This window comes from Pinus tabuliformis, chromosome 3_2, assembly GCF_031772625.1.
Source record: "Pinus tabuliformis cultivar Carrire ecotype Pingquan chromosome 3_2, CPIR1, whole genome shotgun sequence".
Lineage (NCBI taxonomy): Eukaryota > Viridiplantae > Streptophyta > Pinopsida > Pinales > Pinaceae > Pinus > Pinus tabuliformis.
In genome coordinates this window covers 966,229,415-966,301,503 of record NC_142302.1, presented here as the reverse complement: position 1 = coordinate 966,301,503, position 72,089 = coordinate 966,229,415, and the positions used below count along the sequence as shown (strand labels likewise).

General features: G+C 35.8%; 1 long non-coding RNA gene across 2 annotated transcripts; it reads left to right on the top strand.

The window, feature by feature from the left end:
• Positions 1 to 19,524: 19,524 nt before the first annotated feature.
• LOC149183839 (uncharacterized) lies at positions 19,525 to 55,042 on the top strand. Of its 2 annotated transcripts, none has more exons than XR_016257209.1 (6): positions 19,525 to 19,633; positions 47,855 to 48,822; positions 48,920 to 49,253; positions 50,066 to 51,397; positions 51,908 to 53,204; positions 53,760 to 55,042. It is a non-coding gene; the product is annotated as an uncharacterized LOC149183839 (long non-coding RNA). The 2 variants fall into 2 exon arrangements; XR_016257210.1 differs by having other exon boundaries at positions 50,066 to 51,519.
• Positions 55,043 to 72,089: the final 17,047 nt, after the last annotated feature.

The following is a 72,089-nucleotide window of genomic DNA, read 5'->3' as shown; positions in this document are numbered from 1 at the left end:
TATATTAAATTCTCTATTTTGATTTCTATTTGGTACATTGAGAGGGAAAGATCCTAACAAAACATGATTCCATAGTTGTAGTGGGTGAAAGATAAGGTTGAGGAGATATGTGTGTGTGTGTTTAAATTTAAGGTGTCTTACATTATATGTCATTTATCTAATAATTTCCCACAATGTAACCCAGGCAATGTAACATGGAGAAATCACAAATTAAGCTTTTGAAATATGCTTGTGAGAGAGAGGTAATGTAACATGGAGAAATCACAAACTAAGCTTTTGAAATATACTTGTGAGAGAGAGGCTGTCGCCGACACAACGATAGAGGTGAGTTTTCTTTTGGTGCAAATATTCGTATATGTTACACTATTTACCGATACATATGATCCTCTCTCATGTATTTAAGATTTTACGATTTTTATTGTTATTTAATATTTTTCATAATGTTTTGTTGAGTACAATGCAGTGCGAATAATGGAATGTGGAGGATCACTAATGAAACTACTAAAATATCTCAATGAGAGAGAAATTATTGTAGAGTGCAAAGGCAGAAACAAAGGTAAACGTAAGTTCTTTTTTGGTACAAAATTTGTTTATGATTTGTTAAGATTCCTTTCTCTTTTCAAATACCACAGTTCTTGCTATTTATCATTTGGGGTGGTTGATTTTTATTGTTTACATAAATTGTACTTTACTCATCATATTGTTGGTCTATAATTAAGGTTTTTTGTAAAATGTTTTGAGGTTTGTTTTGTTTTTCATAGAAAATTGTGTATTTAATGTTACTCATGTTATTTTTTTTTCCGGTATGTAGGGTGTCCTTGGTTGGCCATCAATACATTTTTGGGTTGCAAATTACTATCTCTATCTATTGTTTCTCTTGGTATGGAAACCTATGCTGTAGCAATACTAATGTATGGTCCTATATGTGCTTTTGTTTAAATTTGAGCCACCTTACGTTATTAATCATTTGTTTCGTTATTGAGTGCAATGCAATGTAGGTAAAGAAATGTGAAGGATTCGTGATGAAACTACTAAACTTTTTTCATGAAACAAACATTGGAATGCAAAGGCAAAGCATGAGGTCAGTTTTCTTTTGATGCAAAATCCAGGTATGTTCTGCTATGCAATCTTTTCATATTGCAAATACTCTAGATCTCTTCCCTCCTTACTTATTTAGTATTATGCTTTTTGGTCTTTACATAAAATGTATTTTCTAGTGATGAGATTACTCATAAGATTTTGAGTTTGCATTAAGATTTCTCATAAGATATTTTGATCTCTGATTCATATTTCTCACAATATTTGATATTTATTTAATATTTCTCCAAATATTTTCTAATCTCTATTTAATACTTATTTATTTTGTTGATGTGTAGGGTGCCCTTGGTTGGACATGGACGCTTTTTGCAATTAGAGTGCAAAGTCTATTTTTTATTTCTCATTTTATTTTTATTCTTTTGTTATTTTTGTATTGTTGGTTATATTTTTTCTATTATTTTTTTATTGTTTTTTATGTTGTGGCTGTTATATCTTTGTTTTTGTGAGCATGGCCATGCTAATTTATGGTTTGACATTTTTATTTTGTGTTTTTTAATTTAATTTTTTTGGTTCTCATTTTCTTTTGGGTTCAATAGTGTGGATTTAGGGATGATCCAGAGTCCACAGATGTAATGGGCAAAGTCAAAAGAGGCATGTATGGGAAATTTGCTTTTTATGCATAAAGGAAAACAAGGTATGAATGGGGGGCTTTACTTGTTTATTACTACATAATTACATGGTTTGAGGTCCATTTTTATTTAACTTATTTGTTATTTCATCATTATATCATGTATGTTTGTTGAAATGTAGATGAAACGGAGATTAAGTGCAAATTAAGAAAAGGTGAAGGAACAATGGTGAAATTACTATTTTTTTACGTAAGAGAAATGTGAGGCACCATAACAAAGGTATAAGCAAAGATAGAAGGTGAGTTATATTTTGTTGCAAGACTCGTGTTTAAATAGATGAATATTATATTATTTGAGATTTATTTATATAGTGTGTGGCATGCAAATGTGGGTAAAGGAAGGTGGTGGAGTATTGAGAAAACTACACAGGTATGTATGGGGGATTTTACTTGTTTGTTACTACATAATTATATGGTTCTATGTCCATTTTTATTTAACTAATTTGTTGCTTCATCATTATATTACGTGTGTTGCTTCAACATTATATCGTGTGTGTTTCTTAGAGCATTGTGTGTATTTAATATTACTCATAATATTATTTTTGGTCTGTAAGGTGTTCTTGGTTGGCCATCAACACATTTTGGGATTGCAGATTAGTGTCTCTATCAATGGTTTCTCTTGTTTTATTTTTGCTATTGTTGGTGTCTATTTGGTATAAAACCCATGCATGCTTTGGTACGAAAATCTATTTTGCAGTGTTTATGTATGGTCCTATATGTGCTTTTGTTTAAATTTGAGTCATCTTACATTGTTAATCTTTTGTTTCATTATTGAGTGCAGTGCGATGTAGGTAAGTAAATGTGAAAGATTCACGATGAAACTACTAAAATATTTTCATGAGACAAACGTTGTAGTAGAGTGCAGAGCCAAAGCTTTAGGTCAGTTTTATTTTGATGCAAAATCCAGGTATGTTCTGCTATGTAATTTTTTATATTGCAAATACTCTAAATCTCTTCCCTCCTTATTTAGTGTTTATGCTTTTTGGTGTTTGCATACGATGTATTTTCTAGTGAATGAGATTACTCGTAAGATTTTCAGTTTGCATTAAGATTTCTCATACAATGTTTTGATATACGTTTCATATTTCTCACAATATTTGATATTTATTTAATATTTCTCACAATATTTTCTAATCCCTATTTAATACTTATTTATTTTGTTGATGTGCAGGGTGCCCTTGGTTGGCCATGGATGCTTTTTGCAGTTATAGTGTAGAGTCTTTCTTATTTGTTTTTATTTTTATTTTTATTCTTTTGTTATTTTTGTATTTTGTATTTTGTTATTTTTGTCTTTTTATATTGTTGGTTATATTTTTTCTTTTTTTGTTTTATATTGTTTTTTCCATGTTGTTTATGTTGTATCTTTGTTTTTGCGAGCATGGCCATGCTAATTTATTGTTTGACATTTTTATCTTGTGTTTTTTATCTAATTTTTTTGGTTCACATTTTCTTTTGGGTTCAATAGTGTGGATTTGGGGATGATCTAGAGTGCACAATGTAATGGCCAAAGGCGAAAGAGGTATGTATGGGGAATTTGCTTCATTATGAATAAAGACAAACAACATATGTATGAGAGTTTTATTTTTTTGTAACTACATAATTATATGGTTCTATGTCCATTTTTATTTAACTCATTTGTTGCATTATATCACTTGTGTTTCTTGCTTCATCATTATATCATGTGTTTTTATTATAGCATCGTCTTATTTAATATTACTCATAATATTTTTTCTGGTGTGTAGGGTGTTCTTGGTTGGCCCTCAACGCATTTTGGGGTTGCAAATTAGTGTTTCTATTGGTTGTTTATCTTGTTTTCTTTTTGTTAGTTTTGTTGGTTTTTTGCTATTGTTGGTTCCTATTTGGTGTAAAACCCATGTATTCTTTGGTATGGAAACCTATGTTGTAGCGATATTTATGGATGGTCCCATTTGTGCTTTTATTTAAATTTGAGCCATCTTACATTATTAATTATTTGTTTCATTATTGAGTGCGATGAAATGTAGGTAAAAGAATGTGAAGGATTCATGATGAAACTACTAAAATATTTTCATGAAGCCATTGGAGTGCAGAAGCAAAGCTTGAGGTCAATTTTCTTTTGATGCAAAATCCAGGTATGTTTTGCTATGTAATCTTTTATATTGCAAATAATCTAGATCTCTTCCCTCTTGACTTATTTAGTGTTTATGATTTTTGGTGTTTGCATAAGATGTATTTTCTAGTGAGGAGATTACTCATAAGATTTTCAGTTTGCATTGAGATTTCTCATCAGATATTTTGATCTCATTTCGTATTTCTCACAATATTTGATATTTAATTAATATTTCTCAGTAGATTTTCTAATCTCTATTTAATACTTATTTATTTTTTTGATATGCAGGGTGTCGTTGGTTGGCCATGGACGCTTTTTGCAATTATAGTGTAGAGTTTGTTTTTTATTTTTATTCTTTTGTTATTTTTAAAATTTTGATTTTTGTATTTTTGGTTATATATATATATATATTTTTATTTATTTATTTTTTTTTCACATTGTGGCTATTATATCTTTGTTTTTGTGAGCATGGCCATGCTAATTTATGGTTTGACACTTTTATCTTGTGTGTTTTTTTATCTAATTTTTTTGGTTCACATTTTCTTTTGGGTTAAATAGTGTCAATTTAGGGATGGTCCAGAGTCCAGAGGTGTAATGGGCAAAGGCAAAAGAGGTATGTTTGGGGAATTTGCTTCTTATGCATAAAGACAAACAAGGTATGTATGGACAAATTTACTTGTTTGTTACTACATAGTTACATGGTTCTACGCCCATTTTTATTTAACTCATCTTTTGCTTCATCATTATATCATGTGTGTTTGTTGAAATGTAGATGTAGTGCAGATTAAGTGCAAATTAAGAAAGGTGAAGGAACCTTGCTAAAATTACTATTTTCTTTGCGTAAGAGAGATGTGAGGTGCCATAGCAAAGGTATAAGCACAGATAGAGGGTGAGTTATATTTTGTTGCAAGATTCATGTTTAAATAGATGCATATTATATTATTTGAGATTTATTTATATAATGTGTAGTATACAAATGTGGGTAAAGGACGATCGTGGAGTATTGAGAAAACTATGCAGGTATGTATGGGGGGCTTTACTTGTTTGTTACGACATAATTATATGATTCTATGTCCAGTTTTATTAGACTCGTTTGTTCTTTCATCATTATATCATCTGTATTTCTTTGAATATTGTGTGTATTTAATATTACTCATAATATGTTTAAGTAGATGCATATTATTTCATTTCAAATTTAAATATATGGTGTGTGGTATGCAAATGTGGGCAAAGTAAGGTGGTGGAGTATTGAGAAAACTACATAATTGTTTTTGTATGGGAGAGACTTGCTAATGTGTAGGAGAACAAGGGCAAAAAGTGCGTTATCTTTTGGTTTTGACATGGATATCTTCCCCTTCCCGTTCCCCTTTCCCCTTCTTTTGGAATTACGATTTTGGTCATTACATAAGATGCACTTTTGCATAATATTACTCATGAGACATTTTGTTTTGGTTTATGATTTGACATAATATATCTAAGTTTTTGTTTCCTACATTGTGTAGGAAATTAAGGTAGGTCCTAACAACTATGTTTATACAAGCATGATGGATGAATGCAAAGATTGAGGTGATATGTCTGGTTCGATTTGTGTGTATTTAAATTCAAGGCATCTTACATTATTTGTCATCTATGTAATCATTGACCACATTGTAATGCGGGTAATGTAATAATGTAATATGGAGAATAACTAACTAAATTCTTGAAATATATAAGATGTAATTTTGTGTAGTATTACTCACAAGACATTTAGTATTGGTTTATGATTTCTCATAATATATCTAAGTGTTTGTTTGGTACATTGTGTGGGAACTTAAGGCAGGTCGTAACATCCCGTAGTTACACAAGCATAGTGGGTGAACTCGAAGATTGAGGTGATATGTATGGCACCATTTGTGTGTATTTCAATGCAAGACATCTTACATTTTTTGTCATCTATCTAATTATCGACATCATTGTCATGCAGGTAATGTAATGTGGAGAATCACTAAGATATTTTGATCTTCGCTTCATATTTCTCACAATATTTGATATTTATTTGCTACTTCTTAGAGTATTTTCTAATCTCTATTTAATACTTATTTATTTTGTTGACGTGCAGGGTGCCCTTGGTTGGCCATTGATGCTTTTTGCAGTTATAGTGCAGAGTCTATTTCTTATTTGTCTTTTTATTTTTATTCTTGTTATTTTTGTATTTTTGTCTTTCGTTATTTTTGTTTATTTTATATTGTTTGTTATATTTTTCCTATTTTTGTTTTATTTTGTTTTTTCCATGTTGTGGCTGTTGTATCTTTGTTTTTGTGAGCATGGCCATGCTAATTTATTGTTTGGCATTTTTATCTTGTGTGTTTTTTTATCTTTTTTTTTGGTTCACATTTTCTTTTGGGTTCAATAGTGTGGATTTAGGGATTATCTAGAGTCCACAAGTATAACGGGCAAAGGCGAAATATGTATGTATGAGGAATTTGCTTCTTTATGCATAAAGACAAACAAGGTATGTAGGGGGCTTTATATTTTTGTTACTACATAATTGTATGGTTCTACGTCCATTTTTATTTAATTCATTTGTTGCTTCATCATTATATCATGCGTGCTTACTGATTTGATTAAGAAAGGTGAAGGAACACTGGTGAAATTACTATTTTTTTGCATAAGGGAGATGTGAGGCACAATAACAAAGGTATAAGCAAAGATAGAGGGTGAGTTATATTTTTTTGCTATGCTCATATTTAAATAGTTTGCATAGGAGAGATGTGAGGCACAATAAGAAAGGTATAAGCAAAGATAGAGGGTGAGTTATATTTTTTTGCCAGGCTCATGTTTTTGCCAGGCTCATGTTTAAATAGATGCATATAATATTATTTGAGATTTATTTATATAGTGTGTGGCATGCAAATGTAGGTAAAGGAATTTGAGATTTATTTATAGTGTGTGGTATGCAAATGTAGGTAAAGGAAGGTGGTGGAGTATTGAGAAAAATACACAGGTACATATGAGGGGATTTACTTGTTTATTACTACATAATTATATGGTTCTATGTCCACTTTTATTTAATTCATTTGTTGCTTCATTATTATAACATGTGTTTATTGAAATGTAGATGCAGTGCAGATTAAGAAAGGTGAAGGGAAACAGGGGGTTTACTTGTTTGTTACTACATAATTATATGGTTCTATGTCCACTTTTATTTAATTCATTTGTTGCTTCATCATTGTAACATGTGTTTATTGAAATGTAGATGCAGTGCAGATTAAGAAAGGCGAAGGGAAACAGATGAAAGTAGTATTTTCTTTGCGTGAGAGAGATGTGAGGCACCATAGCAAGGTATAAGCAAAGATAGAGGGTGAGTTATATTTTGTTGCAAGACTCATGTTTAAATAGATGCATATTATTTCATTTTAGATTTAAATATATAGTGTGTGGTATGCAAATGTGGGCAAAGTAAGGTGGTGGAGTATTGAGAAAACTACATAATTGTTTTTGTATGGGAGAGACTTCCTAATGTGTAGGAGAACAAGGGAAAAAATTGCGTTATCTTTTGGTTTTGACATGGATATCTTCACGTTCCCGTTCCCGTTCCCGTTCCCCCTTCTTTTGGAATTATGATTTTTGGTCATTACATAAGATGCACTTTTGCATAATATTACTCATGAGACATTTTGTTTTGGTTGATGATTTGACATAGTATATCTAAGTTTCTGTTTGGTACTTTGTGTAGGAAATTAAGGTAGGTCCTAACAGCTATGTTTATACAAGCATGATGGATGAAGGCAAAGATTGAGGTGATATGTATGGTTCCATTTCTTACATTATTTTTCATCTATGTAACCATTGACCACATTGCAATGCGGGTAATGTAATAATGTAACATGGAGAATAACTAACTAAATTCTTGAAATATATAACATGTACTTTTGTGTAATATTACTCATAAGACATTTAGTTTTGGTTTATGATTTCTCATAATATATCTAAGTGTCTGTTTGGTACATTGTGTGGGAACTTAAGGCAGGTTGTAACAACCCGTGGTTACACAAGCATAGTCGGTAAACTCGAAGATTGAGGTGATATGTATGGCTCCTTCTGTGTGTATTTAAATGCAAGGCATCTTACATTTTTTGTCATCTATCTAATTATCGACGTCATTGTAATGCAGATAATGTAATGTGGAGAATCACTAAGATATTTTGATCTCCGCTTCATTTTTCTCACAATATTTGATATATATTTAATACTTCTCAGAATATTTTCTAATCTCTATTCAATACTTATTTATTTTGTTGACGTGCAGGGTGCCCTTGGTTGGCCATTGATGCCTTTTGCAGTTATAGTGCAGAGTCTATTTCTTATTTATCTTTTTATTTTTATTCTTGTTATTTTTGTATTTTTGTCTTTTGTTATTTTTGTTTTTTTTTTATATTGTTTGTTATATTTTTCCTATTCTTGTTCTATTTTTTTTTTCCTTGTTCTATTTTGTTTTTTTCCATGTTGTGGCTGTTGTATCTTTGTTTTTGTGAGCATGGCCATGCTAAATTATTGTTTGGCATTTTTATCTTGTGTGTTTTTTTATCTTTTTTTTTGGTTCACATTTTCTTTTGGGTTTAATAGTGTGGATTTAGGGATTATCTAGAGTCCACAAGTATAACAGGCAAAGGCGAAATAGGTATGTATGAGGAATTTGCTTCTTTATGCATAAAGACAAACAAGGTATGTAGGGGGGCTTTATGTTTTTGTTACTACATAATTATATGGTTCTACGTCCATTTTTATTTAATTCATTTGTCGCTTCATCATTATATCGTGTGTGCTTGCTGATTTGTAGAAGCAATGTATATTAAGAAAGGTGAAGGAACGTGAAATTACTATTTTTTTGCATAAGGGAGATGTGAGGCACAATAACAAAGGTATAGCAAAGATAAAGGGTGAGCTATATTTTTTTGCCTGGCTCATGTTATATTATATATTTGAGATTTATTACTCATGTTTATTTGATATTATATTATTTGAGATTTATTTATATAGTGTGTGGTATGCAAATGTAGGTAAAGGAATTTGAGATTTATTTATATAGTGTATGGTATGCAAATGTAGGTAAAGGAAGGTGGTGGAGTATTGAGAAAAATACACAGGTATATATGAGGGGCTTTACTTGTGTATTACTACATAATTATATGGTTCTATCTCCACTTTTATTTAATTCATTTGTTGCGTCATCATTATAACATGTGTTTATTGAAATGTAGATGTAGTGCAGATTAAGAAAGGTGAAGGGAATCAGGGGGTTTACTTGTTTGTTACTATATAATTATATGGTTCTATGTCCACTTTTATTTAATTCATTTGTTGCTTCATCATTGTAACATGTGTTTATTGATATGTAGATGCAGTGCAGATTAAGAAAGGTGAAGGGAAACAGATAAAAGTACTATTTTCTTTGCGTGAGAGAGATGTGAGGCACCATAGCAAAGGTATGAGCAAAGATAGAGGGTGAGTTATATTTTGTTGCAAGACTCATGTTTAAATAGATGCATATTATTTCATTTTAGATTTAAATATATAGTGTGGGGTATGCAAATGTGGGCAAAGTAAGGTGGTGGAGTATTGAGAAAACTACATAATTGTTTTTGTATGGGAGAGACTTGCTAATGTGTAGGAGAACAAGGGCAAAAAGTGCGTTATCTTTTGGTTTTGACATGGATATCTTCCTATTCCCGTTCCCCTTCCCCCTTCTTTTGGAATTACGGTTTTTGTTCATTACATCAGATGCACTTTTGCATAATATTACTCATGAAACATTTTTTTTTTGGTTTATGATTTGACATAATAATGATAATATATCTAAGTTTCTATTTGGTACATTGTGTAGGAAATTAAGGTAGGTCCTAACAACTATGTTTATACAAGCATGATGGATGAAGGCAAATATTAAGGTGATATGTATGGTTCCATTTGTGTGTATTTAAAGTCAAGGCATCTTACATTATTTTTCATCTATGTAATTATTGACCACATTGTAATGTGGGTAATGTAATAATGTAATATGGAGAATAACTAACTAAATTCTTGAAATATATAAGATGTACTTTTGTGTAATATTACTCATAAGACATTTAGTTTTGGTTTATGATTTCTCATAATATTTCTAAGTGTCTGTTTGGTACATTGTGTGGGAACTTAAGGCAGGTTGTAACAACGCGTGGTTACACAAGCATAATGTGTGAACTCGAAGATTGAGGTGATATGTATGGCTCCATTTGTGTGTATTTAAATGCAAGGCATCTTACATTTTTTGTCATCTATCTAATTATTGATGTCATTGTAATGCAGGTAATGTAATGTGGAGAATCACTAAGATATTTTGATCTCTGCTTCATATTTCTCACAATATTTGATATTTATTTAATACTTCTCAGAATATTTTCTAATCTCTATTTAATACTTATTTATTTTGTTGACGTGCAGGGTGCCCTGGGTTGGCCATTAATGCTTTTTGCATTTATAGTGCAGAGTCTATTTCTTATTTGTCTTTTTATTTTTATTCTTATTCTTTTTGTATTTTTGTTTTTTGTTATTTTTGTTTTTTTATATTGTTTGTTATATTTTTTCTATTATTGTTTTATTTTGTTTTTTTTCCATGTTGTGGATGTTGTATCTTTGTGTTTGTGAGCATGGCCATGCTAATTTATTGTTTGGCATTTTTATCTTGTGTGTTTATTTTTTTTTTTTGATTCACATTTTCTTTTGGGTTCAATAGTGTGGATTTAGGGATTATCTAAAGTCCACAAGTATAACGGGCAAAGGCGAAATAGGTATGTATGAGGAATTTGCTTCTTTATGCATAAAGATAGACAAGGTATGTAGGGGGCTTTATGTTTTTGTTACTACATAATTATATGGTTCTACGTCCATTTTTTTTAATTCATTTGTTGCTTCATCATTATATTATGTGTGCTTGCTGATTTGTAGATGCAGTGCAGATTAAGAAAGGTGAAAGAACATTGGTGAAATTAATATTTTTTTTGCATAAGAGAGATGTGAGGCACAATAACAAAGGTATAAGCAAAGATAAAGGGTAAGATTCTTTTTTTGCCAGGCTCATGTTTAAATAGATGCATATTATATTATTTGAGATTTATGACTCATGTTTAAATAAGTGCATATTATATTATTTGAGATTTATTTATGGTGTGTGGTATGAAAACGTAGGTAAAAGAAGGTGGTGGAGTGTTGAGAAAAATACACTGGTATATATGAGGAGTTTTACTTGTTTATTACTACATAATTATATGGTTCTATGTCCACTTTTATTTAATTCATTTGTTGCTTCATCATTATAACACGTGTTTATTGAAATGTAGATGCAGTGCAGATTAAGAAAGGTGAAGGGAAACAGGCGGTTTAGTTGTTTGTTACTACATAATTATATGGTTCTCTGTCCACTTTTATTTATTTCATTTGTTTCTTCATCATTGTAACATGTGTTTATTGAAATGTAGATGCAGTGCAGATTAAGAAAGGTGAAGGGAAATAGATGAAAGTACTATTTTCTTTGCCTGAGGGAGATGTGAGGCACCATAGCAAAGGTATAAGCAAAGATAGAGGGTGAGTTATATTTTGTTGCAAGACTCATGTTTAAATAGATACATATTATTTCATTTTAGATATAAATATATAGTGTGTGGTATGCAAATGTGGGCAAAGTAAGGTGGTGGAGTATTGTGAAAACTACATAATTGTTTTTGTATGGGAGAGACTTGCTAATGTGTAGGAGAACAAGGGAAAAAAGTGCGTTATCTTTTGGTTTTGACAAGGATATCTTCCCGCTCCTGTTCCCCTCCCCCCTTCTTTTGGAATTACGATTTTTTTTTATTACAGAAGATGCACTTTTGCATGTTATTACTCATGAGACATTTTTTTTGGTTTATGATTTGACATAATATATCTAAGTTTCTGTTTGGTACATTGTGTAGGAAATTAAGGTATGTCCTAACAACTATGTTTATACAAGCATGATGGATGAAGGCAAAGATTGAGGTGATATGTATGGTTCCATTTGTGTGTTTAAATTCAAGGCATCTTACATTATTTTTCATCTGTGTAATCATTGATCACATTGTAATGCAGGTAATGTAATAATGTAATATGGAGAATAACTAACTAAATTCTTGAAATATATAGCATGTACTTTTGTGTAATATTACTCATAAGACATTTAGTTTTGGTTTATGATTTCTCATAATATATCTAAGTGTCTGTTTGGTACATTGTGTGGGAACTTAAGGCAGGTTGTAACAACCCGTGGTTACACAAGCATAATGGGTGAACTCGAAGATTGAGGTGATATGTATGGCTCCATTTGTGTGTATTTAAATTCAAGGCATCTTACATTTTTTGTCATCTATCTAATTATTGACGTCATTGTAGTGCAGGTAATGTAATGTGGAGAATCACTAAGATATTTTGATCTCTGCTTCATATTTCTCAGAATATTTGATATTTATTTAATACTTCTTAGAATATTTTCTAATCTCTATCTAATACTTATTTATTTTGTTGACGTGCAGGGTGCCCTTGGTTGGCCATTGATGCTTTTTACAGTTATAGTGCAGAGTCTATTTCTTATTTGTCTTTTTATTTTTATTCTTGTTATTTTTGTATTTTTGTCTTTTGTTATTTTATATTTTTCCTTTTCTTGTTTTATTTTGTTTTTTCCATGTTGTCGCTGTTGCATCTTTGTTTTTGTGAGCATGGCCATGCTAAATTATTGTTTGGCATTTTTATCTTGTGTGATTTTTTACCTATTTTTTTTTGGTTCACATTTTCTTTTGGGTTCAATAGTGTGGATTTAGGGATTATCTAGAGTCCACAAGTATAACGGGCGAAGGCGAAATAGGTATGTATGAGGAATTTGCTTCTTTATGCATAAAGACAAACAAGGTATGTAGGGGGGCTTTATGTTTTTGTTACTACATAATTATATGGTTCTACGAAATAGGTATGTATGAGGAATTTGCTTCTTTATGCATAAAGACAAACAAGGTATGTAGGGGGGCTTTATGTTTTTGTTACTACATAATTATATGGTTCTACGTCGATTTTTATTTAATTCATTTGGTGGTTCATCATTATATCATGTGTGCTTGCTGATTTGTAGATGGAGTGCAGATTAAGAAAGGTGAAGGAACACTGGTGGAATTACTATTTTTTTGCATAAGAGAGATGTGAGGCACAATAACAAAGGTATAAGCAAAGATAAAGGGCGAGTTATATTTTTTTGCCAGGCTCATGTTTAACTTGATGCATATTATATTAGTTGAGATTTATGACTCATGTTTAAATAGATGCATATTATATTATTTGAGATTTATTTATATAGTGTGCGGTATGCAAATGTAGTTAGAGGAATTTGAGATTTGTTTATATAGTGTGTGGTATGCAAATGTAGGTAAAAGGTGGTGGAGTATTGAGAAAAATACACAGGTATATATGAGGGGCTTTACTTGTTTATTACTACATAATTATATGGCTCTATGTCCACTTTTATTTAATTCATTTGTTGCTTCATCATTATAACACGTGTTTATTGAAATGTAGATGCAGTGCAGATTAATAAAGGTGAAGGGAAACAGGGGGTTTACTTGTTTGTTACTACATAATTATATGGTTCTATGTCCACTTTTATTTAATTCATTTGTTGCTTCATCATTGTAACATGTGTTTATTGAATGTAGATGCAGTGGATATTAAGAAAGGTGAAGGGAAACAGATGAATGTACTATTTTCTTTGCGTGAGAGAGATGTGAGGCACCATAGTAAAGGTATAATCAAAGATAGAGGGTGAGTTATATTTTGTTGCAAGACTCATTTTTAAATAGATGCATATTATTTCATTTTAGATTTAAATATATCGTGTGTGGTATGCAAATGTGGACAAAGTAAGGTGGTGGAGTATTGAGAAAACTACATAATTGTTTTTGTATGGGAGAGACTTGCTAATGTGTAGGAGAAGAAGGGAAAAAAGTGCGTTATCTTTTGGTTTTGACATGGATAGCTTCCCGTTCCCGTTCCCCTTTCCCCTTCTTTTGGAATTATGATTTTTGTTTATTACATAAGATGCACTTTTGCATGATATTACTCATGAGACATTTTGTTTTGGTTTATGATTTGATATAATATATCTAAGTTTCTGTTTGGTACATTGTGTAGGAAATTAAGGTAGGTCCTAACAACTATGTTTATACAAGCATGATGGATGAAGGCAAATATTGAGGTGATATGTATGGTTCCATTTGTGTGTATTTAAATTCAAGGCATCTTACATTATTTTTCATTTGTGTAATGATTGACCACATTGTAATGCGGGTAATGTAATAATGTAATATGGAGAATAACTAACTAAATTCTTGAAATATATAAGATGTACTTTTGTGTAATATTACTCATAAAACATTTAGTTTTGGTTTATGATTTCTCATAATATATCTAAGTGTCTGTTTGGTACATTGTGTGGGAACTTTAGGCAGGTTGTAACAACCCGTGGTTACCCAAGCATAGTGGGTGAACTCGAAGGCATCTTACATTTTTTGTCATATATCTAATTATCGACATCATTGTAATGCAGGTAATGTAATGTGGAGAATCACTAAGATATTTTGATCTCTGCTTCATATTTCTCACAATATTTGATATTTATTTAATACTTCTCAGAATATTTTCTAATCTCTATCTAATATTTATTTATTTTGTTGACGTGCAGGGTGCCCTTGGTTGGCCATTGTTGCTTTTTGCAGTTATAGTGCAGAGTCTATTTCTTATTTGTCTTTTTATTTTTATTCTTGTTATTTTTGTATTTTTGTCTTTTTATATTTTTCATATTCTTGTTTTATTTTGTTTTTTCCATGTTGTGGCTGTTGTATCCTTGTTTTTGTGAGCATGGCCATGCTAATTTATTGTTTGGCATTTTTATCTTGTGTGATTTTTTACCTATTTTTTTTCTGGTTCACATTTTCTTTTGGGTTCAATAGTGTGGATTTAGGGATTATCTAGAGCCCACAAGTATAACGGTCAAAGGCGAAATAGGTATGTATGAGGAATTTGCTTCTTTATGCATAAAGACAAACAAGGTATGTAGGGGGGCTTTATGTTTTTGTTACTACATAATTATATGGTTCAACGTCCATTTTTATTTAATTCATTTGTTGCTTCATCTTTATATCATGTGTGCTTGCTGATTTGTAGATGTAGTGCAGATTAAGAAAGGTGAAGGAACTCTGGTGAAATTACTATTTTTTTGCATAAGAGAGATGTGAGGCACAATAACAAAGGTATAAGCAAAGATAAAGGGCGAGTTATATTTTTTTGCCAGGCGTCATGTTTAACTAGATGCATATTATATTATTTGAGATTTATGACTCATGTTTAAATAGATGCATATTATATTATTTGAGATTTATTTATATAGTGTGCGGTATGCAAATGTAGGTAAAGGAATTTGAGATTTATTTATGTAGTGTGTGGTATGCAAATGTAGGTAAAGGAAGGTGGTGGAGTATTGAGAAAAATACATAGGTATATATGAGGGGCTTTACTTGTTTATTACTACATAATTATATGGCTCTATGTCCACTTTTATTTAATTCATTTGTTGCTTCATCATTATAACATGTGTTTATTGAAATGTAGATGCAGTGCAGATTAAGAAAGGTGAAGGGAAACAGGGGGTTTACTTGTCTGTTACTACATAATTATATGGTTCTATGTCCACTTTTATTTAATTCATTTGTTGCTTCATCATTGTAACATGTGTTTATTGAATGTAGATGCAGTGCAGATTAAGAAAGGTGATGGGAAACAGATGAAAGTACTATTTTCTTTGCGTGAGAGAGATGTGAGGCACCATAGCAAAGGTATAAGCAAAGATAGAGGGTGAGTTATATTTTGTTGCAAGAGTCATTTTTAAATAAATGCATATTATTTCATTTTAGATTTAAATATATAGTGTGTGGTATGCAAATGTGGGCAAAGTACGGTGGAGTATTGAGAAAACTACATAATTGTTTTTGTATGGGAGAGACTTGCTAATGTGTAGAACAAGGGCAAAAAGTGCATTATCTTTTGGTTTTGACATGGATATCTTCCCGTTCCCGTTCCCCTTCCCCCTTGTTCTGGAATTACGATTTTTGGTCATTACATAAGATGCACTTTTGCATAATATTACTCATGAGACATTTTGTTTTGGTTTATGATTTGACATAATATATCTAAGTTTCTGTTTGGTACATTGTGTAGGAAATTAAGGTAGGTCCTAACAGCTATGTTTATACAAGCATGATGGATGAAGGCAAAGATTGAGGTGATATGTATGGTTCCATTTGTGTGTATTTAAGTTCAAGGCATCTTACGTTATTTTTCATCTATGTAATCTTTGACCACATTGTAATGCGGGTAATATAATAATGTAATATGGGGAATAACTAACTAAATTCTTGAAATATATAAGATGTACTTTTGTGTAATATTACTCATAAGACATTTAGTTTTGGTTTATGATTTCTCATAATATATCTAAGTGTCTGTTTGGTACATTGTGTGGGAACTTAAGGCAGGTCGTAACAACCCGTGGTTACACAAGCATAATCGGTAAACTCGAAGATTGAGGTGATATGTATGGCTCCATTTGTGTGTATTTAAATGCAAGGCATACATTTTTTGTCATCTATCTAATTATCGACGTCATTGTAATGCAGGCAATGTAATGTGGAGAATCACTAAGATATTTTGATCTCTGGTTCATATTTCTCACAATATTTTATATTTATTTAATACTTCTCAGAATATTTTCTAATCTCTATCTAATACTTATTTATTTTGTTGACGTGCAGGTTGCCCTTGAATGGCCATTGATGCTTTTTGCAGTTATAGTGCAGAGTCTATTTCTTATTTGTCTTTTTATTTTTATTCTTGTTATTTTTGTATTTTTGTCTTTTGTTATTTTTGTTTTTTTATATTGTTTGTTATATTTTTCCTTTTCTTGTTTTATTTTGTTTTTTCCATGTTGTGGTTGTTGTATCTTTGTTTTTGTGAGCATGGCCATGCTAATTTATTGTTTGGCATTTTTATCTTGTGTGTTTTTTAATCTATTTTTTTTTTGGTTCACGTTTTTTTTTGGGTTCAGTAGTGTGGATTTAGGGATTATCTAGAGTCCACAAGTATAACGGGCAAAGGCGAAATAGGTATGTATGAGGACTTTGCTTCTTTATGCATAAAGACAAACAAGGTATGTAGGGGGGCTTTATGTTTTTGTTACTACATAATTATATGGTTCTGCGTCCATTTTTATTTAATTCATTTGTTGCTTCATCATTGTATCATGTGTGCTTGCTGATTTGTAGATGGAGTGCATATTAAGAAAGGTGAAGGAACACTGGTGAAATTACTATTTTTTTGCATAAGAGAGATGTGAGGCACAATAACAAAGGTATAAGCAAAGATAAAGGGTGAGCTATATTTTTTTGCCAGGCTCATGCTTAAATAGATGCATATTATATTATTTGAGATTTATTTATATAGTGGGTGGTATTCAAATGTAGGTAAAGGGAGGTGGTGGTGTATTGAGAAAAATACATAGGTATATATGAGGGGCTTTACTTGTTTATTACTACATAATTATATGGTGCTATGTCCACTTTTATTTAATTCATTTGTTGCTTCATCATTATAACATGTGCTTATTGAAATGTAGATGCAGTGCAAATTAAGAAAGGTGAAGGGAAACAGGTGGTTCTTGTTTTTTACTACATAATTATATGGTTCTATGTCCATTTTTATTTAATTCATTTGTTGCTTTATCATTGTAACATGTGTTTATTGAAATGTAGATGCAGTGCAGATTAAGAAAGGTGAAAGGAAACAGATGAAAGTACCATTTTCTTTCCATGAGAGAGATGTGACTTACCATAGCAAAGGTATAAGCAAAGATAGAGGGTGAGTTATATTTTGTTGCAAGACTCATGTTTAAATAGATGCATATTATTTCATTTTAGATTTAAATATATAGTGTGTGGTCTGCAAATGTGGGCAAAGTAAGGTGGTGGAGTATTGGGAAAATTACATAATTTTTTTTGAATGGGAGAGACTTGCTAATGTGTAGGAGAGCAAGGGTAAAAAGTGCGTTATCTTTTGGTTTTGACATGGATATCTTCCCGTTCCCCTTCCCCCTTCTTTTGTAATTATGATTTTTGGACATTACATAAGATGCACTTTTGCATGATATTACTCATGAGACATTTTGTTTTGGTTTATGATTTGACATAATATATCTAAGTTTCTGTTTGGTACATTGTGTAGGAAATTAAGGTATGTCCTAACAACTATGTTTATACAAGAATGATGGATGAAGGCAAAGATTGAGGTGATATGTATGGTTCCATTTGTGTGTATTTAAATTTGAGGCATCTTACATTTTTTTCATCTATGTAATCATTGACCACATTGTAATGCGGGTAATGTAATAATGTAATATGGAGAATAACTAACTAAATTCTTGAAATATATAAGATGTACTTTTGTGTAATATTACTCACAAGACATTTAGTTTTGGTTTATGATTTCTCATAATATATCTAAATGTCTGTTTGGTACATTGTGTGGGAACTTAAGGTAGGTCCTAACAACTCGTGGTTACACAAGCATAGTGGGTGAACTCGAAGATTGAGTTGATATGTATGGCTCCATTTGTGTGTAGAGTGCAAAGGTACATGTGAGTTTTTTTTGACACACATATTCATATATGATCCACTATTTACCAATATATGATCATCCCTCCTTATCTATTTACAGTTTATGATTTTGTCTTTACATAAGATGTACATTTTAGTGCATGAAATTATTCATAATATCTCACAACATTTTGTGTGTATTTAGTATTTTGAGTTCAATGCAATGCAAATAATGGAATGTGAATAATCACTTATGAAACTACTAAAATATCTTTATGAGAGAGAGATTGTAGTAAAGTGTAAAGGTAAGACAAAGGTAGAGGTGATTTATTTCTTGGTACAAAATTTGTGTATGATTTGTGATGAAATCCTTCTCATTTCAAATACAAAAATTTTCATTCCTCTTAATGTATTAAGTTTGAATTCTAGTGCATAAGGTTACTCATAATATCGTTGGTCTCTAATTAAGATTTTTCATTAGATATTTTTATGTTACTCTGATCATTTTGTGTATATTTAATATTATTCATATTTTTGGTGTGCAGGGTGTCCTTGGTTGGCCATCGACGCATTTTGGGGTTGGAGATTGGTGTGTCCATTTGTTGTTTCTATTTTCTTGTTTTATTTTATTAGTTTTGTTGTTGTTGTTTTTTATTTTATTTATTTATTTTGGTTTTGTTGTGATTTTTTTTTTTCTACTCGTGCTTTTTTTTACTTTCACATTTGTGAGCATGGCCATGCTAATTTGTTGTTTGATATATTTTTTTCTTTATTTTTTTTCTTCTATATATATATATATATTTTTTTGGTTTGGGGGCGAAGGGGTTGTAGTTAAACAAGTCATTACAACCTATGTTGTTGGTTTAGTTCCTAAAGTGTAGTGGACAAAGGCAATGGAGGTATGTATTAAGGAATTTACTTATTTATTAGTATATAATTTTGTTAATTGTCTTAATTTAACTCTTACTTCATAATTTTCTCATTTGTTTAAATTGAATGCAATGTAGGTTAAAGAAGGTGGAGGTGCACTGATGAAACGACTTAATATCTTGTGTGAGAAAGATGTGGGGCACTATAACAAAGGTAGAGGCAATGACATAAAGGGTGAGTTATATTTTGTGATAGAGGGTTAGTTTCTTGTTTTTGTTTTTGTTTTTCCACTACTATGGATCTTTGTTTTTGCATTTGTGAGCATGGCCTCCTTGGTGTGATGTAAACTAAGTCAAATATACCAAATAGTAGAAACAAATAGTAGTAATAATTGCATCCTCAAATGTGCCCCTTTATAAAAGTTGTTTAATCAAACTAGACAAGAGATATGTGGACAACTAAACCCCATGAGAAGATGTGCAAGTCAACCCTCCACATGCATGAATAGCAAGTCACTCAACCCCCCAAATAAACTATTTTCAGGTGAATGCTCGGGATCTGTTATCACTCAGAATTTACCCCGCTGTATAAAGGCAAATGCTGAGGCAACCCTTGAACTAGTCTTGGAGGTCGGAAGCTGGCCCTTCCAACCTAGAGAGTGCTCTCTCTAGAACTCAGTTGTGCAATGTCACTTCAACAACTAGTTGTTTGCTCAGATCAGTCTCCAGATCTTAGGTAGGGTAAAGGTTTTAATGGAGTGGTTGGACTGAGCAAAAATCCACTGGGCATGGAGTCAAAGGATATCAACTTTAGGGTTTCAGATTTGGTTGCAAAACAATTGAACTCAAAGGCCAGATAATTAGCTAATTACTAGACAAAATCATCCAAGCATGAATAAATGAAGTAGAAAACACTCAACCCAAAACAAAGTATCTGATAAGATGAATTCTATAATAACTTCTCAGACTGAAAGGGTGAATATTTGCTGGCAGATCTATTAGGCACCACAAAGAACACAAAGAATGGTGTGATTTGAGACCACAAGGGATGTGGTAATCATAGAGGTTGAATTGGTAGTAGAAGAGGTAGAGGTTGAATGGGACGCTAGTCAAGCCAACAACCAAAATAGTAGTTGGCAGTTGTAGGGCAAGCCAACTCTAACAAGTTGTGTATGTGAGGAAGGAGAGGGCTGTCAAAGAAGTTACATGTAACCATTGTTGAGTTAGTGTCAACGATGTATGGGGCAACGAAAACCAACTGTCGAGGACAACAGTCGTTGGGCTAAGAGGAAAAATCCAGCTGCCTTCAAATCTAGCAAGGTCAGCACTAAAACTGTTAGCTGACAAGAGAGTTGCAATTGTAAAGCCCATATGGTGCCGCAAAGTGGTCAAAACAGTCATTCAAACAAGGAGAGCCGCGTTGTAGAGGAATCTAGCAGTCAACCATAGATTGGGTGAAGTCTTAGAGGTGCTGCCGATAACGAAGCAAAGATTATACAAAGGGCATACAAGGTTGGAGAGTTGCATAAGCGTGGTGCCAGTTTGTAGTACAACGAGTAGTGATGGGTGATCACCTCTTAGAGGGAGACCATACCAGCTGGTGCGTTGGAGTAATGGTGAAAAACAATGAAGTCGACAAAGGAGCAGTCACAGTCCTCTAGTTTGTGTGGGAGCCACATATCAACAATAGTGTACAAAGCATTGAGGGTGCATCTAAGTTCAGTCCTCGGAAGGTGAGGGTTTCATTGATTCTCATGGAGAAGGGCATATGGGAGTTTGCTAACTCCAAACTCACGATGCCTATAGATGTTACATAATTGGCCAGCTATAACTAAAAGTATGTGAAAGCTAGGAGAATTATCTTGGATGTGGTGAGGGATCATGTGATTCCTCACCTATCTGAGAAGAAGACAACAAGGGACATGTGGGAGGCTCTGATGACGCTTTATCAGAGTGATGATGCAAACATAAAAATGGTGCTAAGAGAGAAACTCGAGAACACTAAGATGACCAGAGAAAATACCATGACTAGTTATTTGACAAAGATCACATAGGTATGTGATGAGTCGGCAACGGTTAGAGCGACCATGACAGGGGCTGAATTGGTAAGGACGATCTTGAATGGCTTCACTAAGTTATGGACTCTTTTCATGAAGGGAATCATCCTAATTGGGAAAGATTATGGGATGATTTTGTCCAGGAGGTGATTAAGGAGGAATCTCTAGGAGGCCAATAGAGGAGTGATGATGAGAACCTTTCCCTTACCTATTAAGAAAGGCAAGGAAAGAGGAAGAAAAATACAGGTGGACAGGCTACTTCACAAGCTAGAACGAAGAAGGCTTTGAGCAAAATGAAATGATTTGCATGCCACAAGAATGGGCACTATGTATCACAATGTTTAGAGAGGAAGAAAAAGGGGAAGGGGAAGTTGCAACAAACATCAGTGTCAACAATGGTTCATGAGTTTGCATTGAAGTTTAAGAAGGGCTTCTCATTTGTCTCTTATCTATCAACCGACACCATCAGAAGGATTGACTTGTACCTGGATAGTGGTGCATCATACCATGTAAGAAGAGGCATAGGAGCTATTTAGCAGTCTAATGGATAGTGATTGAGACTTGTTTGTGGTGGTATTGATGCGAAGAATGCAGTGAGGTGTGTTGGAACTGTTAAGTTCCAACTCGAGTTAGGAGGTTCATTGGAAGTAAAGGACATGCTATATGTACTAGTACTAAAGAAACACTGATGTGTCCTCCATCCCATCTTTGAATCAATAAACATAAGAGCCCTAACATAAGTGTATCCAATGTTTGGAGCAAATGTCTCCTCGTAATCCTTTCCGTCCTTTTGGGAAAAACTGTCAAACACACATGGAGAAGACAACCAGAGTAGGATAAATGTGAGATACATTCTATTAACAATATTCACATATAAATACAATCCCTTGTGACCCTTGGTCTTTATATACCAAGTGGTCTCTTGGACTCTGGTGACTGTTCACATTCCATACCAACCCATAGAGGATTAGGTGTCCAACATTCCCCCTTAATCCGAAGGGGTATGTATGAGTCCAAGAAGAGAGTTGTAAAAAAATGTGCAAAAATGCATGGCAACACTAGGCTGAATGTGTTCTCCGAAATGTTGGTATAAGGGGGTGGTTGAAGGATAACAACCAACACTGGGATGCTTAGTGCAGTTTCTAGAACTCTTCCAAGTCTGGCAAGAAGTTGAAATCTTCTGCTAGAGGAATTGTCCCTAATGCTTCGGAGAGGGAGACCTTCAACCTAGAAAAGGGAGGTCTACAACCTGCGATGGTTTAAGGATGACCACCAATTCTGGAATGCTTAATACAATTCCTGGAACTCTTCCAGAACTGGCAAGAAACTGAAGTCTTCTGCTTGAGGAAGTGTCCCCAATTATTTGAAGAAGGTGAAACTCCTCCTGAAAAGGGAGGTCTCACCCCGCATAGATGGTTTAAGGCTAACCACCAACCAATGGCATGCTCAGGAGCATCCTCTCTGGCTACAACTCTAAATCTAGTATGACAGGTTGTGGCTCAGGCTCGCTTGATGTGGCTTTGAAGCTTGTAGATGACCATCACTTCCCCCCTTGTCAGATACAAGGTGAGAAGATGGAGAAAACTCAAATGTAAGATTGTTCAATACTCTAGAACAAGTTCTGACATATGATTGAAATATCTTCTTCGTTGTTGAAGCCCATTGCCAAGAAGCGATCCATCCAAGGTGAGTTTTTGTTCTTGTAGGAGGTTTGTTTTTGAAGCATGTGTTTGAAGAATGAGTGGTTTTATGACAATGCTCACATGGATGAAGATCAAAACAATGATCTTTCATATGGTCAACTCGGTCACAATGTTGGCATTTAACATTCTATTGTTGCTGCTGTTGATCTTTCATATGGCCAACCTCAACTTTATATTCTTGATGTTGATGGGAGTCTGTCTCAATGTTTTGAACAGAAACAGGTTCAGAATGATGATTCCACTGTTGTAATTCTTCTCGCTGTAACTATGATTCAAACTGCAAAAATTCTATGTTTTCTTGTGCATGTTGTAAAGGTTTGAATATCTCCAAGAGTGTCTTTGTTGACTTTAACTGTGCTTCCACCAGTAGATAAGATTAGAGTGCTTAATAAATCTAATAATCAATGAATTTTCTTCATTATTCAAATAATTCAAGTCAACAAATGACCAAAAATGCAGTGTTCCACGGGGACGCGTCCCCCAGGGTTGGGTGCGCGCACCCCTCGCACCCCACGCACCCGGGACGGGGAGTCTCTTGGGGGTGCGTTTCCCCACGCACCCTTTTTGGGGAGTCTTGGGGAGACGCAAGGGGGTGCGTTTCCCCAGTGTGGGAGTCTAGACTCCCCACGACTCCCCAAAAAGGGTGCTTCTGGGCGTCCCCCTTTAGTGTGGGAGTCTAGACTCCCCAAAAAGGGTGCTTCTGGGCGTCCCCCTTCAGTGTGGGAGTCTAGACTCCCCAAAAAGGGTGTGCCTGGGCGTCCCCCTTTAAATTTGTCTAATAAGACTTAAAAATAAAAAAATAAAAAATTCAAAAATCAAAACCATTAATTTTTTTTTTAACTAAAATTAAAACTAAATAACTAAAACTTAAAAGTCTGAAAAAAAAATTAAAATTAAAACTAAATAACTAAAACTTAAAAGCCTAAACCTAAAAGACATGAAAGGCAAAACTTAAAGTTAAAAGCTCACTTCATTTCAACCCAAAGTCATTTCCATTTCCACGCAATGCTGATTTGAATGAGTTATCGATCAATGTATTTGAATATTTTATTATTGATTTTTATTTTTGTTTTTCGAATCTCATGGTATGTATGAATAATAATTAATTCAATAATGAGACTTGTCACTTGAGTATGTCATATGAATGATGTATGTATTAAAATGAATGATGAGGATGGATCAATGACTCAAATTTCAATTGTCTATTTAATATTTTTATGCTTTCATTATTGAACAATGAACAATGAATATCAACTTGAATTTATATATATATATATATATATATATACCTCGACGACTCCCCGCACCCCCGAAATTTCCCTAAAATTTGAGGGTACTCCCACACGTCCCCCCTGTGCGTCTCCCCGCACCCGCGTCTCCCCGCACCGGAGTCTTGGTGGAACATTGCAAAAATGTACTTGTAGAAACAATGGTTTTAGAAAATTAAATTGCCAAACTTTTGAACTTGAAAGTGAAAGAGTCCAAAAGTGTTCACTATAGATATCAAGGCAACAATAGGGAAGCATAAGAACCTTCTTTTTTTTTTCTCTTTACCTATCACAACTTCAACATATTAAAATTCCTTCACGTTGCAAAAAGCGAGCCGAACTTCACTAGAGATTACAGTTAGAGAACTTGTTCTGTGTTTAACTGTGGACTATAAAATTCAGTCTAGAATGGAAACATCATCGACTAATTCACCGAACTGGAAGTCATAATCGACGCTGCTTAAACTCATTCTTTAATGCAAATCTTTTAGGAGAAATTACCAATTTGATGCAAGATTGAAATCGCCAGAAGGGAATACATCACCTTGACATGGATAATAAACCACAACAAAATTGTTGTATGCGCACAATATGAATACATCACCTCTATAGAGAATCATTCTATTATGTAAACCTTGGCTACTTTGCTATATAACTATGTACCAAACTCCAATATGACATGTACCATTCAGTGGACAACAGACCAAACGTACGGTATTTAATTCACATGGTTCAACACGGATTCCACAAGCGTATACTTTACGGTTCAATGCATATATCACCATTCAACGATCATACTAGGCAGGAATGACACATGAAGAATGTGCGCATATAAACTTCTTGCTTCAATGCATTTCTCAACATTCCTCTATGGCCTCAACTTCACACATTTTTTAATAGTCTTCCACGATTTTCACAAGTCGGCCTCAAAAATTGGGTTTGTTTCTATCTATCAGCGGCTTACCCAACAAAATCGTGTAGTTTTGGCAAACCAAGAAGTCCACAGACTTCAAACCAAAGTCCTCAAATCAAACACAATCACAATGAGCATGGAATCTAGGTCGTATTTAGCTCCAAAACCATTGTTTGAATTGCAAAATTAGAGCGCAACGGACAATACATGAAGCAATTTCTTTCTGATAATGGGATATGAATGAAATTTCGCAGATATGCCAAGTTCCCCTTCTTCCTTCTTCATTGCTGCTTTTCCCAATGTTTTTTCATCACCGTTAAAAGTCAACAAAATAAAAGCACAAAAAGTGCTAGGAAAAATGATATTAGTTGTGCCTACGAAGATAGGTCTCCTAGTGTTGTGTCATTAGGCAATCTCCCAGCATTGGCAATGACTATGCAAACCTAAATTAGGATTATGCAAAGCTCCTCTTTCAGAATGGCACACAAGACAAACATACAGAGCTCCTCTCTCAGAATGTCGCTGACATGCACAAAGAGAATTGAAATGCCGCAAACATGTGTAGGGAGTGTTATCACTGAAATAGATAGCACTCTTTCTGCCAGAAAGAACCTCTACCTTTTATTTTTTTTATTCTGTTAGAAGAGAAGGCAAATGGTCACTGATGGAGCACAAACATAAATGACGAGCAAAGGGAACGCTGAGTATAAAACATATCAATCGTTTCTTAAAAATCCTTGGGTGCGTTTGTCCGTTATTTTTTTAAATGGAACAGTAGGCAGAAAACTCAACTCAAATTTGGTGGATAGAGGATTCAGAATCACAGATATGAATGGCAAAGGGGCAGGTCTGACCAACCGACTCTGATACACATTGCAGAGTTATCAGGCAGAAAGGCCACAAAATCAGTGGCTCAATTTAGGGCAGGAGATTGCCCGCTCTGATACCATGTCAAACACACATGGAGAAGACAACCAGAGTAGGATAAACGTGAGATACATTCTATTAACAATAATACAATTCCTTGTGACCCTTGGTCTTCATATACCAAGTGGTCTTTTGGACTCTGGTGACTGTTCACATTACACACCAACCCATAGAGGATTAGGTGTCCAACAAAAACCTTTGGCCACGAACCTAGCCATGTACTTCTATATGCTCCCATTTGCAGCATGTTTGATCTTGAAGATCCATCTCGAACTAACGACTAATTTCCCCTTTGGCTGCAATAGAATGCCTTAGACATCATCCTTCATGATAGAAACATACTCTTTTACCATGGCGTCTTGCCAAACTTGTTGGCCTATTGCCTCCTCGTAATTGCTAGTCTCATAGTCAATGATGTCAGTCATGAGTGCCATTTAATGAGGAAACTATCTCGGTGGTTTGCTCTCCTTGAAAGTACTACTAAGAGCCTCCACATGCTCTTGAGCATCTCTTAGTGTCTACTCTAGCCATTTCAGCCTCCTCTTCACAGAACTAGAAGGTGCCTCTTGCTCCTCTTAATCTGAAGACTGAGTAGTTGTTGCTGGTGTTGGCCTCTCGTCTGTTGATTTTTACATGGTCTTCTTTAATGATAATTATTTTTGATGATTTTTTCTTTTCTTATTTTTTTCATTAATTCCATCATTCAATAATTACACATAAGACATCAACCATATAGTAAATAAGATAGAAGGATCATAAAGAGACAGCCACACAAGAACACAAGAGATTTACCTTGGGAAAACCCACAATGGAGTAAAACCCAACCACCCTTTTCAATAGAGAATTCTTTATTTCGATAGAGACACATCTAGGTCAATAACTAAGTCAAGCTTGGTCCAAGGTCCATCCTTCTAGTCAGGTCAATCTCGCTCAAAACAAACTTTGCTCTAGCCTAAAAAATGTTGCTCTACTAGGATGGTTCAGATGTCGATCTTTGCTCCTCTTAGCTGCCTCAAACTTATACTATATGATGCCTCTAAGATGCGAGTCTCTTTGCTTCAAATATGATGCCTCAAATATGCAAGTCTCTTTGCTTCAGAATTGCAAGCTTTTTTACTTTGGAAGTGCGAGCTTTTTTACCTCGGAACTGCGAGCTTTTTTACCTCGGAACTGCGAGCTTTTCTGCCTTAGAGTAGATGAACAAGCTACCTCAGAACTAACTCAGAACTGCCATGCGAACTACCTCAAAGCTGCCTCAAAACATACGAAAAAGCTTGTCTCAGACCATCAGAAATTTCCACAGAAGATGCGAGCTCCTTCTTAGCTTGATAGAGGAATGAATTGGCCCTTTATATATTTTTTCTTTAGGCCGAATGGGTGTGTCCTTTGCTGGAGCCAACTTGGCTATTTGAGAAGGGAGGAGGTCGACATAACCATTTGGAGCCAAAAACTTTTCATTTTGAATTTCTTTCTTTTGAAAGTTCAAATGGGATGTGTCACAAAATAATTTTCTTTAGCGTTTAAAAATATGCTTTACAAATTCATAATGACTCAAGCATACATTATGAATGTTGGAAAACTTAGTAGGTCATGCATTTAAACAATTCTCCCTATCCTTAATAATTGCTTGTGAAATTTAGTTAACTTCTTATTATTCTTTATTAGATTTTCTTCATCAGACAATTACCAAGAGCATAAACCATGAAGATCATAAAAGACTATGAACACAAAATTTAGGCTCCAAGCCAGGGCAAAATCCCAAGGGAAGACATTGCAATAACTTCTTCTCTTTTTATAGAATCAAGTCAAATGAGAAATTCAACACCCAAAGACCAAAGTTAAAACCTCCTCCAAGCACCAAGTCAACCCTCCAAGGAATCCTTCCTTAAGCAAGTCAAAGTCTTCAAAGTCAACGAAAGTCATGCTTCTTTGAATTTGCTCCAATTCTCAGTTTTGACCCTTTACATCAGACTTACAGTTCAGACTTGCAATTCTTGGCCTCCTAGTAGCTGCAAAATTCCTAATTTTCACACGTGTGAGAGAATCAAAGCAAAAAATCAGATTTTTCTTCTTGCTCTTTGACTTCCTGTTCTTCGCTCTTCTTGTCTCCCTTTTCTTGCTTGAGATTGAACTTTTGAAGTGTGTTTGAATGATTCAAACTCTTTTCCTTACATACCCTTCACATTAGGTTGAATAAGCCTCTCCTAGGTCGACTTTTCACTGGCAAGGCTGTTTTGGTCTTGGAGGTCAAAGTTTACTTTCTAGACACAAAAATAATATCTTTTACATGTTACAACTTGCACAAATGGGTCTTGTATAAATGATAATGACTCTTTTGACTGCATGAAATGCATGCTTGACCTAGTTGATCAACAAAATAAAGCAAAGCATGAAACTCATGCTTGAAAATAATATTTTTCTTTCTTCTTTTGCTCATTACATTAAGATATACATAATGACAATTATGAAGACCGAAACTAGTTACTTTTTCCAACAATGAAGACTGACCATAGTTGCAAATATCAACATCCTCAACCTTCAAAGCCTCTTGCTCACCTTTGTCTTCCCTTGTGATGGAATGCACACCTTATATGCCTTGGAAGTTTCATTGCACCCAAAAGAAAATGCCCTTTTGTCTTGAGGGCTCCAACTTTGTCCTCTTCTCTGATGGTACATGGATATACGCTGGACACTCGAAGATACAAAAATGCCCAACCTTTGGTTTCACTCCTGTCAGCATCTCCTCAAAAGTCTTATCCCCTAAGACCTTGTGAGGACTCTTGTTTTGAATATAAATTGCTATGTTGCATCCTTTTCCTCATAGGAACATGGGAAGATATTGATTACAGATCATGGCTTTAACAACCTCGATGATGGTACTATTCTTCCTCTCAACAACCCCATTTTGTTGGGAGTTGTAAGGAACTGTCATCTTTTCTTGATGCTTTCCTATTTGAAAAATTCCTTGAACTCATTTGAGGTATACTCACCCTCATTGTCCAACCTAAGGACATTTGAGGTATACTCACCCTCATTGTCCAACCTAAGGACTCCGATCTTCCTCCCAGTCTGGTTTTCCACGAACCCCCGAAACCGATTAAAGACCTTATCCTTGGTCTTCATGAAGTAAATCCATGTCCTCATAGAACAATCACCTAGAAAAGTAACATAATAGTTGTACCCACTCAAGGACCCTACTGACATAGAACCACACACATCAGAATCTACTATATCCAACAACCCTTTGGACTTGGAATCATTGCGTGGGAAAGTGGTCTTAGCATACTTGCCAAGTGCACACCCTTTGCAAACACCCTATTCCTCCACATTAAACTAAGGAAGATTAATGACAATCTCCCGAAATACAGGCAAAGCCTTGTGATTCAAATGTTCCATTTACCTATGCCACAACTTGCAAAGTTATCACTATCATGAACCAAGGCACGTACCGGCTAACCCTTCATCATGTACATGTTACCTTCTCTCCTCCCGAGTCCCAATAACTCATCTTGTGTTAGAAGTTGAAGATCTGGACTTGATAATCACCTACCCATCCTGGAAACAAGCCTCATATCCCTTGTCCTTCATGGCTGAGACTGCAAGAGGGTTCTTGTCTAGCCCTACAACATAAAAAACATCTGTAATATCTAAGGGTTCACCTGAATCTAGTTGGAATTGAATAGCTCCAAGCCCTTTATTGCACACTTGGCACTTTTGCCAAGCTATACAAAGTCATTCTCTCTCATGCTGGCAAATTATTCCTACAATCACGTCATATGATGAGATGCTCCACTGGCCACGAACCATGCATATTTATCAGTGGTGCTAGAAAGACATGTTACTGCCTTGAACTCCTCAAACTTGTTGGAAAACTTGCTCACTTTTGAGTCTATTGATGTTGCAACTTGTGACTTCCCTTTGCCATTATTTTTGTTTGGACACTGACTTGCATAGAGGCCAAATTTGTGACTTGCAAAGCATTTCACTTTGTTCATGTCCTCCTTTTCTCCCGCTTTTAAGGTATTCTTTCCTCTTGTGTTGTTCTTCCCCATTCCCTTCCTTGCCTGATTAACAAGGGCAAGGTTCTCATCATCACCTTTGGACTAGCTCCCATGAAAAGACTCCTTGAATTGAATCTTGAATGAAATCATCCCATAACCTCTCCTAGTTAGGTTCTCTCTTGCTTTGATCCCTTTGTTGAAGAATACCCATGGCTTTGAAAATCCGTGTAAGGTTGTCCTAACCAACTCTTAATTTGATATTGCCTTCCCATCTCTAGCCTACTCATCTTGGACCTATGTGATCTTGGTGAGAGATGTAGCAACTGTATTTAAGTTGGACATCTTGTTGTTCAACTTCTCCTTCAACACCATTTTCATTAGAACTTAGTCGAAGCCTCCCACATTTCCCCACATTTCCCTTGCAGATTTCTTCCTATAAAGATGAGGGATCACATGATCTCTCACCCCATCCAGGATGATTCTCTTGTACTTCACGCCCTTTTGGTTACGGGCAGCCAGTTGTGAAACATCAACAGGGGGTGGGCATGCTACTCGCAGGCTCCCAAATCTCATTCTGCATTAACACTAATAATATCCTCTTACAGACTTATAGCTGGATGCACCCTCCAACAGGTCTTCAAACCCCAACTCAGTTGCAACCATCTTCACAACTTCTAAATCAAATACTGAAACCCCATAAAACTAAAAAAATAAATTATTTTGTCGTTACAACCCTTGTGACAAATTGATATTCGTTCTCCTCAAAGTTTTAGTGCTTCGATACCATGTTAATTTTTATACAAGAACTAATTAAATTTTCCTAGCAATTTATTTTATACCCAAAAAATATTTCACCTAAAATTGTTAAAAATAAATAAATTAGTATTTAACTTCATAATTTGTGGAATTAAAAATAGAAAATCATTCACAATAACAACAATTTGCCCAACAAATTCTCCTTCACTTTTCTATTACTCAAGAAAATTAGGGCTCCTTTACCAAGGAAAACAACCCTTAGAGAACACAGGAAATACATCAATTTAAAACTTGGAAATATCACCTCCTAGAAATTTCGGCCTGCTAGAAAATTCTACCCTTGAGGATTTTCGGCCTTTAAAAACTCAACTCTTGCAATTCAACCTTTTCTTTTCCATCTATACAGTCCCCTACGCATCAGAGAAATCGACCCCTCTTTTAGGTCGTGCGCAATCCTCCACTGGAACTTGGCTGCCTCACAAAACTCGCCCTCCTCTCTCTTGAAGATCTTGGCTCTTGAATTCTTCTTGTTGTAATCTCGCCCTCCGGTCTCTCCAAGATCTTGGCTCCTGAATTCTTCTTGTTGAAATCTCCTTGTTGCACACTTTTCTTCTTCTCTTCAATTTTGAGTCTTTCACTTTTGAGAAAATTGCTCCTCCAAGAATAATGTGTCTTTCACCTCTCCCTTAGACTTATAGACTTATTTTATAATTTCATTAAGCCAAATCCCTAACCCTAATCTCCTAGGTGATGAGTGGCTAAGATTAAATCATAAGTTTCACTGAGATCAACGTGATGAGTGTCTAAGATTAGATCATAAATCTCACTTGAGATCAACGGTAGAGATTCAATCTAATTCCTTAAATAGCAAACATTAATCAAGTAAATTAATTAGTGTACTTTTCCTAAGTTAGACTAGGGGAAATAAATCATATTAATCACTTCTCATGAGCAAACACCTAAAAAGGATTATGGACGTCTTCTGCATGCTTGACTCTTAGAATATGTAGAGGCACCTGTCCAAGCTATAATTATCAACAATCATGTTGGTTTGAGGTGGAGGTCCCACACATGTTTGCCAACCCGTACCGAGGGTAGGAGTGGCCATTAGTGGAGGTACCACACATGTTTGCCATCCCCTACTGATGGTAGGTGTGACCACTTTTGGTGGTCAATTGTCCAAGTCTCCTTGCTTTATAATTTGCTCATTACCCCTAGCATTAACATTGTCCTGCACATGTTTGCCAACCCGTACCCATGGTAGGTGTGGTCACCAGTGGAGGTACCACACATGTTTTCCATCTCCTACCCATGGTAGGTGTGACCACTTTTGGTGGCCACGTGTCCAAGCTTCCCTACTTTCTAATTTGCTCATTACCTCTGGCATTAACATTGATATATCTGAGCAATACCCTTAAAACAACAACTAAAACAGATTTTATTTTTTAACTAGACAACAAGGAGATAAAAGCAAGCAACAGAAGTGACAAATGCTTAAGAAGATTGAATCCATTGCTTTATCTCTATCTCCATTTTCAGTTGCTATGGGTCTTTCATTTTGCCGCCCCACAAATTAATGTGACTTTTAGCCATTGATACTGGTAGAGGGGAAAGAACCTGTTTGTGATCCTTTTCCTGGGGTTAAGATGCATAACCATTATATCATGAGGGTGAATGGTCCTTCTCCTTGATTAATTGTAAGATGCATAACCATTATATCATGAGGGTGAATTGTCTTTCTCCTTGCTTAATTGTGCTGGTTTGAGGTAGAGTGACTGCATTTATTTGTCCCTTACACTTGTGACAGTTGTTACTCCTAGCATCAAGAGTTTGATATTTGGGTATTTGGGCAAATTAGTCACGTGAAAATTATTTGGGTATTTGAGCAAATTAGCTACGTAAAAATTATGAATCTATTTTAACAAATTTATGAAAAAATAGCCTAGAAGATGATTCAAGTAAGACAGATTTTTAACTCTAATAATTTAGGAACATTCCCATTGTTTTGAGTGGACACCCTAGCCATCATTAGAGAATCCAATTGAAGCTTTGCTCCCCTTCAAAGTTTCAATTTGATCAATTTTATCTCCCATTGATGGGTAGAGTGTCTCTTGTTTCCCTGATGTTGGGTAGACTTTCACAGTTTAAAAATCCAGAAATTATAATTGAACTCTAAATAACCATGAACTTGAACTTCCACATACTGAAATATGTAAGATGATGTTTTTGGGTGTTCATATTGTAGATTCTGGTTTTTTGTTGTTAAATAAATTTCATTATATCCCGTCTCTCATATGAAACACATGATCTGATGGTTATCTTTACATTACAATTTTGATAAAGAACAATACCCTTCCCAGATTCTAAGGGTATCTTTTGGTTTCTTCTTGTTAAATAAATTTCATTATATCTCGTCTCTCATATGAAACACATATGATCTGATGGTTATCTTTACATTATAATTTTGATAAAGAACAATACCCTTCCCAGATTCTAGGGGGAATATTCTGGTTTCCTGTTAAATAAATTTTATTATATCTCTTGTCTCTCATATGAAACAAATATGATGTGATGGTTATCTTTACATGGCAATTTTGTTAAAGAACAGCACCCTTTCCAAATTCTGAGGGTATCTATATGCCAAATTTGTTTAGGAGTAACACCCGACCTACTAAAACTCAAGCTATTCGAGCAGGGTAGAGCTTTGTAGGAATGGAGCTTGGTACTCTTCATCAACCTCACGAGTGAACCACTGCTTCATTGGCCTGTCAATATGCTTTCATAGTAAGAAATGAGTTATCACTATGTACAGGAAATGCTTTCTTGATTCTTTCTATTCAAGTACAATTAATTCTATTGATCCTTCTTTCATATTAAGAAATGAGTTATCACTATGTATAGGAAATGCTTTCTTGATTCTTCCTATCTAAATATAATTAATGCATTTGATCCTTGATTCTTCCTTTCCAAGCACAGTTAATACTTTTGATCTACAAAGTTAGAAAGAGAAGAAGAAGATAGTAGAAAAATTGCTATTGATCTACAAAATTAGAAAGAGAAGAAGAATATAGAAGAAAAATTTCAGGCACTTGAGGAAGTGTCTCATTATGACTCTTTACAATTAGCCTTTGTCGAGGTACATTTTTATTTATTTATTAATTTCAGGCACCTGAGGAAGTGTCTCATTATGACTCTTTACAATTAGCCTTTGTCAAGGTACAAAATTTCCCAGTGATGCTTGAGTGTGGTTCCTAGTGAAGTGATGCTTGAGTGTGGTTCCTAGTGATGCTCGAGTGTGGCACCTTCCTCTTTAATTGCTAGTTATCTTCTAGAGAATCATGACTTACTCTTTACAACTTTGTTTTTTGAACTAGCTATTGGAATCAAAACACTGTTGGAACGAAAATCTGCCAGACACGAAGAATATAAGCTTCATCGTTTTCCAAGCTAAGAAATAAGATAATTGTTTCAATGGGCTCCAAAGATTATGGTAACATATGAACTTTGTGGCGACAGACAAGAGACTGGAGGAAGCTGAGTGCTCTAGAAGAGTTAGAGGACCTATTCCCTAAGGAGGTTATGGTAATGTGGTTAAACTTGTGTTCTTTCATTTGAACTTTGTGGTGACAGACAAGAGATTGGAGGAAGCTGAGTGCTCTAGAAGAGTTAGAGGACCTATTCCCTAAGGAGGTTGTATATATTATATATAGCAACTTTTGATCTTGTTACTTTTAATCCAATGCCTAATCATTCACTTAGAAGCTTACTCTACTGCAGAGGTGATTGACCTCATTGTAGCAAATATATATGATTTGGGACCACCGAATATAAATTTTGTTAGGAGAATAGATTTGTTTTGGGTGTGGGAAAGACCTTTTAATTAAAGCATAGGGGAAATATGTTAAATTGGCAACTAGGGCCAAACTCCTTGTGGGTTAGCTTATTTCAGGCAGCTGATATTTTTATTGGATCCCTCTCGTCGAAAGGTGTAGGATTGATCCAAAGATCATCCGACTCCCATAAGTATTTATGGAGATATGAATTTATTTTGTTTATGTAATTATTATCAAGCCGGCCAGCTCTTATGTAGGCTCTAGAAGCCCAAACGTCATGTCTATTCATCATCTACACATTAGTATAAATATAAGAGGATTTGATGTCATTGAGACACACTCTTCATGTGATCTCCTCTCCACGTCTGGGTTTTTGGAAAAGGAGAAACGTTGAGAGTATATGCTAGTGTATAATGCCCTAGCTGCAGTACAAACATGCCCTAGGCGCAGGTCATAAATACAGGACATACGCTGGTCTTTGAGACACTAATACACACAGCAAGGAGCCATAATCTGTTGTCCAGTGATTCCCTAATATGCTGTCCAAGAAGTTTTATACACAGGCCCTAATCTACGCAGTCAAAGAGGCTCCCATATATACGCTGGTCATGGAGACAGTCATATGTTGTTCATGGAGACTGATATACATAGGTCATGGAAACATATCTATGCAGTTCATGAAGACATTTTGGACGTTGTTCATGAAGACATTCATACGCTGTTCTTAGAAATATTTTATACGTAGTCAAAAGGATCTTCGCATGGAGGAGAGAAGTCGTAGTCAAGAAGATCCGCATTTCGGTGAGACAGATCTAGGGTTCAGCTGAAGTAGAATCCGGGCTAGTCTACTCTCGGGATAGCTGTGATCTGAAGGTGATGTCCTCGGATGGACAGAGCAGTGAAGTCTCTCTCTCATTCTAGGTATACCTCTCGAATGGATGAAGCAACAGAAACTTCGGTGCAAAAGCCGCAGTCAAACGCAGTCATACGTTCGGGCTATTGGCATACATGAAGGAGATTTGATGAAGCTGCAGTAGAAGAGCCGCAGTCAAACGCAGTCATACGTTCGGGCTATCGGCATACATTTGATGAAGCTGCAGTAGAAGAGCCGCAGTCAAACGCAACATTGTCAATGAATCTTTATACTCAGCAATAAAGACTCATTTATATGCAGTCAAATAGATTAGAAGTATCCTCGGGAGGGTCTAAGGTACAGTATCCCTGTAGCAGACAACAGTATAACTTGGCATAGGAATATATTACAATGAGAAGACCAGATCTATTATTCTCAGCATACTTGTAACTTGATGATCTCATAACAGTATACCTCAGCGTCCTTCATTCTTGCTTCAACCACACATATTTGTGATCACTGTCTCAGTCCGGATACCCTCGTGGAAAGATACAACAGTGAATGATCTTGGTGATACAGCTGTGAAGTTGTAACGACGATGGTTTCAGTATCAAGTAAGATCTTGTTAAAGGCTGTTGTAGTAATGACAATGATAGTTACATTCTCGGCATATACAGAAGTATTTTTGTGCCCTTACTATCCTCACTGTCTGGGTCTAATGGAGATCATAGTAATGCTATCTCAGTCTCAGCATTGATGTGATCATGTTGGAGAGTATTTAAGTGATGACTGTGTCTACTACACTCTAAGCATAATCTACAGTGATAGAATGGCATACCTGTAGCAGCCATATGACAATGAATAGCAGTGATAGAATGTCATCTGTTAAGGCAGCAACATGATGATGATGCACATTAGTATGGGCAGCATGAAGTTGAAAGATGATCAGGGATATGAAGGGCAGCATGATGATGGATAAGATCATGGACATGGGCAACATGATGTAGATCATGGACAACATGATGTATGAGCAGCGTGATGTATGAGATCATGAGCATCATGATGGTGCTACACAGTAAGGTGCACCAAATGGACGAGATGCAACACGATGATAGGTGAAGGAGTCACCTTGGAGGATCAGTCGAAGCTGAATGTCTTCAACTGATCTCATCGTTATAGAAGATGGTCTATGCTTAGATCTAGACAAGTCAAAGTGTTGACTTCTGTTGTAAATGTACTCTCTCTCTCTCTTTCTCTGCTGAACTTTGAAGATAAAAGAAGATTTGGTCAAAGGGTTTCCCCACACATTGTGGGGTTTGTCCCTGGCTCGCGCCATATCTTGTGTCCTCTTGCCTTGGCTTGTCTTCTGTGTTTTATATTTATGTTCTATCTGCAGTTTATCGTAATGCTGATGTGATTGCTAACTATGAAAATTTTATAAATTGCTCTAGCATAGAACATACCTAATCTTAACAAAATATTTTTTTTATCAGCTATATATATGTCGGGGGAAATTGTAGTATTGTTGAAAGAATCCTTTGTTCCAAATTAACACCTATTCAAGGGATTGATGCTGAGATTTCAATATTTGTCTGTTGGCATTTGCCAATAGTAGAGATGAGAAACAAAGAGTGATCAACAAGCAAATCTTCCAAGACAAATTGGCATCTCCTTTGAGGAAATCGAGCAAAATTCCAAGGATGTTAGATTGAAGTCACTCTTCGTGACTTAAATCTAACATCCTTGGAATTTCGCTCCAATGTGATTGGCCTGTAACATGTTGGCCAGACAGACACAAAACAAATTGAAGATCTTGGCTAGACTAGAAAATAACAACGCCAAGATAGGACTTGAGCAGTGAAAGTGGAGGCGTACTGGGTGAAAGAAAGAGGAGAACGAATAGCTAGATAAGAAGAATATATGTTGGCAGAGGTTCATTTTTTCTTGGGTTGGGGAAAAAGGAAAGCAGGAACAAAGAGAGAAAAAACGTAGGTAGAGAGAAAACAGATCATGTATGTAAAAGAAAACGCTGGAAATTTCGAGCTGACAAGACATGAACATCAGTGCTAACGGTGAGCAATCATATAATCACTGAGGAGACCTTAACATTTGCACAGAATGTGATCAATCTTATTGATGCTAAGGATCCATTGTATAGTCCCTGAGGAGACTTGAATACTTGTGTAGAAGGTGATCCATCTTATGGTTATTGAGGAGGTATTGTATTGTTACTGAGGAGGCATGCACATCAACACAAGTGTAACACCATAGGAGTAAGAGTGTGTAACAACACGTGTAACACCACCAGAGTAAGAGTGTGTAACAAAGTTGTAAAGGGGTGTTTAAAGGCAACTTTACACAAAGGGATCTTGGATTTCCATAGCACACAGAGGAGAAACACAATTTGGTTGAGCAATAGGAGTATTGACCAATGTTACCAGACTCGAAATCAACAATAAATCGACGAGGCAAAAGAGTGAAGAGTTTTAATCGGATCGGAAAAAAATCGGTGAATTCAATAAATAAAGAGATACACATATATTGAATTAAAAAAAAGAAAAACATTTTTCATTGATATTCAATAAAGTCATGTCGAAACAATGCATAATATCAATAGATGTCCAAAATATCATGAATGAATAAGTATCTCATATATTTTATGAGTCCAAACATGGTACAAACTTCAAAGTTCCGAGTCCAGACTCCTAACTAGTGACTACATAGAACCAGAAGCATCTGCTTCTAAAAGTTTACAAAATACTGCATGCTAATCAGTGAAAAATCAGTAACTAAGAGTCTAAGACTCCTAGAGTGAGAACTAGAAGCGATTACTCCCACTCCTTCGCTTGCTTGAATCTCAAAGTTCTCTAAGCCATGTAGGCTTAAAAGTGGAGCCTCTTCTAATTGGACCCAATTTGATGCATTTGTAGTTTGTAGATCTATCTCTTCAAGGTCGATTGGTGAATGATCCAAACTTGTCATTATCATGAGAGATTGAAATGTGAATTAAAGTTTGAACTTTAAAGTTTAAACTTCAAATTAGATTATGAAGCCTTCAAATTCAGGATCTCACCTAGTATTTGCTTGTTGCGAAGTCGTAGATTGTAATGGACAAATACAAAGTCATTTAAGCGCTTGTGTCAATCGATTCCGCTTCTTAGAATGTATTTTCTCAAACATGCTCTAGTTGCACTCGCAACCTGAAGCACTACATTATTGGTTTAAGATTTGAATGGCAAATCTCTTCAAATCTAGCGTATCACTACCAAAGTTTTGCCACCAAAGACCTAGCAAGTGGCAATTGTTCGTGAGTGGTAAGTACTAAATACTAAATAGTAAAAACTTAAAAAGACAACAAACTTTAATAAAACATTTAACATACAGAATAAAGTTTAAACCAATTTAATGAATTGGTGAAGCCTTCAAGCCTCAAAGGGCACCTAGCAACATCTTAGTCCTTTCTCATATAGCATTGGTATAGGCAAATGATTTAGCTGGCATCCTATAACCTGTAATTCAAAGACACGACTTAGAAATTTTGGAACAGGGAAGCACCTTTCCATGCATGTCAAAAGTCCTTTGCCAACATTCCCATCCTCATTAAATTTGCTCTTATCATAAAAATATTGTGGGATTAAGAAGTACCCAACAACATTTAAGGGGGAATGCAATTGCCTATCCCAACTTGCATCAATAATGTCCCAAAGAGGCAAAGAATTTGCCTCCTCATCCCCATATCTTCTTTTGATGGCCTCCCTTGCAGATCCATCATCTCATAAATGTGACCGATAGAGGGTTTGTCACCATCAACCATCTTGAAAGTTCAAGCTTTCAAATTTAATGAAATATGCAACCTTGAGAATAAAAAGAAGCTTGAAATGAAATTTAAAAAATGAAAAAGTTAAAAGACTTGAAGTACATGAGAACCATGAGAACTCATAGCAATAATCTCTTCGACATCTTTCCAGAAACTGTCATTAAACGCAAGTGCAACAATTTCAATGCCTTCAAGGGCCTTGGAATGTTTAGATGCTATCCACTCAGGTACCAAGAACATCCTCTTTAGATTTATCTTTTGCTCGACCACATATTGCAAAGATATGAAATTGTTGCAAATCTAGTCACTGTAGGTCGAACAATCTCTTTACCTTCAGTATATTTTCTCATGGTGTTTAGGACAATAGTGTGGATTGGTTATGGATTTTGCCTTCTCCACAACCTCATGTATCCAATGAAGTTTACCAATGTCCTCAAGCATTAAATCTATGCAGTGGGCAGTACAAGAGGTCCAAAAAATAATGGGGTGCCTAATCTCAAAAAGTCTACCAGCAACCATATAATTAGTTGCATTCTTAGTGACAGTTTGTACAACATGTTCTTCTCCCACTTCTTGAACGACTTCCTCCACCATTTCACAAATAAATTAGGTAGTCTTAACCTTGTTTGAGGCATCCACTGATTTGAGAAACATTATGCATGTTGGACAAGATACAAGGAAATTTATTAAAGTTCTATTCCTCTGATCTGTCCATCCATCACTCATGATAGTGCACCATGTTTCTACCCATGATGAATGAAACTCAGATAGCACAAGCATGGCATCTTCAACACTCTCTAACAACAAATCTGTCCTAAGGTGACATCTTCAACACTCTCTAACAACAAATTTGTCCTAAGGTTCTCTGATGAAGGGGCTTTGAACCTTGGACGTGCAACAACAACTACATCAATCATAGCTTGCTAATGAGGACTTCTAGCACAGTGGAAAAGTGTATCAGAATAGTACTAAAAGCTAGTAATGGCCTTCCTTGCCTGACTATGGATATTTTTTTCCAACCAGTGCCATCCAAGGTACGTTGGGAACCGGTTTTTGTGTTGGGAGCGAAAAAGTGTTTATGTTTCCACCTCCAGTGTTGAATGCAGGATGATCCATTTGGCCTTGAGTTTGACTTGGACTTAGAGGCATGTGTGGGAAACTTGGGAACGACATTGAGGATTCAATAGAGGGAGGTGACAAGGGGGTATTGGAAGAAGAATGGTCAACTCCAAGAGTTCATATTTCTTTGGGAACCAGTTTTTGTGTTGGGCGCAAAAAAGTGTATATGTTTCCACCTCCAGTGTTGAATGCAGATTCATTTGGCCTTGAGTTTGACTTGGACTTGGAGGCATGTGTGGGAAACTTGGGAACGACATTGAGGATTCAATAGAGGGAGATGGCAAGGGGGTATTGGAAGAAGAATGGTCAACTCCAAGAGTTCCTATTTCTTTATTTTGCTTTGCTTTCTTAGCATTAGGCTGGCTCAACATATCAAGGGCCAAGATTGCTTGGTGTTTGACATTTTCGTCAACATTGTCGCAGAGATATCATGGTTGAGTATCTGTGCAAGGTGGTACTTGAACTATAAATGCCTCCACTACATTTCACTTTGCAAAATTTACAAAGGAGCTTGGGGTCTCCAGGAATCTTGTCACAATAAGCCCAAGCAAAGTCCTCCTCCCTTGGCATTATTAATTTTTGGACTTGTGTTTAATTTGTGGCTCTTGTAGGCCCGAAATAGACAAAAAATAAAAATAAAAATGATACAAAAAACTGAAAAATTAAATGAAATCAATGCACATTGCAAACCTGGAAACTTTCTTAATCATAATGAAGAAGTTAAAATTTAAAAGATGAATATATATGTGATCTGCTTTGTGATCCATGCAACAAAAGATAACCCAACTCAGCACAACCAATACTGGGTATTGTCATACAGACTAGATTTCGGGAAAAAAATTGGTTAAAAATCAAATGAAGGAAAAGAAAAAACAATCAACATTGTCTGTTGGTCAAAATTACCAGATGATAATACTTGGTACGCTTGTGCCTCTGAGGGCATTCTTTAGCAGCAGTTTTACCCACATCTATTTTTACAGCGCCGCCATTATTTTTACTGATAGGATCACCACTGACCATTGGTAGAAAAGATCTGAGATTAAATTTAGCTCTATTTACACTAGGGTGAACCCCGACAATTTTATTATTATTGATACCATAAAAATTGCTATTGAGTCCCCAGTAAGAGCCACCCTTCACCATTATTCCACTTCAATGGAAGTAAAATATGATTAAATAAAAATAAAAACAAATAAAAGCCAATGAATCCATCCTTTGACAACCCTCGGTTTAGTGTCCCCGTGTTGACTTCAAATAAATTTATGTAACTGACATGATCACCACCAACCATGGATGAAAAGGATCTCTTCTTAAATCCATCTTATTTCCACCAGGATTAAACCCAAATAAATTTAAATTTATGTTACTGACATGATCACCACCGACCATGGATGAAAAGGATCACTCCTTAAATCCAACCAAAATCATGATTCAAATTTTATTACTATTGCTACCATAAAAATTGTCACTGAATTCACCATAAATAAACTATGGAAAGTTTAATGGAAAAACACATATTATGTATGTTAATGTGAATTCAAAGTCAGAACCTTCAAAGTTCGACATCTCACAAGTTCACTATTTCACGAAGTTCAACTGACAGTTCGACAAGTTCAGTTGAGTTGACTTACTTCATGATAGAACCTCACTGTTCCGCAAAGTTCAGCTGACAGTTCGACAAGTTTAGTTGAGTCGAATTACTTTAGGATAAGTGGGCAAGGAGATAAGTACTTGTCATATGGTGAGGGAGAGGAAGAATGGCTTGACCATCATAGCAGGGTTGGGTGTGTAAAGTCGCCGTAAAACGCACGCAAATGCCCGCTCCTCTCCTTATCAGTCGAGCCCCCTAAAGGGTCCTTATCAGTCGAGCCTGCTTACGCATCCTTTCAGACGAGATTCCACTCTCGATGCATGCCTCTGGAAAACTACCGCAACATAGGCTGGCTAAAGAGAGATAGATCGAGTAAGTGAATCGGTCTACATTGAATTATATATGTCATTACGATCTGAATCTCTATTTTATGAAGCCGCAACTACCATATGCTCATATATAACTACCACCATTTCACCATCAATTAGGCGGTTTATAGGTACGATTCGCTCGAATCATCAATCATAATATCGTATACAAAGAGATATCTCATTCATGCATAATGACCAGCAGTCACTTACTCATTGTCTTGGTCGGCATTCATTATATACGTAATTACGTCATTCGAGATAGGAACCAGAATAGAATCACCCACCTCCTCTTTTCAATTTACTTATTGGGTCTCTCAAATAAGTAACTAAAAGTCACTAACGTACCTCTCCTCTCCTCTCCTCTCCTCTCCTTATGGTTGAGCACCTAAAGGTCCTTATCAGTCGAGCCTGCTTACGCATCCTCAGTTGAAGGCCCAATAATCCCCAAGGAAGGTCCTCTCCTCTCCTCTCCCTCTCCTCTCCTTATCAGTCGAGCCCCCTAAAGGGACGGAGTCACTCACTATTCATATGGTGAGGGTCCTCTCCTCTCCTTATCAGTCGAGCCCCCTAAAGGGTCCTCTCCCTATGGTCGAGCGCCTCTGGTCCTTAACAGTCGAGCCCGCTTACGCATCCTCTCCCTTGGGGTCGAGTACCTAAAGGTCCTTAACAGTCGAGCACCTCTCCTCTCCTTATCAGTCGAGCCCCCTAAAGGGTCCTTATTAGTCGAGCGTGCTTACGCACCCTAAAGGTCCTCTCCTTAACAGTCGAGCCTGCTTACGCATCCTCTCCCTCTTGGTCGAGCACCTAAAGGTCCTTATGGTCGAAAGCCGAGCTCTAATCGACCTATTTGCTATCCAGAATTGGTGACTGCATGTGTCGAACGACAAAGACAAAGTGTCGTCAAAGTGGCTAGACGACAAAGTAAGTTGTAACGCTTGCGATGTTAGTCTCCACGTGCTGCAATAGAAAACCAACAACGAACTCCACGGGTGTGGCGGCAATAAGGAAAATAAAAACGCAAACCCAAAAAAAATACCGTTGACTTTATCCTAATTTTTCTGACTCATCGCCCGAGCCCATTGCAATCACTAACTCGCAAGTCAAAATCACGTTGACCATGAGTCAAAATCGGTCAACGGGAGATTGCGAGGACTCACTTTTGTTTGGTTGAGGGTGGAGACATAGGTCTTTAGACTCCCTTGTGCTTGGTTGAGGGGTGGAGACATAGGTCTCTGGATTCCTTTGTGTTTATTCAAGGTGGAGGTGGCAGACCTTTGGATTGTCTGCAGTATATTCAGTTGGCAGTGTTGGTCTCATCCCTTGAGCATACCTCCTTAGCTCAATCTAGCTTGGGGGTGATTGGGTTGCAAGAAAACCACAATGCAGCCCCTTGTATGGTTGGGCAGAGAGTTGCAGTCCTCGACTCATTTGCCTTGTCTTATTTTGAGATAAGTATCTATCATTATTTTCATGAGAAATGAGTGTCATGTTTATATTGCTGGAATGGTTTATACACTAAATTCAGTGTGAAAGATGCCTTCTCATGGAATTGGAAATTCACAATCCTAATATTTCAGTCAGGAACTATTTTGACAATTGATGGAGATAATATCTTTAAACTTAACAACAATTGGCCCTGGGTCTGCTGAGAAGGCAAACTGTATGTGATAGCTTTTATACGAATTGTTGTTACAATTTCAAATAAAACAAATTGTGGCCAAATAGATGTGCCTCAAAAAGAGATTGATCCAAGAAAGCAATAATGATAAGAATGGCTACAAAAATCACCCACCACAAATGCAATGGAATTAGTTGTCAAAGGTACAATTAGAGGAGGAAACTGCTTGACATAATCAATTGCATGTTTGATGCTAGCATTCAACTTGTGTTTGGAAAGATGGTCCAGTTCATTAAACTATCTGAGAAACCACCTTGATCATTATACCACCTCAGCGATGCCACTATGCTTGGTCAGTTGTAAAGTTATTTTATAGGCCCCAAAAAAAGATATACCAATATGAAAATCATAAGAAATAGAGAGAGTGCTGCCTTGAGCTTCAATATAACATGTCGATGCCCTTGAGCTTAAATATGATGGTCAGTTGTAAAGTTATGCTACAGACCCCAAAAAGAGATATACCGATATGAAAATCATAAGAATTAGAAAGAGTACTACCTTGAGCTTAAATACACCATCTCGATGCCCTTTTGCTTAAATATGAACCTAGAGGCAGTTGTCAGGAGTCAGAGGAGGCAGAGATCAAAGAACACGCTCCATAAGAAATAGAGAGAGTACTACCTTGAGCTTAAATACACCATCTCGATGCCCTTGACCTTAAATATGAACCTAGAGGCAAGTTGTCAGGAGTCAGAGGAGGCAGAGATCAAAGAACATTCTCCAGTATCTTAGACCAATCAAACATCCAAACTGAATAGGACCGATTTAAATTTGGATGACCAGCAGATGGTGAATAAATAATTTTTAGGACCTGAAAGTGTGCAGAGTTAATATATTTGTTCATGTTCTACTTCCAAAGACATTAAATCTGAACACAACCAATTTTGAATTATTAGCAGCTGCTCACTATAAACAGAAAGTTTCAAGTGGATCTCTCTGGAAATCGGATTATTAAAAGCTGCTCATTATAAACAGAAAGTTTCAAGGGGATCTCTCTGGATTTCTAATTGGTCGATATTTACCTGGTATGTAGTGTGGCAATCTAAAATAAGGTTTGTTTAGCGGAGATATATTCATAACACTGCATTTTCCACATGGAAAGCTTTCAAGGGGGCCAAGAGACTAGCCAACAATCACTTTTCCTGAAGATAGATCATAAGCAAAGCTTATGATCAAGTTAATTGGTCTTTCATTTGAAAGATGTTGATTAATTTGGGTATTGGTCCGAGGTGTGTAGCAATGGTGAACACTGCAGTCATTAATGCATCGACCACTCTGTCTGTTAGTAATTCCTTATCTCGATTCCCCTCATCTATCCATGTGACATGGATGCCTCTTGACAGCTTGGGAGATTGTTTGCTGGAGAGACTGAAAATTTCCTCACCGGTGGAGTATTTACGATGCATTTCAAGCCATTGGAGGAGTCTCACCCATATTTAGCCATAACTGAGGTAATCCAATGACTGCACCCAAAAGCTATGTCCATTATAGCAGAGCCTTTGGTGCAAGTAATGTCTTATGAACCATCTCTGACTACCATTGTATGCATTTGGATTATTCACATACATCCAAAGGGTAATGGAACACAGACAATTTAGTAAATATTTTTGTAGGGCACAACAATGGGAAACAAACATGTGGCAAAGCACGGTCAGTTTCTGTATCATCTTGTATCTCATTGTCGTTATATAGAATGCCTTTTTATAATTTTTTTTTACTTGTTTATGAGCTTTCCTAATTGCAGTCCTGTATCCCGACTTGATGATCTATTGCATGTTTCAGATTTTTTTTTTCCTTGTTTATGAGCTTTCCTAGTTGCAGCCCTGTATCCCGACTTGATGATCTATTGCATGTTTCAGAACGAGGACAGGGAGGACTGAAAATTCAACGGTCTGTAACAATAATGGGAACATGAAACCTTGGTTCTCACATATAGGTCTCACTGGACAAAAAATGTAAAATTTGATCTCCATATCTACAACAATGCAATATCAAATTAATTAATTGGTTCTCAATTGTCGCAGGAATGCAATCTCAAATTAATTAATCGGTTCTCAATTTTTGCAGGAAGTTCATTTATATTCCTATTCATTTTGGTTTGTTATCTGTTTCTATTCATTTGTCGTTGAGTTCAGGACATCTGTATCTATTCATTTGTCCATTGAGTTCAAGACATCTGTATCTATTCATTTGTTCCTGGAGTTTAGGACAGATTAGATGATGGTAAAATTGAAGCCATTTTTTTTTTGTACTGGAAGGTCTCAATTGTCATGCCAATACTTGTCGCAGGAAGTGCATTATATTCCTATTCATTTTGGTCCGTTATCTGTTTCTATTCATTTCTCCATTGAGTTCAGGACTTCTGTATTATCTGTTTTCATTCATTTGTCCATTGAGTTCAGGACTTCTGTATCTATTCATTTGTTCATGGAGTTTATGGCAGATTAGGTGATGGCAAACTTGAAGCTATTTTTTTGATTCTGGAAGGCAATTACAATCTGCTGCCTCTGAAGCTGCTTCAAAATTTTGAGGCTGCTCCATAATTTTCTCCTGTCCTGGACAATCTCAATTACCATCTATGCACCAATGAAATTTCATTTTCACTGCTAGATCATTTAATTGATGAATTATCATCTATGCACCAATGACATTTCGTTTTCACTGCTAGATCTAAAATATGTCTGGTGGCAAAGTTTCCAGGTTTTTCTTGCAAATGTAGATTCTATAAAATGTATCCAAGATTCCAATATACTTATAAATTTAAAGAACATAATCTGATCAGAAAATTTGGTGGCTTGCCTTGTGGCCTCTTCCAAGCATATTGGTTGGCACAGATTCCTATTCACCTATATTTGACATACTTGACTATATTTTGAGAAATGTAGTTTATGGTGACCCTGATTAAGCTACAACAACAGCTATATGGGGAAAAAACTTTTGTAAATGCATCACATTGTTCAGGCCAAAACAACGTTTCATTATTTCACTACTTAGGAGTTGATTCCCATTAGATCTTGCTCTGTGCCTCTGACTGTATGTGGTTATTGACGGTAATATTTATTTTCTGTAGCTTATATTTCTTGATGTGCAAGCTTTTAGGGTTTCTTTCTGGGTTTGTATTTACAGGTGGTCTATGTTTTTTTTTGTTTAAGCTCTAAAATTCGTTTTCTAATGCGTGTATTTTATTTTGAATGAAAATATAGCTATCAAGGCTATATTGCGTTCTGCATTTTATTGTTTTTGTAGCTTAGTGTATAAAATTTTGTCACGCAACCTTGTTAGAGCTCCTACTCTTCTTCGTTTTATGTGAAAGTTATCTTTTGACAATTGCTTAAAGTTTTGGCTTTGGTGAGCTTTACCTTTTAGTTTATGAATTACATTTCTCATTCTTGGGAGGCAACGATTTCTCATTTTCTTATGGAATTTGATATTGTTTTTTCGTAATACGTTGATAAATAAACAATTTTGACCAAAAAAATTCATTTTCTTATGGAATTTGATACTGTTTTTCCGTAATACGTTGATAAATAAACAATTTTGACCAAAAAGTTGCTTGTGATACTTTACAGGTATATCTGTTAGCTATATTCCAGTTTGAAGATGCAGATCTTTGTGAAAACTCTTATTAAGACCATCACTCTCGAGGTTGAGAACTTTTACACCGTTAAAGATGTCAAAAATAAGATCCAGGCGAAAGAAGGGATTACTGTCAAAGATAAGATCCAGGCGAAAGAAGGGATTCCCTTCGATCAACAGCGTCTGATCTTTGCAGGAAAGCATCTTGATGATGGACGAACCCTTACTTATTACAACAATCAGAAGGAATCTATCCTCCACCTTTTTCTCTGTTTGAAGGGCGGTATTGAGATCAAGCTTAAGAAAAGAAGACACTCTAAAATGAGTGCCAGAGCTTCAGCGATATAGTTGAAGAAGTGTATCCTCCTTTTTAACGGTTTTTGCATAATGTTAAGGGTTTATTGGAATTTCCCCTTTATCATGTATCATTGTCTACCCGAATCCCTTCTGCGGCTCAGCAGACTGCGACACAACCACATCTGTCCCCTGTAAGAGGTGCAGATCGGTGCTCATATCCATTGGTTCCTCCAGGGCTTATACCGGGAATCTCCTGCGGCTCATTAGACTGCGACACCACCACACCTGTGCCCTGTAAGAGGTGCAGATGGGTTCTCATATCCATTTTTTCCTCAAGGGATTATACCAGGAATATTTTGGATATTTTGAGCCCTCTGGATATCTGATGATTCCACTAATTATATCCTTGAAAGAGTTGTACAGATTTTCGAAATTAATCTTTTACAAAGTCAGACAGCATTATCTGATGCAATAGAGAATGATAAAAGGGAGTGCACCAAGTCACACTGGTAGTGATTATCTTCTACCATATGGAATGGCATTTCAACCACCAAATGTCATCAATTCCATGAGCCTTTCAGCCTTTTATCCAATAGTTAAGACGGGATTCGAACTATGACAGAAGAGGCATGCTGATTATCAATTTCAACAAAAATAGCCGAAGGTTAGTTGAGCATTCCACTGCAAATCCAGAACGGCATGTGATTGTTTATCTCAGTACTGTTTTCCAAGAATTGATCTCAAATTTCTTTTATGGCCAGCCTTATTCTGCCAAGGAGGATGAAGATATTGGAGTATTTTTAGCAGTGGTATTGTGGCTTCTTGTTCTCTGGAGTTGGCTCTTGGGCAATATTGTAGAACAGCTGCTTCGGTGAGAAGTTCGTTGGAGATGACAACTTGGAGATGCCTTTATGGGTTTCCTTTACGAGTATTGATCCTTCTCGGCCAATTTTCTGAACTGCCTGTTGGCTATGTCCAGATTCATGACTGTTTTGAGGTTCTTCAGTGCTCGGTTTTACTGCTTTGTTATGATCTCTTTGGCAGTACTCTTAATGCATGGCCTGATTACTTGAATGGTTAAACATTTAACTACTGGTATGCTTCACTTGCACAGTCACATTTCCGTTTATTGTTAACAACAGTTTGGTGTTTCAATTTCATTCGTTGCTGCGCTCATCTCTGATTTGTAGATGGTGATAATCTACGCTAAATACATGGAATATTTCCTTTGAGGACTGTTATACTTCCTTGTGAAGCAAACAAATTTATATTAGCATAGCTCAAATGGATCTACTTTGAGAACACTGTGATATCATGCTATCAATATAGTTATATGATCACTGCCCTTGTTGGCTATAGTTCACTGTGAATCTCTGATTTGTAGATGGTGATAATCTACGCTAAATACATGGAATATTTCCTTTGAGGACTGTTATACTTCCTTGTGAAGCAAACAACTGTATATTAGCATAGCTCAAATGGATCTACTTTGAGAACACTGTGATATCATGCTATCAATATAGTTATATGATCACTGCCCTTGTTGGCTATAGTTCACTGTGAATATATGATGGCAAATGCCTCTTGAAGCTCTGGAGTTTTGGAGTTTTGGTGTTTGGAATCGATTTGCAACTAGTCCCATTGGTGTTCTCCAAAATTGCTAGTCCCATTGGTGTTCTCCAAAATTGTTTATGTGAAGAGTGATTTTTTGTTTATGTGAAGCCATTTTTTGGCATCTGCTTAAAGTTTTGGCTTTGGATAGCTTTTCCTTCAGTTTATGAATTATGTTTGTCATCCTTTGAAGGCAATGGTTTCTAAATTTCTGATGGAATTTGGTACTGATTTTTTATAATATGTTGGTAAATAAACAATTTTGACCAAAAAAATTTGCTTCTGATGATTTACAGGCATATCTGTTAGTTATATTCTAGTTTCAAGAAGCAGATCTTTGTCAAAACTCTTCTTAAGACCATAACTCTTGAGGTTGAGAGCTTTTACACCTTTAAAGATGCCAAAGATGATCCAGGCCAAAGAAGGGATTCCCTCCGACCAGCAGCGTTTGATCTTAGCAGGAAAGCATCTTGATGACGGACGAACCCTTGCTTATTACAACGATCGGAAGGAATCTATCCTCCACCTTTTTCCCTGTTTGAAGGGCAGTATTGAGATCAAGCTTAAAAAAGCAGACACTCTAAAATGGTGCCTGTGCTTCAGCAACATAGTTGAAGAAGTGCGTCCTCCTTTTCAATGGTATTTGCATCATGCTAAGGGTTTATAAGAATCTCCCCTTTATCATGTATCTTTGTCTACCCAAATACCTTAAGCGGTTCAGTAGACTGCGACACCACCACATCTATCCCCTGTAATGAGGTGCAGATCGGTGCTTATACCAGGACCATCTATCCCCTGTAATGAGGTGCAGATCGGTGCTTATACCAGGAATATTTTGGATAATGAAAATAGGACACGGGTGCCGCATTATATCCTTGAAAGAGTTTCAAAGGTTTTCAAAATTAATCTTTTAGAAAGTCAGACAACATTACTTGATACAATAGAGAATGATACAAGGGAGTGCACCAAGTCACACAGGTAGTGACTATAATCTAACCATATGGGAATGGCATTTCAACCACCAAATGTCATCAATTCCATGAACCTTTCAGCCTTTCATCCAAAAGATAGGATTCGAACTATTACAGAAGAGGCATGCTGATTATCGATTTCAACAAACATAGCCGAAGGTCAGTTGAGCATTCCACTGCAAATCCAGAGCATGTTATGTGAGTGTTTATCTCATTACTATTTTCCAAGACTTGATCTAAAATGTCTTTTATCGCCAACATTATTCTGCCATGGATGATGAAGATATTGGAGTAGTCGTTAGCAGTTGTTTTATAGCCAGCTTTCTTATTCTGCCAAGCAGGATGAGGATATTTGAGTATTTTTAGCAGTGGTATCGTGACTTCTTGTTCTCTGGAGTTGGCTCTTGGGCGACATTGCAGAACAACTGCTTCGGTGATAAGGTCGTTGGAGATGACAACTTGGAGATGGCTTTATGGGTTGCCTTTACGAGTATCGATCCTTCTCGGCCAATTTTCTGAACTGCCTGTTGGCTATGTCCAGATTCATGACTGTTTTGAAGTTCTTCAGCGCTCGGTTTTACTGCTTCATTATGATCTCTTTGGCAGTACTCTTAATGCATGGCCTGATTACTTGAATGGTTAAACATTTAACTACTGGTATGCTTCACTTGCACAGTCACACTTCCGTTTATTGTTAACAACAGTTTGGGGTTTCAATTTCATTCGTTGCTGCGCTCATCTCTGATTTGTAGATGGTGATAATCTACTCTAAATACACGGTATATTTCCTTTGAGGACTGTTATACTTCCTTGTGAATCAAACAATTGTATATTAGCATAGCTCATATGGATCTACTTTGAGAACACTGTGATATCATGCTATCAATATAGTTATATGATCATTGCCCTTGTTAGCTATAATTCACTGTGAATATATGATGGCAAATGCCTCTTGAAGCTCTGGAGTTTTGGTGAAGAGCCATTTTCTGGCAACTGCTTAAAGTTTTGGCTTTGGATAGCTTTTCCTTCAGTTTAAGAATTACTTTTGCTGTCATCCTTTGAAGGCAACAGTTTCTAATTTTCTGATGGAATCTGGTACTGATTTTTCATAATTTGTTGATAAATAAACAGTTTTGACCAAAAAAATTTGCTTCTGATGATTTACAGGTATATCTGTTAGTTATATTCTAGTTTCAAGAAGCAGATCTTTGTCAAAACTCTTATTAAGACCATAATTCTCGAGGTTGAGAGCTTTTACCAAAGAAGATCCAGGCCAAAGAAGGGATTCCCTCCGACCAGCAGCGTTTGATTTCACAGGAAAGCATCTTGATGATGGACAGGAAAGCATCTTGATGATGGACGAACCCTTGCTTATTACAACGATCGGAAGGAATCTATCCTCCACCTTTTTCCCCGTTTGAAGGGCAGTATTGAGATCAAGCTTAAAAAAAGCAGACACTCTAAAATGGTGCCAGTGCTTCAGCAACATAGTTGAAGAAGTGCGTCCTTCTTTTCAACGGTATTTGCATCATGCTAAGGGTTTATAAGAATTTCCCCTTTATCATGTATCTTTGTCTATACCTGAATACCTTAAGCGGTTCAGTAGACTGCTACACCACCACATCTATCCCCTGTAATGAGGTGCAGATCGGTGCTTATACCAGGAATATTTTGGATAATGAAAATAGGACATGGGTGCCGCATTATATCCTTGAAAGAGTTTCAAAGATTTTCAAAATTAATCTTTTAGAAAGTCAGACAGCATTACTTGATGCAATAGAGAATGATACAAGGGAGTGCACCAAGTCACACAGGTAGTGATTATAATCTAACCATATGGGAATGGCATTTCAACCACCAATTGTCATCAATTCCATGATCCTTTCAGCCTTTCATCCAAAAGATGGGATTCGAACTATGACAGAAGAGACATGCTGATTATCGATTTCAACGAAAATAGCCAAAGGTCAGTTGAGCATTCCACTGCAAATCCAGAGCATGTCATGTGAGTGTTTATCTCAGTACTATTTTCCAAGACTTGATCTCAAATGTCTTTTATTGCCAACATTATTCTGCCATGGATGATGAACATATTGGAGTAGTCGTTAGCAGTTGTTTTATAGCCAGCTTTCTTATTCTGCCAAGCAGGATGAGGATATTTGAGTATTTTTAGCAGTGGTATCGTGACTTCTTGTTCTCTGGAGTTGGCTCTTGGGCGACATTGCAGAACAACTGCTTTGGTGATAAGGTCGTTGGAGATGACAACTTGGAGATGCCTTTATGGGTTACCTTTACGAGTATTGATCCTTCTCGGCCAATTTTCTGAACTGCCTATTGGCTATGTCCAGATTCATGACTGTTTTGAGGTTCTTCAGCGCTCGGTTTTACTGCTTCGTTATTATCTCTTTGGCAGTACTCTTAATGCATGGCCTGATTACTTGAATGGTTAAACATTTAACTACTGGTATGCTTCACTTGCACAGTCACACTTCCGTTTATTGTTAACAACAGTTTGGGGTTTCAATTTCATTCGTTGCTGCGCTCATCTATGATTTGTAGATGGTTATAATCTACCCTAAATACATGGTATATGTGCTTTGAGGACTGTCATACTTGTGGATCAAATAATGGTATATGTGCTTTGAGGACTGTTACACTTCCTTGTGGATTAAATAACTGTTTATTAGCATAGTTCATATGGATCTACTTTCAGAACACTGTGGCATCAAGCTATCAATATAGTTATATGATCACCGCCCTTGTTGTTTATAATTCACTTTGAATATATGATGGAAAATGCATCTTGAAGATCTCCAAAATTATTTATGCGAAGAGTTATTTTTTGGCAAATGCTTAAAGTTTTGGTTTGGGAGTCCTTTTAGTTTATGAATTATATTTCTCATCCTTGGGAGGCAACGGTTTCTCATTTTCTTACGGAATTTGGCACTGTTTTTCATAATATGTTGCTAAATAAACGATTTTGACCAAAAGAAAATTGCTTGCTTGTGATGATTTACAGGTATATCTGATAGTTATATTCCAGTTTCATTTTTGTCAAAACTCTTATTAAGACCATAACTCTCGAGGTTGAGAGCTTTTACACTGTTAAAGATGTCAAAAGATAAGATCCAGGCCAAATAATGGATTCCCTCCGACCAGCAGCATCTGATCTTCGGGGGAAAGCATCTTGATGTCGGACAAACCCTTGCTTACTACAACAATCAGAAATCTTCCACCTTTTTCTCTGTTTGAATGGCGGCATTGAGATCAAGCCTAACAAAGGCAGACACTCTAAAATGAGTGCCAGAGCTTCTGCAAGATGGTTGATATCATGTATCATTATCTACCCGAATCCCTTCAGCGGCTCAGTAGACTGCGACAACACCGCATTTATCCCCTGTAAGAGGCGCAGATCGGTGCTCATAACAATTGGCTCCACCGGGGCTTATAGCAGGAATATTTTGGATAATGAAAATAGTACGTGGGTGCCTCACACCCCACTTTGAACCTTCGGAATATCTGATGATTCCACTCCTCATTATATCCTTGAAAGAGTTGCAAAGATTTCTAAAATTAATCTGTTAGAAAGTTAGACAGCATTATCTGATGCAATAGAGAATGATGAAAGGGAGTGCACCAAGTCACACTGGTAGTGATTATCTTCTACCATATGGGAGTGACATTTCAACCACCAAATGTCATCAATTCACGAGCCTTTCAGCCTTTCATCCAATAGTTAAGATAGGATTCGAACTATGACAGAAGAGGCATGCTGATTATCGATTTCAACAAAAATAGCCGAAGGTCAGTTGAGCATTCCACTGCAAATCCAGAGCATGTCATGTGAGTGTTTATCTCAGTACTATTTTCCAAGACTTGATCTCAAATGTCTTTTATGGCCAGCGTTATTCTGCCAAAGAGGATGAAGATATTGGAGTAGTCGTTAAAAGTTGTTTTATAACCAGCTTTCTTATTCTGCCAAGCAGATGAAGGTTTTGGATTATTTTTAGCGGTTGTATCGTGGCTTCTTGTTCTCTGGAGTTGGCTCTTGGGCAATATTGTAGAACAGCTGCTTCGGTGAGAAGGTCGTCGCATATGACAACTTGGAGATGATGCCTTTATGGGTTGTAAAGTATTGATCCTTCTTGGCCAACATTCTGAACTGCCTGTTGGCTATGCCAGGATTGATGACTGTTCTGAGGTTCTTCAGCTTTCCGTTACTGCTTAGTTATGATCTCTTTGGCAGTACTCTTAATGCATGGCCAGTTAAACATTTAACTATTTGTATGCTTCTCTTGCATAGTCACACTTCCGCAACAATTTGGGGTTTCAATTTCATTCGTTGCTGCGCTCATCTCTGATTTGTAGATAGTGATAATCTACTCTAATACGTGGTATATGTGCTTTGAAGACTTATACATCCTTGTGGATCAAACAACTGTTTATTAGCATAGTTCATATGGATCTACTTTGAGAACACTCTGATATCATGCTATGAATATAGTTATACCATCACTGCTCTTGTTGGTTATACGTCACTTTGAAAACTATGGATCTACTTTGAGAACACTCTGATATCATGCTATGAATATAGTTATACCATCACTGCTCTTGTTGGTTATACGTCACTTTGAATATAAGATGGCAGTTGCATCTTGAAGGTGGGCTTTGTCATGGTATTTTTGATCATTGTACACTGTTGGTTATAATTTACTTTGAATCTTGCTATGAATATATTTGAGCTTTGAGCATTGTAGACTGTTGGTTATAATTTACTTTGAATCTTGTTATGAATATAGTTATATGATCACTGCCCTTGTTGGTTGTAATTCATTTTGAATATACATTGTTGGTTGTAATTCACATAGTTATATGATCACTGCCCTTGTTGGTTGTAATTCATTTTGAATATACATTGTTGGTTGTAATTCACTTGAGTATGTGCTGGCAAATGCACCTTGAAGGTTGGCTTCTTTATGGTATTTGTAGACTATTGGTTATAATTTACTTTGAATCTTGCTATGAATATAGTTATATGATCACTGCCCTTGTTGGTTGTAATTCACTTTGAATATACATTGTTGGTTGTAATTCACTTTAATTGTTGGTTGTAATTCACTTGAATATGTGTTGGCAAATGCACTTTGAAGGTTGGTTTCTTCATGGTATTTTTGAGAGCTGTGTAGACTGTTGGTTATAATGTTTACTTTGAATATATGATGGCAAATGCATCTTGAATGTTGGTTTTTTCATGGTGTTTCCGAGCATTGTAGACATGTTGCTTTTTCATGGTGTTTCTGAGCATTGTAGACATGTTGCTTTTTCATGGAGCATTGTAGACATGTTGCTTTTTCATGGTGTTTCTGAGCATTGTAGACATGTTGCTTTTTCATGGTGTTTCCAAGCATTGTAAACATGTTGGCTCTTTCATGGTGTTGTTGCTTTTTCATGGTGTTTCTGAGCATTGTAGACATGTTGCTTTTTCATGGTGTTTCTGAGCATTGTAGACATATTGCTTTTTCATGGTGTTTCCAAGCATTGTAAACATGTTGGCTCTTTCATGGTGTTTTTAGTATTGTAGGCTCTTTCATGGTGTTTTTAGCATTGTGGACAATTGAATTTCACATCACTGTAGGCTCTTTCATGGTGTTTTTAGCATTGTAGACAATTGAATTTCACATCATGCACACTGTGTTTCATGATTAAGAATGTGTTTCATGATTAAGAAAATACTTTGACATATTGGATGGTATTATTTTTGTCATAGATGTTAATGTGTTTATTAGCACTATGGACAGTTGGTTGAGCAACATAACATGACATAATTCAATATTATTTTTGTGTCTTACACTTGGTCAATAATACTAATACTAATAAACTTGTGATATTGTTGAAATATTGATCAATATTTATGATTAGTTACATCACTGTTTTGTGGTTATTATTTATCTTTGTTATATTATTAATTAAAAAGTGTTTTGATATTTACTATTTCATAGTTACAATCTGTGATACACTTGATCAATAACAATAATAATAAACTTGTGATAATGACAATAATAAACTTGTGATATTGTTGAAATATTGATCAATATGTACTGTTAGTTACATCACTGTTTTGTGGTTACTATTTATCCTTGTTATATCATTAATTAAACAGTGTTTTGATATTCACTATTTAGTTACATCACTGTTTTGTGGTTACTATTTATCCTTGTTTTATCATTAATTAAAAAATGTTTTGATATTCACTATTTCACAGTTACAATTTATGATGAAGAAGCACACTAATGATAATAATAATAATAAACTTGTGATATTGTTGAAATATAGTTACATCACTACTTTGTGGTTACTATTTATCTTTGTTATATCACTGATTAAAAAGTGTTTTGATATTCACTATTTTGTAGTGACAATCTGTGATGAAGCACACTAATAACAAGTGTTTAGAGATTCACTGCTTTGCAGTTACAATCTGTACTAAAACACATTGATAACTTGTTTTGATACCATAGTATTACAAACCAGAACCAGTGGTTGGACCAGTCCATCTAATAAATTGAGTTTTAAACTGGAACTAGTCAAATATGGAGTGATTAGATATCAATGAAATGGTTTTAAAAAACACATGAAATAATTAATTAAAAAAATATTTTTAAAATTTAAAACGATAATTCCAAACCAATAATCAATATGCAAAGTTTGCTCATATATATGCCATGTAAAGGTGAATATATCAAAATAGCACCAAGTGCAATACATAACAACAACAAAATATATAATCAAAGAGGCTTTAAAGGACCTCTAGAGTCTAAAACAAAGTCTACAAGCTATTGGGCCATTGGGCTACTACAAGTCTATATATCTGATATTAGTGATCAACATTATCACTTTAAAGTTGAAACTTCTCATGGTTGAGTCTTGACTCCCATACTTTGCAATTCCTTTTGCCACAAATTTCTTTGCTGGTTCAGTGACTTGAGTTTCAAATTTCTTAAGGTATTTTGCCTTAACATGCCCTATTACTTCTTTTGGTGCTTCACATGGCTTTACATGGCCTCATATCAATAATCAATATGCAAATTTTGCTCATATATATGCCATGTAAAGGTGAATATATCAAAATAGCACCAAGTGCAATACATAACAACAACAAAATATATAATCAAAGAGGCTTTAAAGGACCTCTAGAGCCTAAAACAAAGTCTACAAGCTATTGGGCCATTGGGCTACTACAAGTCTATATATCTGATATTAGTGATCAACATTATCACTTTAAAGTTGAAACTTCTCATGGTTGAGTCTTGACTCCCATACTTTGCAATTCCTTTTGCCACAAATTTCTTTGCTGGTTCAGTGACTTGAGTTTCAAATTTCTTAAGGTATTTTGCCTTAACATGCCCTATTACTTCTTTTGGTGCTCCACATGGCTTTACATGGCCTCATATCCCAGCCAAGTGTTGCTTGAACTTGTTAATACCCATTCCTTCAATAGATTTTTGGCCGTATTTGCAGATCATTTTGCCATCAATCTTATCACAATGAGCCCATGCAGTATCCTTGGATTTTGGAGGCATGGTGACTACTACTTAGCTCAAACTCTCTATTGTTCCACTACTTTAGCAAAAACTTAACATTCTCCAAGCTCACAATGAAGCTCACAAAAACTCTAAATGAGATGTGTGAGGCAAATGAGAGGGGATGCTTCCTTTTATTGGCTTGGAGAGGGATTGTTTTTGGAGGGAATCAATCCTTATTTTCCCTCTAAACCATTTCACAAGCCTCCAAAAATGCCTTTTGTAAGTCCTAGGCCGACCTGGCAATGCATTGGTTGGTTTATGCCTAGTTTGTCTAAAAAAAGGGCGAATGAGGGCTATTGAATGGGTTTTTTGATCGGTTCGGTTAGTTTGGCCAATGAACTGACTGGTTTGACCGATTTCCGATTTAGACCGATTGGTTTTTAATACTGTGTGATACACATTGATAACTAGTGTTTTGATATGCACTGCTTTGCAGTTACATTCCGTGTTTAAGCACACTGATAATGAGTGTATTAATATGGGTGTCTATTAAGCCTTTGTTGATCACTATTTACCAGCTAGGAATATTGGAGTGATTGGAAATATTAAGCCTTTTGCATGACAATGACATGGACTTTGGAATGCTACAAGATGGTCATTTGGCATCATTAATATGTGATATTAGAGATTTAGTGGTGGGCATATACATTGTAGCAAACAATTTTGATCATCATAATGAAATTGTCTTTTGTACGCAATCACACATTCTAAAAATTCTAAAAATGCGTGTTGAATCAATGTTTTCCTTGCTTCAGATAAAATGTATACATTTTAGAAAACAATCTTGATCATCATAATGAATATTGTTTGTTATGTAATTTCACATTCTAAAAATGCGTGTTGAATCAATGTTTCCCTTGGTTAAGATAAAATGCCAAGTTCAATATTTAATGTTACAATTGCTTTATCTTAATAGAGCTACACTATTGGTATACATCCTCATGATTTCGTAATTTTTGATGATGGTAAATGAATAATCTATGATTGTCACTCTAAACATATTTGAAGATCTATTTTCAAAGACACATGTTCCATTAACATAACATTATGTATGTTTAATTAATGGTTAAGTTTCAGGGGACATTTGAACATGAAATAAGAACAATATTTCATATAACATTAGTTATAACAACTTTCAAAATTGTTGTAATAAGATTCAAAATAATTAAAAATGCAAATTAATTTTTTTATTATTAAATCCTCTCTCTCATTATTTAAGTGTTGAAAGCTCATTATAACAATGCAGCCTAGCTATTCACAATGAGAACAATACTTCATATAGCATTATTTCTAACAACTAACTTTCAAAACTGTTATAATAAGATTCATTTTTTTTTTTTTTTTACAATGTAGCCTCGCTATTCACAATGAGAACAATATTTCATATAACATTATTTCTAACAACTAATTTTCAATGCTCTTGTAATAAGATTGAAAATAATAAAAAATGCAATAAGCAATGTAGAGTCATTACCAAAATAATGTAATGTCTTTCAAATTAGCACAATTAAATGAGTAAATATGTGGATGATGGTCATTTTCCCCTTCTAAAATATCATTTGCAATTTGTGATGTGATGCCATTTGTTATTTTACCATATTACTATTTGTTATTTAATAATTTGCATGATAGTCTTATAATTATATTAAGTAAATATAAAAATGTAACATTGATTTCGAAATATTAAATAATTAATATTTAAAATTTGAATTATAAAATAATTAATATTTGAAATTTCATTTATTATCAATTTAAATGGACCTACAAAATATATATCATATTCTATAATATTAGATTAATTGAAATTAAAAGAAAAATTAATATATTATAAATAATCATCCACACAACCATGGCCTTCTTTTCTCCATGGCATTCAACTTTCTATTCAATGAATAAGAATCCACCATGGCTCATTCATAGTTTTGCATAAGAAAAGCGCTTGATTACCAACCATGAACCAGAATGATTACCAACCATGAACGGCCAAATCGGGTGGCTGAGAGGCCGCCACGTGTCACAGATATGATGGTCAAATTAGGTGGTTGAGAAACCACCACGTGTCACAGATTTGATTGCTGAATCAGGCGGATTAGAACAAATCTATCTACTGCGGGGTTTCTTATGCACAGCTGTAAACACTAATACAGACACATTCAGCTCAATTCTTGATATGTGCTTCTTTAAACAACCAACCCGTCTTTTCTTGCTGGCTTGATATACTCTGGTTTAAACATCAGGACAAATCCGGTTGATATACTCTGGTTTAAACATCAGGACAAATCCGGTTGATATACTGTGGTTTAAACATCAGAACAAATCTGGCCGGGTGAAGCCCTCTTGAATCCCAAAATGGTATCAGCCACCGAAATGGACAACAATGGGCGGCCATTGCAGGAACGAGAATCGCTGGTCCTAAATCCTCTGAGCAGGCCGACCCGCAGGCTCCCTGATCCTCCAAGTTTGCTGAGATCCGGCAATCCCTTGATGAATTCATTGAAATGGTGGCAGACAGGAGCGGTTTGAAAGTAGCAAACAGCGTGTTTATATTTCATGGCTCCTCGCAGAATTGGCATAGCGTACAAATTCCAGAAATTTTCCCCCAGGAATCGAACCTGCGTTTATCGTTTCCAGCAGAGGCGTATCCACTCATACGTGATCTACGTATAGCGTTACCTTATTGGTTGATAGCGTATCCACTGATAATGTATCAACTGATAACGTAAGCTATGATAGATTATGCTTTGATAGGATATTTGCTGAGAACTTATTATCATAGCTTATCGGAAATAGCGTATTATCTGCTGACAGCTTATCTACGATACGCTCTCTGAGATAGCTTATCCATGAGGTCTTATCTACGATAACCTATGGATGATAGTTTATCTACAGAGCTCTTATCTGCTAATAGCTTATCTTTTGATAGCTGCCTCGTTGATAGCTTATTTGTTTATAGCTTATCTCCTAATGGGTTATCTGTTGATAGGTTATCTATTGATAGCTTATCTGTTAATATCTTATCATGGATAGCTTATCGTTGGAGCTTATCTTTAATAGCTTATCATTGATAGCTTTCGTTGATAGCTTATCGTTGATAGCTTATCTATGATAGCCTATCGTTGATATCTTATCTTTAAGATCTTATCATTGATAGCTTATCGTTGATAGCTTATCTATGATAGCCTATCGTTGATAGCTTATCTTTAATAGCTTATCGTTAATAGCTTATCGTTGATAGCTTATCTATGATAGCGTATCGTTGATAGCTTATCTTTAATAGCTTATTATTGATAGCTTATCGTTGATAACTTATCGTTGTTAGCCTATCGTTGATATCTTATCTTTAATAGCTTATCATTGATAGATTATCGTTGATAGTTATCTATGATTGCTTATCGTTGATATAGCTTATCTATGATAGCCTATCGTTGATATCTTATCTTTAATAGCTTATCGTTGATAGCTTATCCATGATAGCCTATCGTTGAGATCTTATCTTTAATAGCTTATCATTGATAGCTTATCGTTGATAGCTTATCGTTGATATCTTATCTTTAATATATTATCATTGATAGCTTATCGTTGATAGCTTATCTGTGATAGCCTATCGTTGATAACTTATCTTTAATAGCTTATCATTAATAGCTTATATTATATAGCTTATCTATGATAGCCTATAGTTGATATCTTATCTTTAATAGCTTATCTATGATAGCTTATATTATATAGCTTATCTAATGATAGGTTATAACTTTATAGGTTCCTGCTGATATCTTATATCCCGATAGGTTCACACCATAAGTTATCTACCAATTACTGATAAGCCGAAATTGTACCGCACTTATCCATTTATCGTTTCTCCGAATACACCTGATAAGTTTTACAGTTTGCAGAGAAATTTTCTCCGGAAAGGGTTTGGTAATGGTGATTCCAAAGACTGTGAATGGAAATCGCTCCTTGAAATGGCGGCCTTCCTGTAAAAAGCTACTCGCGATCGCAGAGGCGAGCTCATGGATGGCCTTCAGCCTTCTTTTCCTGCGGTCTAAAAGATTTTCTTCGGCAGAATTAAATCTGGTGCATATTTTTTTTTTTTGTCTGCCATGACAGACAGCTGGTTCGCCTGCACAATTATTTTCGACTTTATTACTACGATCCAGCGACTGGCAAACCCGGGTCGCTGCCGCCCAATGTGTCGGCGGCAGTGAACGGCGTGGCTCTGTGCGGAACACTGGCAGGCCAGCTGTTCTTCGGCTGGCTCGGCGACAAACTCGGGCGCAAGAAAGTGTACGGGATGACGCTGATGACCATTGTGATCAGTGCCATAGCTAGCGGTCTCTCGTTCGGCCACACGGCGAAATCCATAACGACAACGCTCTGCGTTTTCAGATTTTGATTTTGGTTGGGCTCTGCGTTTTAGAAAGCTGGGAGTATTCAAGCTTCACGGAAGAAGAAATCTGTCTCATATGCGATTTTTCTTTCTTTCTTTGGCATTGCTTGAGATTACCGGTTTCTTTTTTTCTTTCTTTGACATTGCTAGAAAATACCCGTTGTTAGCCACTATATATTCAACTACTAACTCAAAGTGCGTCCCCATAGCTTTAAATTAAAATTTTAAAACAAACCATTTTCATTTCTGAATTGTATAATTAATTATTTAAGAATATTTATATTAATAATTTACATTCATGAATGATAATAATAAAATTATAATTCATAAATTATATTATATAAAGTAACATTATTTTATATGGTGTAAAAATATACATATGAAAAAAAAAATATTGCATATGGTATAGAAATGAGTGATTATTAAATTATAAATAATAATTTTTTATACAAAATTATAAATATTTAAAAATATTTGTTTTTTTTTTTTTTAAAATACATTTTTTCCTTGATACTCTAAGTATATTTATGAAATAAAAATAAATTAATGTAGGTGTGATTTAGTTTTTATTAGATTTCATTCCATTTCTATGAGAAACCAAGAACTATCTTTTAAAAAATATTAATTATGGTATCTCAAAAAGTCTTTTTAAGCTAGACCAAATCTCATACCATGAAAAATATAAATATAAATAATTTTTCCAATTAAAGAGGAAAATTCCAATCTAAACTCTAAATAATAAATGATTAAAATATCATTAGTACTGCTATCTTTTTTCCTTTCTGTCTGTTGTTTGTTTCATGCCAAACTTGTAGATTGAAGTTGAAGTGTTTTTTGTGGATCTAGCTTGGAGTTGAAACCATTATCTCATTGGAGTATGTGATGGTCTCAATTCGATGCCATGTTTTTCTTTGGGTATTGAAGTATTTTTTTAAGCAAATGCATTTAAGTAGATAATTATATATTCGATAGAATGAGACCACTGAGATTTGAGTGATGTTCTTTAAAATGGCTATTGTTTGTTAACATGGATTCTATTCTTTAAAATTCTGAGGAAAATTTGAGATTTGAGTGTTGTTCTTTTAACATGAGTGCCACGTGTTGCAGATATGATGGCCAAATCGTGTGGCTGAGAGGCCGCCATGTGTCATAGATTTGACGACCAAATCGTGTGGCTAAGAGGAGGCCACATGTCACAGATCTGACTGCCAAATCGGGTGGTTGAGAGACCACCACGTGTCACAGATCTGACGACCAAATTAGGCGGATGAGAGGCTACCATATGTCACATATCTAACGACCAAATTGGGCGGCTGAGAGGCCACCACATGTCACAGTTCTGACGGCCAAATGGGGCGGTTGAGAAGCCACCATGTGTCATAGATATGACGAACAAATTGGGCGGCTGAGAGACTGCCATGTGTCACCAATCTGATGGCCAAATTGGGCAGCGGAAAGGCTGCCACATGTCATAGATATGACGACCATATTGGGCGGCTGAGAGGCTGCCATGTGTCACATATTTGATGGCCAAATTGGGCGGCTGCATGTTACAGATCTGATGATCAAATCAGGTGGCTGAGAGGCCACCACGTGTCAAAGATCTAACTGCCAAATCGTGTGGCTCAGAGGCTGCCATGTGTCAAAGACCTGACGACCAAATCAGGGGGTTGAGAGGTCGCCACGTGTCAGCCATCGGTAGGTCAGATCAACAGTTGAGAGGTCGCCATGTATCATCCGCTGGTAGGTCAGATTGGGCGGTTGAGAGGCGGTCACGTGTCAGCCATCTGTAGGTCAGATCTAGCAGTTAAAAGACCACCACTTGTCAGTAAAAATTTAGAGAGAGAGAGTCCAATTTTGCACATAAACACACATACATGTTATTTTGATAAAAAATATTTTTACAATATAAACATAAATATCTTTAAAGTAATTAAAATCATATTTTTTTTACATATTTGAGTGAAACTAAAATCATTATATATATATATATATATATATTAGTTTCACTCAAATATGTAAAAAATACGATTTTTGGATCGCTTCCTTGGCATCTATGACAATGCCCTAGTTAGAACCTTTATCTTTCTTTCAAATCCTTTTGTCTCAAAGCAACAGAGACAACACTCACATCCTAGTGGACATGGCACCATTGATCTCTCCAACTGGATCTCAACTTATGATACTCCCCCATCCTTGCAAAAAGAGGTGGGGGCAAAGAACCTCTCTAAAATTCTCTCCTTTACCATTGAAAAGTTGGTTGGCACTCAATGATTTATGACCAACACCCAAAGATTTAACAAACTGTGTTTTATATTCTCAAGATATAAATTAAAATTAAAGTGCCAACATTTGATAATTCATATCTAAATATCTCAAAATGAGAATTTTTCCAGAATTCGTAACTTCAAAAGATCGATTTCCACTATGACTCATGATCAAATTATTTCATAGACGCCACAAACAAGCTAGTTACAACATAGCTTTGGAGAATTGTTCACCAAAAGACTCGAGCTAAGATCTTTTCACTATAGTGATTTGGATTTTAACTAATAACTTTTTATAAATTGATGTATTGATAAATTTAATAGTTTTATGGAGCTTTTGAATGGAATATTTAGGGTTTTTATTAACATAAATTAAGATAGTGAGGAGTTTGTAGCATTGAATATTAAATATTCTCTTAGGGATTTGTGAATGCAACTTAAGAAAGTTATGCCCGTTGAAGTAATTAGTTTAAATGGAATACCAAGCATTGGAAATAGTTTCCCAAATTGATCTAGAACTTCTGCCAAGTGAATATATTTTTAATGTTATAAATTACCTTAGTCTCATTTTTATAAAAGAATGAAAGTTGCTACTATCAATCTAAAGAGCAAGATTTGTAGAAGTGTGATATTTAAGAGTAAAAATGCAGAAAGTTATTAGATATTTTCTATTATTTAATTATTATTAATAATTAAATCAAAACTCAAAATGAAATATCCCTCATCAATGCTTTACTTCACTTTCATTACCTAAACCCATTAAATGTCTCACTTTCAAAAAGAACATTGATATGTGATTTTTTTACTTAATAAAAGGAGAAATCTTTGTAACACAATGAGATCTCTTCATACTTTGGCTAAAGCCTTATAGTTAAATTTTTTTACTTAATAAAAGGAGAAATTTTGTAACACAATCCGATGTTCATACTTTGATTAAGGCCTTGATATTTGCAATAAATATAGTTGAGACAATATCTAAAGCATCAATGCTATTTCTTTTAATGTAAATGAAATTTCACATATATGTAGGAATTTACAGGGTAAGTTCCTTAGACAGAACACCAAAGGACACCGCTCACAAACAGATCACAGATCAATACACCAATACTTTTGACGTGGTTAAAACCCTCAAAGAGGGAAACAGTCCACGGCCTGAGCCAACGCGACCACTTCAGGCGATTTATTAGTAAAAGAATGAAAATTTACATAAGCTTCTCTCATGGACGGTTAACCTACAAATGACCCTCCATGCTCTTTAAATAGAGATCATGGACCAATCGGGAGTTAAGCCACGGATCAAGTGTCGGTAATACCGAGGAGAGAATGAACCGGCGGATCACTACATATCGTGACCGTCGGATTGTAAGTTACAAAATGTACATAGTAAAGAAACACACTTTACCTAACTCTATACTAGACCAAGTTATACTTAACTATTTCCTATGTGTCGGAATATCCTAACATCCCCCCTTAAGAACAACTTGGGATAGGATTGAAGGATTTACAAATATGACACAATAAGAGAAGGAAGGAGGCACTAGAGCCTATCCCCCCTAGTGACAACTTCTTGAACTCCAACCATAAATCGAAGTTTAGTGAACTTCGCCTCTGTGAGAGCCTTTGTAAAGATGTCTGCAACTTGATCATCTGTTGAACAATATTGCACTTCAAGAACATGGTCGTGAATGAGCTTTCTGATGAAGTGCATGTGCAGTTCAATGTGTTTGCTGCGCTGATGTTGGACTAGATCTTTGCATAGTTGAATGGCACTTTGATTATCACACCAAAGTGTAGTCGGATGTTACTGCTGAAAGCCAAACTCTGACAGGATCTGACGAAGCCACAAGGCTTCCTTACTAGCTTCTACGACACCACGATACTCTGCTTCTGCTGAAGAAAGAGAAATGGAACCTTGTTTCTTGCAAGCCCATGTAATAGGTCCTGAACCAAGAGTGAACACATAACCTGAAGTAGACTTCCGATCATCAGGGTCACCAGCCCAATCAGAATCAGTGAAACCAACCAGTAGAGGAGATGCTTCAACACTATAATGAATCCCAAACTGAACTGTACCTCGAACATAACGAAGTATTCTTTTAGCTGCTTTCCAATGACTTTCACGTGGGCTTTGCATAAACCGAGCAACAAGGCCAATAACAAAGGAAAGGTCAGGACGAGTATGGGTTAGATACAAAAGTTTTCCTACAAGTTGACGGTATAAGGTAGCATCAACTTCAAGAGAAGTATAAGTGGCTGAAAGTTTGACTCCAGACTGAAAGGGAGAAGGGGCTGGCTTACAGTCTTCCATGTGAAAATGGCATAGAATATCACAGGCATACTTGCACTGGGAAAGGGAAATACCTTCCTTGGATTGCAAGACTTGAAGACCAAGAAAATAATGTAAGTGTCCTAAGTCTGTCATTTCAAACTTCCTTTTAAGGCTAGACTTCACATGGTTTATAAGGTTGGGATCACTACCAGTCAGGATAAGATAATCAACATAAAGAACATGAATGATAAGAGACTTGCCCACTTTCTTGGTGTAGACAGTATTGTCAGAATGACACCTAGAAAATCCATTTTCTAAAAGAAAGCTATCCATTTTGGCATACCAAGCTCGAGGAGCTTGCTTGAGACCATAAAGGGATTTCTTAAGCCGACATACAAGGCTGGAGTCTGTTTGTATAAAGCCAATAGGTTGTTCCATATAGATTTCTTCATGCAAGTCCCCATGCAAAAAGGCAGATTTAACATCCATCTGATGGACTTCCCATTTGAAAGAGGCAGCAAGGGAAAGAACAAGGCGGATAGAGTTCATTTTGGAAACATGGGAGAAGGTTTCAATGTAGTCAATGCCTTCAACTTGTGAAAAACCATTAGCAACAAGACGAGCTTTATGTTTATCAACTTTCCCATCTGGTCCATACTTGGTTCTGTAAACCCATTTGCATCTAACAAGTTTTCGTCCCTTTGGTAGAGGAACAAGATCCCATGTATCATTTGCCAATAATGAATGATATTCTTCATTCATAGCTGCTTCCCAATCTGGATGGCCTGAAGCTTTTGCAAAGGTGTCAGGATCATAATTCACTGAAGCTTGAGCCAGTAAAGAAGAGGCTCTATCAAACTGAGAAAGTGTACGTCGCTGATCTGTAGGATCATCGACAAGAGCACCTGCTGCATCCCGAGTAGCACGGACCCATTTTGGAAGCTGAGGAGCTGAAGGAGGATCCTGAGAAGGTGGGGAGGATTTTCATCCTCGCTTTCATCATCTGAAGAAGAAATATTTTCAAAAGTAGTAGTGATAGGGAGAGGTGGCACATCCGACGAACTAGGCTCGCAGGTCGATATATTTTCAACAAACTTTACATCTCTTCTAATGATGATATTTTTGGACTTAAGTGGAATAAGTCTATATCCTTTGACATCTTTAGAATATCCAACAAAAATACATTTTTCACTCTTAGGTTCTAAAGCTTTATGTTTCTCATCTGGAATATGGGCCCATGCTTCACTTCCAAAAACATGAAAGTGACTTACATTTGGTTTGATTGAGCTCCATGATTCTTTTGGAGTGATATTATTTAAAACCTTAGTAGGAGTGCGACTTATTATGTAATTTTCATAGTTAATTGCTTCTGCCCAATAATTAAGACTAAGTCCTTTAGGTTGAAGCATACAATTAGCCATTTCCTTTAAGGTGCGATTCTTCCTTTCAGCTACACCATTTTGTTGTGGAGTATATGGAACATTATGTTGCATTTGAATTCCATTCTCAGTGCAAAAGTTGATGAATTTGTTGTTAACATATTCTTCACCATTATCAGATCTTAGCTTAAGAATTTGATGTCCAGATTGTTTTTCAACAAAGGCCTTAAAGGCCAAGAACATGTTAAATACTTCACTCTTGAGTTTTAAGAAGTATACCCAAGTGTGTCTGGAGAAGTCATCAATGAAAGTTAAGAAATACTTGTATCCAGAGAATGAAACAACTGGAAGTGGACCACATAAATCACTATGCACGAGCTGTAAAGGGGCTGAGGCGTGCCAAGAGGCACGTTTTTCAAAACTGTCCCGATGATGTTTTCCGAGTACACATCCGGAACAAACACCATCTCTGCAAGATACCATTGGAAGACCTGTCACCATATTTTCTTTACATAGATTCTGAAGAGAGCGATAGTTTAATTGACCAAATCGCTCATGCCAAAGTTTGCTCACTTCATCATTATGAGCAACAAATACCGAGGGAAGATTTGATGACCTAAATTTGTGAAACTTATACAACCTTGTAGAATCATCAGCAATTCCAGTAGCTAAAATCTGTCTAGGATCTCTTAGGTCCTTAATTACAACATCGTGAGGTGAAAATTCAACGATTTTACCTTCACCTGAATGAGTTATCTGATATACAGATAGAAGGTTGCAGGATAAGGTTGGAACACATAATACATCATTAAACTGACCATTGTCTATATGAACAGTTCCAGTCCCTACAACACTAAGAGATCTATCATCACCAACATATATATTTTTGGTGTTACAATCATTTAAAGAAGAAAACATGGCTTTGTTTTTGGCCATGTGATAAGAAGCTCCAGAATCAATGAGCCACTCATGAGAATGAGAAGAAGAAGATACATTTAGTGCATAGCCAGACCGAGATGCTTGACAACCACATGCAGAAAGCGCCATTCCTGAAGATGAAGTTGAAGTTGAAGAGTGCTCCAAATGGATGTTATGCTTCTTCATTGCTGCTTCCATCTTCTTAAAGCATTTGGATTCTAAGTGGCCATCTCGATTACAAAAGTTGCAATGTTTATCAGTCTTCTTCCCTTTGTTTTTATTTTTCTTATCATTTTATTGAAATGATTTTTCATTTTTAGGCTGAAATTGCTTAGGACCCTTGTTTGGTTTAGGACCATTCCTTTTAGGATACAACTTCTTAGGATTCTTTGGATTTGGTTGCTGCTGGGCGGCTAACGCTTTCTTAGAAGAGTTTCCAAGATTAAGAAGACCAAGGTGTAAGAGTTTTTCTTGTTCTCTTATTAAAGAAACACAAAAAGAATCAAAGGAAGGGGACTTGTAGTCTTGTCCTTGAGAAATGAAGGCTTCTCTTGTAGAATGGAAGGTGGAAAGAAACATAGAGTAGGCTGGTCCCAATTTAGTAAGAATGGAATAGATAAGGTTACTATCTTCTTTCTTAACCTTAACACCTTCCAAGAGAAGTCTAAGGGTCTTGAACTTGGACAAAAAATCTTCAATGCAAGAAAAGTTATTGGGGTCCAATGTAAGCAACTCATTTTCAAGTTGATGGGCTCTAAGTTCATTTTTGATTCCAAAAACTTTAGTAATCTGTTTCAATGCTTCATCAGGAGTATCAAGTTCTGCAATATGGAATCTAAGATCTGGAGAAATAGACATCCCTATCAACCCACGTGCTTGATCTTGCCTATTTTCCCATTTAGCTGCCTTATCTTCATCTTTCGATTTGGTTTCTTGGCCTGTGGCCATTCTGTAGAGACCTTTACTTCTAAGTAAATCCACAATGTAGGACCACCATTGGAAGTAGTTGGTGCTGTCAAGAATAACTTGGCATGGACTTTCCATTTTAACAGAAACTGAAGCTATAGATTCTGAAACTAAGTGTTCCAATGGAAAGATCTCGAAAAATTAGACTGTTTAAAAAAAAAACGGTTCTAAAAACGGCTTCCGGATGAAGAAGTTATGGCTTTTTGAAGAAAATTTGATGAAGTCGCTGACGAAGTGTGGGAATGTGAAAAATCCGTCCCCACAAAAAGGAGACTTGAACTCAAGACCTCTACTCTCATAAATTAGATTTGAACCAAGTGAGCTATACAAAAAGTTTGAGAGAGGGGGGGGGGGGTTGAAGCTTTGGGTTGCGTGATTGCTTTGAGAAAGCTCTTTTTTCCTACAAAACAAAAAACACAAAACCCAACACAGACATACAAAAAAAAACGAGCCTTACGGCTCGAAGTTAGCTTTAGCCGGAAACTAAATATTTTCCTCAATGTTTCTGATTTTCCGAGATCACACTAAGGCGCAGCGGAAAAGAGCATACACATGAGAAAAATCCTTCCTTTCTGTTTCTGATTTGCCCAGATCGCACAAAGTCGCGGGGCAAAGAGCATACGCAGAAATGAAAGGTATAGATTCGGTAATAAAAAAGGCTAAATAAACCGAAACCGAAATAAACAGAGAGAAAATAACTGTAAACTGCAAATAAACACTGTATACCTCCAGATCTTAAAAATGACGCAGCTAGGGCTACCAGAAACCTTTTCGCGTGAAACGAAAGGGGTTCCTCACTAGAACTAATGCTCCCAACACAACAGAGCAGTCCTCTCGGCTCGAAAGCAGTCAGAAACAGTAGATCTAGGAAATGGTAGTTAGATGCAGTTCTACCGGCTTCAGATTTGGATCACCAACGGACGCGGCCCTCAAATAGCTCTGATACCATGTAGGAATTTACAGGGTAAGTTCCTCAGATAGAACACCAAAGGCCACCGCTCACAAACAGATCACAGATCAATACACCAATACTTTTGACGTGGTTAAAACCCTCAAAGAGGGAAACAGTCCACGGCCTGAGCCAACACGGCCACTTCAGGCAATTTTTTAATAAAAGAATGAAAATTTACATAAGCTTCTCTCGTGGACGGTTAACCTACAAATGACCCTCCATGCTCTTTAAATAGAGATCATGGACCAATCGGGTGCTAAGCCACGGATCAAGTGTCGGTAATACCGAGGAGAGAATGAACCGTCGGATCACTACATATCGTGACCGTCGAATTGTAAGTTACAAAATGTACATAGTAAAGAAACACACTTTACCTAACTCTATACTAGACCAAGTTATACTTAACTATTTCCTATGTGTCGGAATATCCTAACAATATATTTCTTTATAATTGATCAGGTGCTCAATATTTAGCTCAAAAATCAAAGTTCTCAGGTTAACTCAAAAACTATACGACTGCGTCCGTCTCATCAAGACGATCGCAACACAATTTGTTTCATTGAAAACAGAGTTCGGATGAAGGAGAAAAGCCCTGTTGTTCGTTTTCCTAAATAACTAAAAAAATTGCAGA